This window comes from Rutilus rutilus (assembly GCF_951802725.1).
Source record: "Rutilus rutilus genome assembly, chromosome: 24".
In the NCBI taxonomy this organism is placed as follows: Eukaryota; Metazoa; Chordata; class Actinopteri; order Cypriniformes; family Leuciscidae; genus Rutilus; species Rutilus rutilus.
Window position 1 is genome coordinate 3,995,207 of NC_140228.1, and position 72,089 is coordinate 4,067,295.

Consider the following 72,089-nt stretch of genomic DNA (forward strand, 5'->3'; position numbering starts at 1 on the left):
TTGGACTTGGTGCTGATAACCCAATGCAGGACAATAGAGACACCAGAATAACAATATTCATGATTCTGAAGCTGAAAATACTGAATTATTTCAGACGAATATGCTTGATGTCTCTGACTAGATATATCTAAAATAATGTCGGCCACTTTTTACTGGTAACATCAGACATTTGGCATTATCAGGACCCACAAATATTCCCCTATTGCATTATTATACATTATATTTAACATTATATACAGTAGTTTAATGTAGTAGTGACACGAAAACCCTGTAAACTTCCTAAACTTTCATTTTGGGTGAACGATACGATACATATTGTCACTATCCACTGTAATTATTGTTCCACCCCTAATTCCAATCAATCAAAAGCCGCTGAAACTTTAGTGCAGGACTTTGAAGGAACGACACACTGATCAATGATGCAGTCCAACACAAATGTGCGCTTGCGTTCAGATGAAGCTTTATTGAATGAACAGCAATGGCAGCACATTGACAGACTGCTTCAGTATTGAGCTGTAAATCACGTGACGCTCAGATACGCTGGTCTTCACTGGAGAAACATCAGCACTCGGAGCTCTTGAGGAACGAGGCCTCGTGAGCAGCTCCGGCATGTGTTCCTCTGCAGACGAAGCGCTCTGCGGCTTCCCAGCGTGCTTTGCTGAGGCTCAGGACGCTGCTGCGACTGTAGAGACCGTCCCGCTCGCTCTCTGCGCTGGTCTGAACCCCCTCGGTGACCTCTGACCCGTCCAGCGTCCAGCTCACCGTCGCCCCCTGTGGAGAGTAAGAGCTGAGCAGGCAGAGCAGAGCGGGGGGGTCTCCAGAGATCAGCAGAGAAGAGGGAGACAGCAGAGACACGGAGGGAGACACGGAGGGACCCGCTGAACACACACACACACACACACACACACACACACACACACATTCATGAATGATCATTTGATTTTAAATATACAAGTTACATTTCAAATGATCCACAGAATGAGTTTGAAAAACATTGTCCAAGTAAATTGATGGTTATATTGTGATGTCGTTATAAGATCTAGAAAACTAATTTAAATGATCATTTCAATATTAATTGAATTTTGAAAATATTCTGCTATTCAGAAACTCACAATCATAAACATCAGTAAATTTTGATATTTGAAATAGTTTTAATGATTAATTTTCAAAATGCTCTTCAACTGAGTTTCTTTTTGTCTGATGACCTCAACAAAATTATATTCATATTGGCCCTATTATCAAATTGTGTGTCATGGATTTAAAAAAAAACCCTTAATTGTTAAATTTACCAATAATTAAAGACAAAATTATGTAGCCTATATATCAACAAGAAATTTAGTAGATTTGAAAGTAGGCTACAGTCAATACATAAAATGAATGAAATGTTAGCAATAATAAGGTTTTAAATATTCATGTAAAATTAAATATGACATTTAAAATATAAATTATAAAATGATAAAATTATTTAAAAAATAATAATAATAATAAATTAAATAAGCAAAAAAAAATTCATTTGATTTTTTTTAAGAAGTTACAGAACATTTTAATCTCAATCATTTAAAAAAAAATAAAACCGTAATTTTCAGCAAAGTTTGAACTATACCTTTTAATAATCCTCTGTTAAGACACAATCTTTTGATCACAATCAGCAAAATTAACCACATTTCTAACTACATTAACTACATTTCTCTTTGTCTGATGATGACGCTTACACAATTATATTTATTTTGCCTATATTTTTAAACTTTGGAGGCATTTAAAAACCCTTAATTGTTCAATTTACTATCAATTACAGACAGAATTATTTATATCAAGAAATAATTGAATATATTGTAAAATACTGCAATCCATAGGCTACATTAAAATACAATAAAATGTTACCAATAATAATTAAATTATTAATGTAAAATTAAAAATAACATTTAAAAACAATTTGAAATATAAAACTTAAGTTAATAATAATATAGTTCAATGATAAATTGTTTTTCAAAAACATATTTTTATAATAAATGAATTATCTTGTTGACAAATAAGATCATCTTTTAGATGTTTTTAAGGTTCATTCATGGCATTTTAAGATCATCACAAATAATTATCTTGCTGAAATAATCTGATAATAAAATAAAATGAATGAATTTAAATTTTCTTATTAGAGAACATTTTTATAGAGAATAGAAAAGACTTACTTCTAATCACCAGTTCAGTTCCTCCACCGAAAGTGTACCACAGTGTTTCATTCTAGTGAAAGAGTCGTACAAAAACCTCCGTCACACTCAAATGAACACACACTCCAGCAGAGAAAGAGACGAACAACACACACACACACACACACACACACACACACACACACACACACACACACCCACGTAGAAACGACTCAATATGATCTTATTGAACATCACTTTCTGGAGCTTCATCAGTTTTTGATCTTTTTGATTGTGATTTTTCAGAAGTCATATTTGTCCCCTGTTTCCTATTTCATCCTTCATCTAGAAATTCAGTCACTTTTGATTTTCACTTCAGTGGATATTTTTGAATCCTCCACCATTTTATTTATTTATTTATTTATTTATTTATTTATTTTTTCTGCATTTATGATTTCATATATTCTTCTTTCTAAACTGAATCACCAGCATCTTAAATCTGTGTTTGATCAGTTTAATCAGTTATTTAGTCCCCATAGATCTGAACACACTTAATTAACGTAAGATTATATCTAACCAGAGGCCACGACCATTACCATTAGGACTAAGCTGACTAACTTAACTACTTCTAATGGGAACTTTGTATAATTATGTCGTGGTTTCACACGTACACTTAGTTAGAATAATGCTCACCCTGTTTAGATTAGTCTATACATTGACTATGCCGATGTGTTATTCGGATCTCTGAAACTTCAGTCGGCGTGCTCCTCTGCTCCTCCTCGGCTGAATGCCAGTCCGTTACTAACCTGAGTGTAGAGTTGTGGTGTTATGGACTTAATGTAATCTACCAGAGTTAATCATTTCAGAGTTAATCAGAATAAATCCAAATGTAACAATTAATTATTAGTCAGGTAAATGTGTCATGCCAATTACATAATCAATTAAAAGATAATCAATACAAAACATCAAATGCTCAGCGATAAAGAGTAAAAGATGCATAAACCTGACATTAGAAACATACATGATGTCGAGTGTCTTGAGGACGTTCAGCATCACGGGCCGATCTACAGAATCACCCGAGACTCTTGAGGCATTTTCCTCCTCAGACCGAGACAAATCATCCTCAATGTGGAGAATCAACTTACAACAGGAGTTTGACTAGAGTTATAGACACAGTTCACACCTCGACGAGGAACAGGAGGAAGTTTGGATGAAGGACACATTAAACAAAGTGTGTGATGATCCTCATGTCTGTTCATAAACTGCAGGAACACACATGGATTTGGAGTAAAATTTGGGGATTAACAGCGACGTTTCACTCCAACTACAGTAAAAATATTCTCACAGCAGATATTCAGGTTAATATGCTGAAGTTGGTCTTGTAGATTTATTCAGAACTGAATTGAATTCTATAATTTTTCAAGGTTCAAGGAGTCTTTATTATCCCCGAGGGGTAATTCGTTGTGCAGCAGCATGTGACATAAGTAACACACAAATTATACAAAACAACAACCATAAAATCAGGTAAAAAATAAATAAATACTACACAGAAGTCCACAACTCACATCGACTTATTTAAACAACCTATAGCAGGAGGGACAAAAGAGTTTTTATGTCTGTTTGTCCTGCATTTAGGCAGACTGAATCTGCGGCCTGACGGCAACAAAATGAATCAGGTGTTCAGGGGGTGACTTGGGTCAGCCAGGACTGATTGTGCCTTCTTGAGGGTCCTTGTCTCATATACAGAATTTAAGCCAGTCAGAGAGTTGTGGGAAATTTTGCCACACACATTAACTATATATTGCAGCCTATTCTTGTTTTAAGCGAAAGGGGGCCAAATCAACTCACAAGGGCAAAAGAAAGAATGGATTCAATAAAACAACAATATTTTTTTTTTTTAACATCTTGGCTATTGTAGAAGATCAAATATTATGAAAAACATTCATTTTTTCTCTGTTCTTACTTCAGTGATTGTGTTTTGTGTCCGTTAATGAGTGACTGTCTTCAGGGAAATGATGTGGAGTGTGTTTGCATATTGATCAGATCTTCAGTGTGTGAGAGTGTTTATAGTGCTGTGAGTTTAACACTTCATCACTGACACACACAACAATCTTCATCAACATGACCTTCATCATCATCTTCATCTGGACTCTCACAGCGTTTGCTCAAGGTTTGTGGAGCACAAGTTTGATATTAATTCATTTCTTCAAGTATATTGTCAAAGTTTTGAGTGTATTTTCTTCTTGTTGTGTTTCAGAGTGTAGAGGACAGATCACCGTCACTCAGAGTCCCTCAATAACAGCAGAACAACCAGGAGGAACTGTGAAAATCAACTGTAAAACCAGCAGTGATTCACTTAATGGAGATCATATATTCTGGTACTCACAGAAACCTGGAGAAGCTCCTAAAATCCTGATTCGTCATGTGAAAATACTATACTACGCAGGAACTCCATCTAGATTCAGTGGCAGTGGATCTAACAGTGATTTCACTCTGACCATCAGTGGAGTCCAGACTGAAGATGCTGGACATTATTACTGTCAGAGTTCACACTGGATCAACAATGGCTGGGTGATCACACAGTGATAAAGAGTCGTACAAAAACCTCCGTCAGTCAGAGTCACAGTGACTGAACTGAAACTGCAGCTGCTCACACACTTTCACACACACAGTCAAGTTATTCATAGATATTAAATGAAACATGCATTCATTGAGTTTTAAACGTACTAAATACTTTCTTATCTCTTTATCTTATTACATTTATCTAAGACTATATTTATAATTTGGCTGCATGTTCTTGTTTCATCATGAATCTGCAGGAGTGTTCAGGCTCCACTGACTGAAGGTTACTTATAAAATGTGAGTTAAAGCCCTGATCTAATGAAAGACCTGAAACAAAAATAACACTAAATTGACATAAAGACATAAAGTTACAATTACTGTATATTTTAATATAGCTGCAAGCAGCAATTATCGGGGCCAAGCAGAATAAGATGACAAGACATGCCAACATTGCTGAAAGTATCAGACCAACTGCAACAATGAGCAATTAAAGACATTTAAAGATGATTTTAGGCGAAATGGCTGAAAAATAATCAGTTTTAAAGTAATTTAAGATATGATTTAATGGACTATCACTTTCGACCAATAGGTGGCGCAGTTACAAAACTGATGTGATGTGGTCAGAGTGAAGTGACAATGACGCATACAAAGTTTGGTGTTTATATGTCAAAGCATTGCAGAGATAAAGCCTAAATAGTCTTTTTGGCATCATGCCTCAACTTTGCTGCTGCGCTATACGAAAACGGTTTTGTCTATCGACACAAAATCCATAACTTTTAGTCGGTACAGTCTGGAGATGATACGATTCGATTTTGGTGAAAATCGGACATACGGTCTAGGAGGAGTTTGAAAAAGTAGGTTTTGAATGAAAATCAAGATAGCGGACAGGAAGTTCGGCCAAATAAGGAAAACTTGGTATCTATGTTCTCGGCTTGACCCAAGGAATCTAATAAGACCAGTGGCATTTCAATAGCCAGATTTATTCAAAAGTTATTAGCCTTTTTGGAAATTTTGTTATAACTTTTGAGCACTAGGTGGCGCTGGTTCGAAACTTCTCACACTCCTTCAGGGCATCTTGCTGATGACCCAAACCAAAATGGCCAACAGACAAAATGGCCGATATGGTAAAATTGGATATCAGTCGACTATCATAGCCTCAGGTCATGCTTGTGATGACATGTAATAAGTTTGGTCTGAATACGATAAAGCGTTGCGGATGAAGCGTTGCGGAGATACAACCTTACGTCTGTTTTCGCAAGCACTACGTAAAATTTGTTCGTGGGTTTAATGAAAACGGTTTGATGAATCAACTTGAATTCCATAAATTTTTGTATCACATTTAGGGGAGACCGGTGTTGAACACTGTCAGTTTGACCCGTCAGAAAGAGCTATGGTGATGTCATCAATATCACACACCGCATCACCTCACAGGAGAAGTGTCATGTGACTGTGATCAACATTGTACGTTTTATGACCAAAAACTAATTTTCAGGAGGAAAAGTAAAAAATGTTATCAAGATTATATTTTGCCGAACAATCATTGTATTGTAGAAACATTTGACTTGCATAATCTAAAGTAGATATTTCTCTAGTTTAATCTGATGCTTTACACTCATGCTAACTTCAAACCCACATGCTAAAACAGTTAGCTATGTTACGGCTGTTTGCGGTGAGGATAGTTTTAACAGTTCATTAAAAATATTACAACCAAACCCTTAAGATGATTCCAGTTATCAATCACATTCCCTGTTAAGACAAAATCATGTGAGTTTTTTGTTGCGCATTGAGGGATTTATGAATATGTTTCCATTATAGTTTATGTGCATGTCTTCTTATCGGATAAAAACATTATCACCTCAGTCGAGCACATACGATTTTTTCTGCACATTTTTAGAATTGATGTTCATCTCGGCATTTCCATCCGACGTTTTTTTATGTGATAGTCAATCCCAAAATTCACATAAAATAGGAGGATGGCAACATAGCTAGAGACTGAACTGTTGTGTGACAGGAATTGAGAACACACACATGATCACACACACAAACACACACACAGTTGTTTTTGTGTTAAATTTGAAGTCTTAAAAAAAATACAATATGTTTTTTGTTACTTAAAATTGTTGACTTTATTAAAAACTGATTATTCTTTGTTCTTCAAACACACTCTTGCACACATTTAGATTGTGTGGATCTTATTTCAGCAAATTATCTCTCATTGTTCCATCGATCCCCAGCCTGAGTTACAACAGGACAGGGTTATGTCTCAACAACGACCTCTTTGTGTTTGACAATAACTCACATAATCTGTGATTGTGTTGTACATGTCCAAGTGAGTTATATTTCTAGCAGACAAATGTGGAAACCATGTCTCAAATGTTGAGAGATAAAGAACAAACAAGCACTGAGTTACCGACGCTCAAACAACAGGTGTTTCTCTCCTCCGTCTCTCTGCTGAACGCAGCTGTTCTCCACTATTACAGTCAATCAAGAACATTTAGTGTCTTCATCAAATCACTCATTATTGTGTTTTTAGCTCAGCCCAAAATAATGCAACAAGTAAATAAACATCTATACAAAGCTGTTGCACAAACATAATGTGAGTGTTTCTTCTGTCTTCAGGGAAATGATGTGGAGTGTGTTTGCATATTGATCAGATCTTCAGTGTGTGAGAGTGTTTATAGTGCTGTGAGTTTAACACTTCATCACTGACAGCTTTTCTTCATTCAGACTGAAAGTAAACCACCGATAAGAAGAATGATGATCATCAGCGTCTGTATCTGGACTCTCATTCTTTCTGTTCAAGGTTCATTTACTCTATTAATAACTCAAGATGTGATTTATATGCTTTTGATGTTCAGTCTAGATTTTGTACTGAATACACTGACTTTAATAATTGTTGTAATAATGATCTCATGAAATGTCATTCACAGAAATTACAGGCCAGGTTTCTGTGACTCAGACTCCCTCAGAAGCAGCCGTTCAAGGAGGAACAGTTTCTATAAACTGTCAAACTAACAGAGGAATTGGACATCGTTCTTGGGGGAGTTGTGGCGACTGTCTCTCCTGGTATCTGCAGAAACCTGGAGAAGCTCCTAAACTCCTCATTTATAACATTAGATCACAACAGTCAGGAACTCCATCTAGATTCACTGGCAATGGAGAATATTATGGAACAGATTTCAGTCTGACCATCAGTGGAGTCCAGACTGAAGATGCTGGACATTATTACTGTATGAGTGTACACTACATCAGTAACTGGGTGTTCACACAGTGATAAAGAGTCGTACAAAAACCTCCGTCAGTCAGAGTCACAGTGACTGAACTGAAACTGCAGCTGCTCAAAGGAGGATCTGAAATAACATCGTCACACTTGCATCTGAAATAAAACCATCTAAATTAAACTCTTTATTAGATTATAGAGGTCAGAAATAACAGTGAGAGAAACAACTAGACAAAGTCCACCAGTGTCTCTGCCCTTACAGAACAAAAATATATGGGAATATACTGCAAAATATAATGCGATATATTACATAATACATTTCCATATATGGGAAACTAGTGCTTATATTTTTCAATATACTGCAATATATGCATTGACCATGGCTATATATTACAGTTTTTCTCGATTGCTTAAACACATTTCTTGAAACTATGCCTCATATTCTCAAAACAGTAAACACAAATCCATAACGTCTCACCCAATTCCCCAAACATCCTATTTTCAGGTCAAAATGAAACTCTAGACTCAAAACCATTCACTCTTGCTGAAAAACCAACCTTTGCCCTCACACTGGACACACAAGCCCTCAAAATCACACACACTACAACATAGTCTAACACACTGGTGCAATAAATTCAAAACAACATTTCCAAAACTGGTAAGTTATGTTGCTTGTGGTTCCCCCCCTCACAAACCTTTTCACATGATGAACACAAAAGACACAACCAATGGATACATTGGCACATTTTTATTCATTCATGTACTACACACACACAAAAAATTTACTCTTTTTTTTTTCTCTCAAATTTTTTATTTTTTTTCATATTTACTGTAAGATGTGTGTGACCGTCATATGACAGTGAAAGAGCACACACAAACCTTATTCTAATATGGAAGTGTATTGGAATGGTAAATAGTGTTGGTAGGTGACAGGAGGGCCACCACTCAAGGAGACAATAATGAACACATCTAAGAATGTTCCAAATACCATCATTGGCCTAGAAAGATAACATTCTGGGAGTCAAGACTATAAAGGATGAAGGATGCCCTCCCTTCACTGTCACACTCTGTGTCACTCTGTGTGACTGTACGACTGCTGGCCTTTTCTTGCAAGAAAATAAACCTCATCAAAGACTATTGGAAATGTTTTTTTCTTATTCAGTGATATAATTCTGTTCGCCACCACACCTCCCTGAAGGTTCTCAAGGCGACAGTAAAGCAACTCAAATTTGGCCTTACTCGTAGCTTCCCTCATAGTCATACCATTGACAAAGACATGGGCAACTAGAGTGGCTTGAATTTCATCTGAGACTGCTTGTCTTCTTGCCCTTCGTCCTCCTCCTCCTCCTCCTCCTCCTCCTCCTCCTCCTCCTCCTCCTCCTCCTCCTCCTCCTCCTCCTCCTTATCCCTCCTCGATCTCTTCCTTCATGTCTTTCTGGATCCATTGTTCCAAAACTCAATAAACTGATTTGGGCCCCTTTATCTATCTATTGAAGGATCTGATTGATGTGTGTTAAATTTTGACTCTTAGTGTTTCCACCTGGGTAATTGTGTGCTAACTGAGCTGAAGCTGTGCTGACTTGAGTGAACAATATTGAGTGCTAGTGCTTTCTAAATGACAACATGGTGTAGGCAATGAGAAATGAAGGGATTTGTGTGTAGAGTTTTACAGTGACAGTTCAACAAATCTGACTCATGTGTCAAAGCAGGGAATAGTGTTTATAGTTTAGTGAAATGGGTGTGCTTTTTGATAAATGGCATTATGGTTTTGAAATTTTAGTTCAAAAGCCTGGTTATAGTGTTTAAGCAATCGAGAAAAACTGTAATAAATATAAAATATTATTAATTATTGTGTACATATATTGCACATACATGTTCCCATATAAATGTGAATGTATGTTCACACACACACACACACACACACACACACACACACACACACACACACACACACACACACATATATATAATTATTATTATATATAGTTGATATGTAATATATTAACACAATATATTATTCTGTATATTTTCAAATATATAACATGTTAAACCATTTAATATATTGATCATTCATACAGTATATTGGAAAATATATTTTCTTTTTGGGTGCCAGTCCAGAGACTCTTTTGTGCTCTTCTAGATCAGTGATATGACCGAGATCCGCCATATTGGATCTGTCAAATACAGTCAAGAGCAAGTTAACTGTCGACTGCATCTGAAGCCTTTTAATAAAGTTTCATGAGAACTAGTGAATATAATCACTGTGGGACATCGATTAATAAGCACAAAGTTCCATTAGTTGCTTTTATTTGAGACTCAACATGTGGATCAAGATGTGGTTATACTGGAATATACTGTAAGAAACAACTACAATACTGACAAATTACAAGTATAAAATCATCAAACTCTGATCAATCTCTTTATAAACTACAGGCAGGTTCTGCTCCTTATCAATCAGTCAGTACAGTATCAACTTACACTGATAAACACACACAGTCCTGTATGAACACACACCAGTGAAGGCCAGCGCTGCTCTTAGACCTCGACTCTCATCCTGATGATCCAGCAGTTCATCATCCGCTCAAAGAAGAGGATCACTGACAGATAATGAAGATAATCACTGACCTCTACTGGCTCATTCCCTTCAGAACAACCCTATTCACATGTATGAAGATCTATATCTGCAGTAGACATTAGCTCATATTCTCACAGCATTTAGTTGATCATTAATAAGATAATTCTGCATATGGATGTTGCTTATTGAGCTATATAAACACAAAGCAGCGCATTCTCACTACAATGCGTTGATATTTTTGATGAAAATGCATTGATTTGTTAGTGTGAGATGAACAGCATCATGATATTGCAAACTGGTATTTCTTACCATATTATTTTAATGTATTATCTTAATTATAAACACTGGTTTCAGTGAATAAGTCAACACTTATTTCTGCATTGATCAATAAGGCGGATACATATCTAAGCCTCTCCCTCCTATTGAGCACTGGAATTATTACTTTGTTTATGGATTTATATATTTTAAAAAAATCTGAATAGAGGACTATTCACAATCACAAAAGGAATCAAACACATGAAGTTATTCTTTTATTTCAAACTATGTTGATTGAATTGTAATAAAAATATGACTGAATGATAAAGCACACGTACAGTTGTGTATGAAACACACAAAGCAGAGCAGACGACAGATCAGAAAAAAGATGAAGAACAGTCCAAAAGAAATATAAATTCAAGCCTGTTTCCACCTTAGATTGATAATAATTAATAATATTTACCAGTTATTTTTAAACTGATTTGATGATTTACTGCCAACATCCAGTTTGCTGCTGAGAGTGAATCACAGAGAAACAAACTATTATTGAGTGTTTGATGAGGGAAAATGAACTTCTTATCATTGTCATATTCCTCATTTCTGCTCTTCTGTCGTGACTGAGACTCATTTGAGAGGAAACGGCTTTGAATTTGTGTCCCACCCCTGAGACTGAAGCTCAATATCAGCGTCTGTCAGTCAGACTGTTCATCCAACATCTCTGTCCTTCAGTTTCACTCATTCCCAGTAAAGATGAGGACACACACACTGATCTTCTGCTCTCTGCTGCTGCTCCTCAACGGTGACACTCACTTTCACTGCATTTACTGCTTTACATTTACTTGTTTTAGCAAAGATCTTTCATTTATTCTGCTGATTTTCTTCTTGTTGTGTTTCAGAGTGTAGAGGACAGATCACCGTCACTCAGAGTCCCTCAATAACAGCAGAACAACCAGGAGGAACTGTGAATATCAAATGTAAAACCAGCAGAGATGTGTACAATGATGATTTCTTAGCCTGGTACTTACAGAAACCTGGAGAAGCTCCTAAACTCCTGATTTATTACACAAACACCCTCCAGTCAGGAACTCCATCTAGATTCAGTGGCAGTGGATCTAACAGTGATTTCACTCTGACCATCAGTGGAGTCCAGACTGAAGATGCTGGACATTATTACTGTCTGAGTTTCCATTGCAGAACAGATTCTGATGGTGATTGTGAGAGTGATTATACATTCACACAGTGATAAAGAGTCGTACAAAAACCTCTGTCAGTCAGAGTCACAGTGACTGAACTGAAACTGCAGCTGCTCAAAGGAGGATCTGAAATAACATCGTCACACTTGCATCTGAAATAAAACCATCTAAATTAATCTGCACTCTTAATAATTATAGAGTTCAGAAAGAGATTTTGTGCTCTTATAGATCAGTGACACATTTGAGATCTGAGTGATTTCAGTTTGCCCTATTGCCCCATTTTATTAATAATAGATCTTAATTTTCATAATACTCCATGATTATTTCATTTGAGTATCCTGTTAGAATTTACCAGCGGCCAGAGGTGTAAATGACGTGACAAAGGCAGAAATTTTAATTCCAAAGGTGCAAAAAATATCAATATCCAATGGCAATAGTGAAGTAATAGAAAAAACAGATTATAAAAAAATTATAATACCAAAGAAAATAAATCAAAATTGTTGACAACACACAAATGTAAGTTGGCTATGCCGATGTACAGGCCCACACATACAAACAAGATTCAACCTCTCCACACCCGCTTTCTCCCATAAAATGGCTGCCTCTTTTATAGGCCTTAGCTCCTCCTATTTTTGGGAAAAAACATTTTAGGGAGAAACCTATCAATTACAAAGAGGTGACAAGACTGTCATGACATTTCAACTCTAAACCATACATCATTTACATAAACCATACATAAACCATCTTATTTCTAGTACCATATAAAGGGCTCAAAAAAATAAAGACAAAACATAAGAAGAAAACTTACATACTAGGTTCCCTCCCTCCCCCATGAGGTCAGAGCCAGATGGAGTAATCTTCCATAAGCACATTTGTTTATTTGTTTATTTATTTGGATCCCCATTAGCTTCCACAATGTGGTTGCTAGTCTTCCTGGGGCCCATAAATGTGCTGAAACGTGTGTACAGTTAAAATACACAAATATAACATACATATAACATAATCACACATATACATTTATCCACATATACACATTCACGTACATACAGCATTTAAACATGTCAATACCTATAACAGTTTAAACATGGCTACTTACATGCTAGTTTAAACATGGCTACTTTCCTTGTGTACTGGTTTGGCTAGTGAGGAGTGCACCAGAAGGTATGTGTAGCTATTAGAAATGCATGAAGTTAACTTGGTAACTGAATAAGATTGAATAAACCCTTATTGTATAAAGTGTTTTTGGTGTACTTTTCTGTGTAATGGTGGAAACAGTTTGTTGTGTGCACAGACCCGTGCTCAATCCCTTTAAAATAAAAGTCCTGGGTCACAGTCAGTCTGTCACATTTCCCATACTAACATGTAATTTGTTTACTATTGACCGTATTCATACTATATACTGCAGACAGTAAGAGTTTTATATTAGCTTGCTGTTTTAATTATAGCTCTGATCATCAGTTCAGTTTAGACACGCCTCTCCCTCCTCTGCACCAATCAGACGCCTCTGATAAGAACGAGCCAGATAAGAAATTTAATTTGTGATTTTAACTGAATTTTTATTGAAAACTTATTCACAAAATTATGGGAAGGTATAAACTGGCAGCTGATGATAACATGACCTTATAAACTGATGAATATGAACAAACCCGTTACAGTGAACAACTAGATGAGGATAAACGATTTCAGCAGGAATTACAGAAACCTGGAGAAACTCCTGATTTATTATACAAACCTCCTCAACAGTGAAAGTGAGAGAGTTAAACTCATATTTCATCATCAGGAGTGATTGTGTTTCTCTCAGAATAGAGCAGATGTTCATCGTCCTCTAATGATATTCCTGTAATACCAGAAACACTTCAAATAACTATTAAGCATTCAAATATGTAGTTTTTTTTTTTGCATTTTGAAATGTAGACTTGGTATTTAATTTTTAAAATGTGGTTTTAGGCAGAAATGTAACTATGTGGCTAATTGTATGATCATGTTGTGTGTTGCTGTGTTAAGAGTTTAGAAAAAGTACTTTAAGTATTGGTAAACGCTTGTTAGTAATTGTAAAACACTGTAATTCAGTGAATAAGTGGAGCGATACTCAGAGCTGGAGTCGAGTCTCGTGACAGAAGCAGATCCTCCATCATCACACACAGATGTGTTTAACCTGCAGCTTTAGTGCTGGATTTTACAGAGACTCTTTCTGCAAGTTTCATCGTTACGCGACAAGAGACTGACTTTATGAGTGAGTCAATGAATCATTAACTCAACCGATTCATTTAAATCACTGATTCATTCAAGAAATACTATGTTTCTCAGAGTCGAGCTGCGGTTGTTTCTACTGTGGCTTCGTCTGGAAATATTTCAGTTGGCCGAACAAAACAAAACTGGCAATATAAATTACTAAAATGTAAATCACTCAAACAGTGCCCCTGCTCGTCTGATGTTGCTTTATCAATAAAGGATTATATTAACATGTGAAATGTTTTGTATCTCCATGAAAGCACTAGCCTGACGTCGTCATACTCAGGTTCTAGTCAGAATATGAGTCTGATCTGCTGTGATTAAGGCGCGTGTTTCAACCGAACCAGGAAAGAAAATGCCTCTGCACTCAATTGGATAGACCTACAACCAATCAGAGCAACGGAGAAACTGCAATGACCACAGGGTTTTCATTGCGCCCCATCTTCTTAGCGACCATCGGGGCCAGCTGATATTTTCGATAGACAAATGGCTTAATCGCGGTTCTTGTTCCTCTTTTAAAATTAATGCGCTGTCGATATCTTCTATAACAGATGTGATGACGGCGTCTTTGTTGTAAACATATTCAACCCAAGCACTCTTTGGTGACGTGGATGATTACATTACTGTTGATCATCTGTCCATCACCGTATAAAGCCCGTCCTGACAATTTGATTGGTCCGAACAGCTCTGGTTTGAGCTTAATTGCTCCACAACGGTAGCCTGGTTCTACCAGACTCTAGTACATTTCATTTGTACTGAAGGAAAAGGAAATTGAGCGGAAGTACGTAGGAGGGCGGAGCCAGGCTACCACAACGGATCAAGTCCAGACCAAACTTCCCGACCTCAAATGTTGTGGGCGGGGCGAAGTTCGGCTGGCATCCAGACTATGAAAGCACATTAAAGTTAAATCTGTGACTCCTGAAGCGTTTGCATAGAGTGTGTTTTACATGAGCGACACACGCTTCAGTGCTCTGCATGTGTTTATAACTCTGTCAAACATCAAACATGATCAACAACTGTTTTTCACTAGAACTGAACCTTCAACCTACAAAAATGACTTTCATCACCATATTGATCTGGACGCTGGCAGTGTTATGTCGAGGTTTGTGTCAGTCAAGATTACAAACGTTATTCACTCGTGATCCTAAAATAAGGTTGTTTGTGATTTCTAATCTTTCTCTTTTGTCAGAATCTGTTGGGCAGGAGACAGTGACTCAAACTCCCTCAGAGCTGCTCTATGAAACTGGACAATCAGTCGCTGTAAACTGTATATTTAACAGAGATCCAAACATTCTGAACTGGTACTTACAGAAACCTGGAGAAGCTCCTAAACTCCTGATTTATCGTGTAAAAGAACTCCAGTCAGGAACTCCATCTAGATTCAATGGCAGTGGATCTAACAGTGATTTCACTCTGACCATCAGTGGAGTCCAGACTGAAGATGCTGGACATTATTACTGTCAGAGTCGCCACATCATCAACAGTAGCTATGTGTTCACACAGTGATAAAGAGTCGTACAAAAACCTCCATCAGTCAGAGTCACAGTGACTGAACTGAAACTGCAGCTGCTCAAAGAAATAACATCGTCACACTTGCATCTGAAATAAAACCATCTAAATTAATCTGACACTCTTAATAATTATAGAGTTCAGAAAGAGATTTTGTGCTCTTATAGATCAGTGACACAATTGAGATCTGAGTGATTTGTTTGCCCTAGTTGCTCCCTTTTATTAATAATAGACTTTAATTTTCATAATAGTCGTTGTTTCATTTGACCATCCTAACATGTGATTTGTTTACTATGCACTGTATTCATACTATATACTGCAGACAGTGAGAGTTTCATATTAGCTTGCTGTTTTAATTGTAGCTCTGATAATTAGTTCAGTTTAGACACGCCTCTCCCTCCTCTGCACCAATCAGACGCCTCTGATAAGAAAGAGCAAGAAAATAATTTTCATTTTGCGTTTTTAACTGATTTTTAATTGAACATGTATTCACAAAACTATGAGAAGGTATAAAGTGGGAGGTGACGATAACATGACCTGATAAACCTCAGTGTAAACTGATGAATATGAACAAACCCGTTACAATAGTGAACAACTGGAACAGGATGAACTATTTCAGCAGGAATTACAGAAACCTGGAGAAACTCCTGAACTCCTGATTTATTATACAAACCTCCTCAACAGTGAAACTGAGCGAGTTAAACTCATATTTCATCATCAGGAGTGACTGTGTTTCTCAATAGAGCAGATGTTCATCGTCCTCAGAGTTTGATTTTCTTGTAATACCAGAAACACTTAAAATAACTATTACGCATAAAAACATGTAGAAAATGTTTTCTTTTGCATTTTTAAATGTAGATTTGGTATTTAATAAACAAAATGTGGTTTTGGGCAGAAAATTAACTAGTTGGTAATTGTGTGACGTAGGTGTGTTGCTGTGTTAAGAGTTTAGAAAAAGTACTGTAAGTATTGGTAAACGCTTGTTAGTAATTGTAAACTGTAATTCAGTGAATAAGTGGAGCGATACTCAGAGCTGGAGTCGAGTCTCGTGACAGAAGCAGATCCTCCATCATCACACACAGATGTGTTTAACCTGCAGCTTTAGTGCTGGATTTTACAGAGACTCTTTCTGCAAGTTTCATCGTTACGAGACAAGAGACTGAATTGAGTGTAGAGCTGCTCCTTCATATTCAACTACTCTTCAGTCGACTAGAAGAGGCTTGGTCAACTAAAAAGTTTATTCATCAGTTAGTCACAGAAAAAAAAAAACTTGTGGCGAAGTCACTCAGTCTGTGAGGGACAGATCGTTACCGGCGGGTCTCTGTAGTTTGCCGGTGCGCTGTGACAAGCTTTATGTGTGCGCTTGAGCTCTGATTAGCCGATGTATTATATATCGTCACCTTCCTAAAATAATTGCCCAAGTCATTTTTTCAGGTTTCTCAGAAAACACAAAAAACTGAAAAATGGTTGAGTAGATTTTCGTTCTTCTTGATGCAGCTGCCATCTTGAAAAGCTTGAAAAGCAATGTCTTTTGACTTAAGCAAAATAAAACGGCCTAAGTCACACTCTTGACATCGGCCATTACACTACAGGGGTAGAATAGCATGATCTGTTCAACTGAGGATGAGGGTGATTTTACCAGAGGTGGTAAATATTAAGTTGAGATATCTCAACTTATCATGAGATAACTTATGCAACAAAAAAAATCATTTTTGTCAAAAAATGACTTGGGCAATTATTTTAGGAAGGTGACGATATAGGAAATAAAGACTTATTATTATGATTTATATGGCTTATTAATATTGTTGGGGATTGCCCCACTGAAAACTGGTGGATTATATTATTGACCGCTGCAAAACTCTGGTCAGGGAGTCAGAGTCATCAGACAGAGTTTAGCCGTTTGTTGTTGTTGTTTTCTGCTTGGTTACTACTTTTTTTGTATATTGACAACATTTGTATACGCATATATATTTTCTTTCCCCTACGAGAGATTTGTATGTTGCTTTTTTTTTTCTTTTTTTTTTTTAAATATAAATAAATAAATTCACTAACGCGCCAGTTCAAGTTCAACTTTAACTTTATTAAGATCCCATTGTGGGCAATTTCTATGCAGCGTAGTAGAAACATAAAATATAGACCACAATATAAAACAAAATAAATAAGAACACAACAGTAGGCTATACATTTAAAACACTAATATTTACCATTCTGAGGATTTAACAATCAAACGATTGCACAAGGGACAAATTAATATTTGTATCAATTGTTTTGCATCTTTTGTAGTCTAGCGAGAGCAGAATAGAGAACTTTGAGTGAAAAAAAAAGGTCACTACCTAAGAGCATGCTTAAGGACATAACTGTTGAATAAAACTGACAGACTTCTTTTTGGTATTCACACCAAAACGCAGTTTATTGTCAATAATAGTCCTAAATATTTATAACTTTCCACACACTCCACCTTCTCACCTTTAATGAACGTATACTGGGAAGAATGAGCTTCAGTTCTGAAATCAATAGTCATATCTTTGGTCTTAGATATTCAGCTGCAGACAAGCATCACCACACCATTTTACAAAGTCATCAACAACTTAAACATAAGTTAAATTTTTTTTGAAGTTGTAAATATTCTCTGATCCATTTTCTCTTGCCCGGGTATGTTTTTCTGATATGTTGACGCTTTACAGGAACTCCGCTTCCACAACGATTACGTATTTACGGTTATTGTGAGAAAGGTCTATAGGCAATTACACTGAGTCCGTACGTGCTGAGAACGCTGTACTACGTTATTTGCATACAACGCAACTTAAGAATCTGGATCCTTCGAAGGCCGTGAAGGTCGGACTGAGTGTTAAATGGGAAATGTGAGTGTTGTTTCACGGAAAATGAAGACGCATTTGAAGGAGCCTTTGAATTGAGACAGACTTCGAAGGATGAAGTCTCTGAATCGGTAGAAAAAGCTGAAAGAAGCGCTGAAATCACATACTCTCTTGATACTTATTTTGATTTTAGTAATTACTTCACGGCCGCTAAAAAAGTCAGTTCTATATAGTATAAATGAGTGTGTGTGTGTGTAATCCAGACTTACTACATTCGCCATGTTGTCATTATCATGTGATCTACCCAATCTTCACTGTCATTCACAGATCCTCTCCTGTGGCCTCATGGGATAGTAAAGTGTCCATCGTATCACACTTCAGGATCTCTCCAAAAGTAGTCGGACATCCGAGTACTTTTTGCTTTTGTGAGTATTGTCAATCCGGACATCCTTCTTTTGTCACATACTGTTTTTTGCTTACTATATAAAAGATGTGATTTCAGAAGCAGCCATTAACTTTATCATCCGATTAAAAACACTGATTCATTCAGGAACTATTGTGAAAGTGACATATGAAGGCCAGGTGTGGAAACCCAAACTCAGAGTTTGTCCTCTGCATTAAACCTATCTGACTCTCTCTAACTATTAGGCCACGACTGTGTTTCTCAGAGTCGCACTGGTTTGTTTTACTGTGGTTTCGTTTGGAAATATTTCAGTTAGCCGTAACTTTCAGTTAGTAAATAACTACTGGCAATATAAATGACTAAAATGTAAAGTACTCAATAATAGATTCTTGTTCATTAAACTGTTGTAGCAAAGCAATATCACACGCACACATGTTGGTCTGATATTCAGAAAATATTGCTTTATATCAATAAAGGATCATATTAACATGAAATGAAAGCACATTAAACTTAAATCTGTGACTCCTGAAGCGTTTGCATAGAGTGTGTTTTACATGAGCGACACACGCTTCAGTGCTCTGCATGTGTTTATAACTCTGTCAAACATCAAACATGATCAACAACTGTTTTTCACTAGAACTGAACCTTCAACCTACAAAAATGACTTTCATCACCATATTGATCTGGACGCTGGCAGTGTTATGTCGAGGTTTGTGTCAGTCAAGATTACAAACGTTATTCACTCGTTATCTTTATGTGTGTTGTGAAGATATAAGGTTGTAAAAGTGTGTGTGATTTCTAATCTTTCTCTCTTGTCAGAATCTGTTGGGCAGGAGACAGTGACTCAAACTCCCTCAAATAATTTTTACATTTTCAAAAAAACATCACTTAGTATAAACTGACTTCCTCATGGGGACCAAAAAAGGTCCCCACACGAACAAGGATTTTGGATATTGCCATCCTTAAGGGGACATTTTGTCCCCATAATGTAGGGTTTAACAGGCCACACACACACACACACACACACACACACACACACTAAAGACACACAGAGGACAAACACAGGAACTACACATGTGCTCAAAACTGACTTATGACTGAAATCATCTCTATTATGATCAGTCCTGTGAGACGAGTTTGACTCTAATATGCTCAGAATCAGAGAAAAATGAGTGTGTAAATGTATAGAGCTGGTAAGTCCCGCCCCCTTCGCTAACCCCGCTGGACCTCTAGGTTGAAAAATCGTCAATGCAAGTGAATGGGAGAAAATAATTATTTTCTGGTCCCGTTTGAATTGTGCCATGAATGTGAACATATGTTGTCTGTGAATTTTTTATATAATCTTTCGTGTGAAGAATGCTCCATTTTCGCGGGTAGAAGTTTGATACGGTTAGACTTTGTGTGAGAGCACTTTGTGGACTACAACTCTTCTCTGCTTTCAACGCATTTGAAACGTCACCACCACTCGCACACGGACACTAGCTCACGGATCCCGCTAAACATGGCTGTGTCTTTGGTGCACTTCACCGCCTTCTTTCAGGGAGAGGACAAAGTCGTTGAGGTTGGCGAAAACCACGGGTAAGTCAACTTTATGGGGTGACGTCACATAGGCGACATGTAGTCTTTCTCGTTATGTCTTTTCCACAACTGCTAGCCGAAGAATCATACCATATACTGTCAAACTCGTAACATGAAAGATTATATAAAAAATTCACAGACAACATATGTTCACATTCATGGCACAATTCAAACGGGACCAGAAAATAATTATTTTCTCCCATTCACTTGCATTGACGATTTTTCAACCTAGAGGTCCAGCGGGGTTAGCGAAGGGGGCGGGACTTACCAGCTCTATATGAAATCAAACAAACAATAATGGCGTCATAAGTTGTTTTGTTTACAGCTACACTGTAAAGTCATGAAGTTATTTTTAAGTAGCTCCTCCATCTCAAACTGATAATGACTTTACTCATAACTCATTTTAGCAGAAGTGAAACTGCTCCAGTTCAGAGCGTTGAACCAGTAAAAGAGTGAAACTGTGAGTTTGAGGTGTAGATCTCATTTGCATTGTCAGGTTTAGTGATTGTGACGGTCTCAGAATAGAGCAGCTCGTCTCCAGTGACCATGTTCAAACCCCAAGAGCTTCATTTCACATTTACTGCTGAATGCAGCTGTTCTCAACTATTACAATTAGGGGTGTAACGAGACCCTTATGTCACCATCCTGAACTCACAATACCATATTATTGCCATACTCCATCAAAATGGTCAATTTGGTTTAACATTGTGTGTGTAAATGAATAGGCTTGGACTTGGTGCTGATAACCCAATGCAGGACAATAGAGACACCAGAATAACAATATTCATGATTCTGAAGATGAAAATACTGAATTATTTCAGACGAATATGCTTGATGTCTCTGACTAGATATATCTAAAATAATGTAGGCCACTTTTTACTGGTAACATCAGACATTTGGCATTATCAGGACCCACAAATATTCCCCCATTGCATTATTATACATTATATTCAACATTATATACAGTAGTTTAATGTAGTAGTGACACGAAAACCCTGAAAACTTCCTAAACTTTAATTTTGGGTGAATAATACGATACATATTGTCACTATCCACTGTAATTATTGTTCCACCCCTAATTCCAATCAATCAAAAGCCGCTGAAACTTTAGTGCAGGACTTTGAAGGAACGACACACTGATCAATGATGCAGTCCAACACAAATGTGCGCTTGCGTTCAGATGAAGCTTTATTGAATGAACAGCAATGGCAGCACATTGACAGACTGCTTCAGTATTGAGCTGTAAATCACGTGACGCTCAGATACGCTGGTCTTCACTGGAGAAACATCAGCACTCGGAGCTCTTGAGGAACGAGGCCTCGTGAGCAGCTCCGGCATGTGTTCCTCTGCAGACGAAGCGCTCTGCGGCTTCCCAGCGTGCTTTGCTGAGGCTCAGGACGCTGCTGCGACTGTAGAGACCGTCCCGCTCGCTCTCTGCGCTGGTCTGAACCCCCTCGGTGACCTCTGACCCGTCCAGCGTCCAGCTCACCGTCGCCCCCTGTGGAGAGTAAGAGCTGAGCAGGCAGAGCAGAGCGGGGGGGTCTCCAGAGATCAGCAGAGAAGAGGGAGACAGCAGAGACACGGAGGGAGACACGGAGGGACCCGCTGGACACACACACACACACACATTCATGAATGATCATTTGATTTTAAATATACAAGTTACATTTTAAATGATCCACAGAATGAGTTTGAAAAACATTGTCCAAGTAAATTGATGGTTATATTGTGATGTCGTTGCTATTCAGAAACTCACAATCATAAACATCAGCAAATTTGATCATTTAAATGATTAATTTTCAAAATGCTCTTTAACTGAGTTTCTTTTTGTCTGATGAAAATTATAAAAATCATATTTATGTTGTCTGCATTATATACAACTTTTGTTTCATACATTTTTAAAAGCCCTTAATAGTTACATTTACCAAGAATTATAGACAAATTTATATATATAAAGGAATTATTGAATAGATTTTAAAGTATCTGCAGTCAATACATGACATGAACTAAATGTTAGCAATAATAAGATTTTAAATATTCATGTAAAATTAAATTACATTTAAAATAGCTATACAAACATTTAATAAAAAAATACACATTTGATTTTTTCAGAAGTTGCAGGACATTTTAATCTCAACTAATTTTTAACAACATTGTCCACATGAAAATGTATTAATATATTGTGATTTCTTCATAAGATTTTGAAATCAGTTTTAAATAATAATTTCAATATTAATTTGTAAAAATATTCATACATTTTGATACTCACAAAAAATCAATCATAATTTTCAGCAAAGTTTCAATATATATTTTAAATTCTGCTGTTTAGACACTTATAATCATAATCATCAGCAAACTTAACAGTTTAAATTGTTGATTTTTAAAATACTTATTAACTAAATATCTCTTTGTCTGATGAAGACGCTTACACACAAAATGTACTATCAAACTTTGGATGCATTTAAAAACCCTTTAAATTTACTATTAATTATAGACAAAATTATTTATATCAAGAAATAATTGAATATATCATAAAATACTGCAATCCATAGCCTACATTAAAATCCAATCAAATGTTACCAATAATAATTAAATGATGAATGTAAAATTAAAAATAACATTTAAAAACAATATGAAATATAAATCTTAAGTAAATAATAAAATAGTTAAATGATAAATTGCTTTTCAAAAACATATTTTTATAATAAATGAATTAACTTGTTGACAAATAAGATCATCTTTTAGATGTTTTTAAGGTTCAATCATGGCATTTTAAGATCATCACTAAGAATTATCTTGCTGAAATAATCTAAACAATAAAATAAAATGAATTAATTAAAATTATTATTATTATTATTATCTTATTAGATAACATTTTTATTGAGAATAGAAAAGACTTACTGATCGTCAGTTTAGTTCCTCCACCGAAAGTGTACCACAGTGTTTCATTCTAGTGAAAGAGTCGTACAAAAACCTCCGTCACACTCAAATGAACACACACTCCAGCAGAGAAAGAGACGGACAACACTCACACACACACACACACACACACACACACACACACACACACTGATATGAGACTCAACATCAGGATTATTGAACATCTCATCGTCTCTAAATGTCTCTTAATGCATGAAAACTATTAAATCTAAATAAATAATATAATCAGAAAGACTCTGTGCTGATCTTTACACATCTTAACTGGGAGTTTCTAAATGATCATGTGTTTCTCAAAGCATTTTAATAAGTGTTGATGACCTGTGACCTCTGGAATGACCTTTGCCCTCTCATGGAGTTCACAGTGAAATACTTGTTTCTTTTAGTGATGAAACTGTCATTTGATTGATCAGAAAGTCTGAACTCTGAAGCAGAGACTCGTGCAGAATAAAGAAGAAATGATTTGTAAACTCCTACAGAAGTGAAAACACACTCCACTGGATCATGAGAATAAAACACATTAAAGGCCACAAAACTGGATCAGTTTCTTCTGCATGTGTTCATTTTCATGTGTGTTTTCCTCCAGCTGGTTTTTGCTCAGAGAGTCACTTTGCATCGGCACGTGTTTCAGCTCTCCGAGTGTTTATAGCCTTCAGACTCACACACTTTATAACACACTGCTGTTTACCACGGTACAAACCCAACACACACCATGAATCTCTTCAGCAGCTTCATCTGGATTCTGACCGCTTTTATTCCAGGTAACAGAAGTCAAAGCTTGTCATTTCTGAGTCTTTAATCTTCATGTCATTTGATGAAACTCATATAATGTTGTTGTCAACAGCGTCCAGAGGAATCACTGTGACTCAGCCTGAAGTTGTGAATGTTTCTGAAGGACAAATCGCCACTATAGACTGTAAAACTGATGCTGGGATAAATGGCGATGATTTAGCTTGGTATCAGCAGAAACACGGAGAAGCTCCTAAAGTCATCATTTATGGGGTAAATGATCTCTATGATAACAGTCTCAGTCGATTCAGTGGGAAAGGAAGATCTGGAGGAACAGATTTCACTCTGACCATCAGTGGAGTCCAGACTGAAGATGCTGGACATTATTACTGTATGAGTGTACACTACATCAGTAACTGGGTGTTCACACAGTGATAAAGAGTCGTACAAAAACCTTCGTCAGTCAGAGTCACAGTGACTGAACTGAAACTGCAGCTGCTCAAACACACACACACACACACACACACACACACACACACACACACACACACACACACACACACACAGTCTAGAATGAAAGGCATAAAGCGGCGCAGAAGAGCGACTGAAGCTGATGTGGAGTCGGCCATTTCCTCTATATCTGGTTTTCTCCAGTTTAAGCGTTAGAGAGTTAGTGTATTTTTATTGTACTTTTCTTTATTTTTGTAGTTTAGTTAGTTTCTCCCTAATAGTCCGAGGGTTTGTGTGTGTTGTTTTGGCCTTGCTCCCTCTTGAAGTCTTGAAATCCTCCACATTTGTAGAATAAAACTAGTTTTTGACATTGAGTTGTTTTCGGTCGTTGTTAAAGCTGGTGTTGGGAACTGAAGCTCGCTGTCTCCACACATCACTCCATCTATTATAACTTTATACTTCATTTCTACAAATATAAACCTTTTTCCTCCTGAAGTATCAGACAGAGCTGATCATTAAGAGAAATACTATTAAGACCATAACCATCTTTACAGTGTTACTGACAAACATTCAATGTCTCGAATTACACTCAAGAAGAAACTGGACAAACTGAGAGTGCGTCTTTTCTACAGTCAAACCAAACATTATTCAGACACCAGTTATACAGTGTAATTGTTTATATATTTTTACTAGTGTGTGCAGGACACTATAGTTCATTTATGTAAGTGAGGATAGCAAAATAAAGGAAACTGTGACATATTATACCCAATAATTCTTCATAAAGTGGAAATTATAAATTTTATTTAAAAAAAATGGGACCAAAAATGATTCAGACACTTTGACCTGATCATGTTTTGCTCAAAGTTATCTGACATTATCAAGATGAATTTGTTCTGACAAAGTTTAATATTTGTCATATTTTATTACCATTTTCTAAACTATAGCGGATAAACTGATAATGTGAGAAATGTTGAAGGTGTCTGAATACATTCTGGTTTGACTGTATATAGTTTTATAAAGTATATCATCATCAGTTTGGAGCCGCTGCTGAAAGTGAACCAGTGAAATAAACTAATAGATCAGTTTGAGTAGATATAGAATAGATTTTGTTCGGACTGATAACATGTGCTCTGACTCTGTCTGATATATGGACTATGACTGGATTATACTTGTAAATAAACTGCATTTGGATCCTCACTCTCTGAATGCTGTGTTTCCACCGTCAAATCATTACAACAGAAACTCACTGACTTCCCCTGCTTTATGAAGATCATCATCACTGAATTACTGACTGAATTTATTAAAGTGAACATGTTTATATCATGTGTGACTCTCAATCAAACTCAGTTATTCAGTGACTGACAGAGACTCGTGTGTGTGATGATCCTCATGTCTGTTCATAAACTGCAGGAACACACATGGATTTGGTGTAAAATTTGGGGATTAACAGTGACGTTTCACTCCAACTACAGTAAAAATATTCTCAAAGTCTCACAGCAGATATTCAGGTTTATATACTAAAGTTGGTCTTGTAGATGTATCAGAACTGAATTGAATTATATCATTTTTAACATTTTGTAGAAGGTCAAATATTATGAAAAACATTCATTTTTACTCTGTTTTCACTTCAGTGATTGTGTTTTGTGTCTGTTAATGAGTGACTGTCTTCAGGGAAATGATGTGGAGTGTGTTTGCATATTGATCAGATCTTCAGTGTGTGAGAGTGTTTATAGTGCTGTGAGTTTAACACTTCATCACTGACACACACAACAATCTTCATCAACATGACCTTCTTCATCATCTTCATCTGGACTCTCACAGCGTTTGCTCAAGGTTTGTGGAGCACAAGTTTGATATTAATTCATTTCTTCAAGTATATTGTCAAAGTTTTGAGTGTATTTTCTTCTTGTTGTGTTTCAGAGTGTAGAGGACAGATCACCGTCACTCAGAGTCCCTCAATAACAGCAGAACAACCAGGAGGAACTGTGAATATCAAATGTAAAACCAGCAGAGATGTGTACAATGATGGTTCTGATGATATCTTAGCCTGGTACTTACAGAAACCTGGAGAAGCTCCTAAACTCCTGATTTATTGGGCCAATCGCCTCCAGTCAGGAATTCCATCTAGATTCAGTGGCAGTGGATCTGACAGTGATTTCACTCTGACCATCAGTGGAGTCCAGACTGAAGATGCTGGACATTATTACTGTCAGAGTGCACACTTGATCAGCAGTAACTGGGTGTTCACACAGTGATAAAGAGTCGTACAAAAACCTCCGTCAGTCAGAGTCACAGTGACTGAACTGAAACTGCAGCTGCTCAAACACTTTCACACACACACACACACACACACACACACACACACACACACACACACACACACACACACACACACACACACACACACACACACACACACACACACACACACAACAGTGAGGATATTTTCATTGGTATTACATGAAATAGAAAGCATTCATTTCAGTTTTTCACATGCTAAATATTTAAATGAATCTATAACACTCTTTATCTTATTAAATGTATCTAACACTAAAGGTTCATGATTTGTCCACATGTTCTTGTTTCATCATGAATCTGCAGGAGTGTTCAGGCTCCACTGACTGAAGTTTACTTATAAAATGTGAGTTAAAGCCCTGATCTAATGAAAGACCTGAAACTAAAATGACACAAAGAAGAACTCAAAGATACAAATATATTTTATTTAATGACTGAGTTTTAATAAAATCACACACACACACACACACACACACACACACACACACACACACAGTCTAGAATGAAAGGCATAAAGCGGCGCAGAAGAGCGACTGAAGCTGATGTGGAGTCGGCCATTTCCTTTATATCTGGTTTTCTCCAGTTTAAGCGTTAGAGAGTTAGTGTATTTTTATTGTAGGGTAGAGTGGGGGAAAACGCCCCCCTTAAGGAAAATGTGACATTACAGTGAAACAAAACATAAATGTGATTAGAATTGCCATCCTGGTTTTGAGTGACTATAGCAGGAGTTATTCACCAAATATTAAAATTGCTCAGCCTTCATAATTAATTAGTATTTTCACTGAAAATATTTTTGTACAAAGGGGGCGTTTTGCCCCAGCGGTGGGGTAAAACGCCCCCCAAGGTGGGGTAAAATGCCCCCTTACTTACCAACCAGTTTGCTTCATAGATCAACAGCTAAATTAACAGACAATAGTTTTTAATCTCTAAAGGTAAAAGGCAAGTAATGTATCAACATGTGTATATATATTAATATTTATTTCAGTAATGTTCAAAATAGGCTAAATTAACTACCTTCCCTCAGTGAGCTAACTGTGCTAGCAAGCTAACTATAGTTAATGCTCACTTGAGGTAATTTTTTCATGTTTTGTTCAAATATTTTGATTTTACCACCTAGTTATACTGCATTAAGTGTAAAACAAAGGATTTGATAGACAGAAATATTTTATTATAGTAATTATGATAGAGAAACTATGCCCCCAGGGGGGCGTTTTACCCCTCAAGCTATGAGTTTAAAAAAAAAATGTTTAATTTTTAAAATATAATTATATTCCTTATAAATAATATATGATCTCAAACTACAGATTTCACTATTCATCTATCATACATCACTGCGATATCCTGCAGAACAATATTCTCTTAAACACTTATTTACTAATATCTGAAAATTATAGCATTTACCATGTAATCCTCTTCTCTTCAAATGTGTCGCTGGTGTCAGCTTCTCCATAGAGATTTGTATATCCCCGTTATCAACGTAGTGCATAGCAACAGTAAAAATGTATCTTGACTACTTTTAGTGGTTATTTGGGGAAAAACAGTAGGGGGGCGTTTTACCCCAGGGGGGCGTTTTCCCCCACTCTACCCTACTTTTCTTTATTTTTGTAGTTTAGTTAGTTTCTCCCTAATAGTCCGAGGGTTTGTGTGTGTTGTTTTGGCCTTGCTCCCTCTTGAAGTCTTGAAATCCTCCACATTTGTAGAATAAAACTAGTGTTTGACATTGAGTTGTTTTCGGTCGTTGTTAAAGCTGGTGTTTTTTTTTTTTTTTTTTTTTTTTTTTTTGTTAAAGCTGGTGTTGGGAACTGAAGCTAGCTGTCTCCACACATCACTCCATCTATTATAACTTTATACTTCATTTCTACAAATATAAACCTTTTTACTCCTGAAGTATCAGACAGAGCTGATCATTAAGAGAAATACTATTAAGACCATAACCATCTTTACAGTGTTACTGACAAACATTCAATGTCTCGAATTACACTCAAGAAGAAACTGAACAAACTGAGAGTCTTTTCTACAGTCAAACCAAACATTATTCAGACACCAGATATATCATCTTGTAGATTTTTTTTTTTACTAGTGTGTGCAATACACTATAGTTCATTTATGTAAGTGAGGATAGCAAAATAAAGTAAACTGTGATATATTATACCCAATAGTTCTTCATAAAGTGATTACCAGTAAATTTTATAAACATTTGGGACCAAAAATGATTCAGACACTTTGACCTGATCATGTTTTGCTCAAAGTTATCTGACATTATCAAGATGAATTGATACAGATTAATATTTGTCATATTTTATTACCATTTTCTAAACTATAGCGGATAAACTGATAATGTGAGAAATGTTGAAGGTGTCTGAATATATTTTTGTAATTGTATGATCATGTGTGTTGCTGTGTTAAGAGTTTAGAAAAAGTACTGTAAGTATTGGTAAACGCTTGTTAGTAATTGTAAAACACTGTAATTCAGTGAATAAGTGGAGCGATACTCAGAGCTGGAGTCGAGTCTCGTGACAGAAGCAGATCCTCCATCATCACACACAGATGTGTTTAACCTGCAGCTTTAGTGCTGGATTTTACAGAGACTCTTTCTGCAAGTTTCATCGTTACGCGACAAGAGACTGAATTGAGTGTAGAGCTGCTCCTTCATATTCAACTACTCTTCAGTCGACCAGAAGAGGCTTAGTCAAGTTTATTCGCCGGTTAGTCGCAGAAAAAAAATGGCGGTTGTTTGTGGGAATTACAGTGTGTCAGGCAGGAAACACAATCCTTTCTTCCATCGACCTTAAATATTTCTTATCATTTGAAACATGTCAGTAGTAGCAATTGTACATGGCTGCTCGCTCTAACGTTAACCTAGATAAATGTGCGCTATTATCAGGCGCATCTCCAGGGTGTGTGTGGAGTGAGGAAGCTGAAGTATAGCGCTTTACTGACATGAGGCGCCGGCACAATTACCTGCATTGGTTCCTGATAACAGCTGAAACAACTTCAAATACTTCATTTTTGGTCATTCAGATCAGAGTAACACATCATTCGAAACTAAATTGTCTACTTTTATTTGTGTAAACTCATAATAACAAGAAAATTGAAGGAAACAAACAGGAAGTGTTTTCTGCCGTCTCGTTCTCTGTGAACTGCAGCGTGTCAAAAATGAACTAAAACTCAGTGTATACTTGCCTCACAAACACGAGACATATATCTATAGAAAGCTTGAAATGTCAAGTGATTGTCCACCAATTCAAGTGGCAAACAAATATTCTCAGAATATGTAATCCGTATGAAATCCGCACTGTGGAGATCACGAGCATCGTCGACTAAATCTCTGCAGCCGACAACACAGAAAACATTATCAATAAACTATTCAAATGTTTAGACATTCTCCTTGCAGTTTTCTCAGGACACATTCATAATCATTACTTTTGCCGGTGCGCTGTGGCAAGCTTTATGCGTGCACTTGAGTGCTGATTAGGCGATGTATTATATATCGGCAATTAAAGGCTCATTAATATGATTTATATGGCTTATTAAAAGACACGAGCGATTAATCGGCTAATGAAATGAACAACTACTAGTCGACTTGAAAAATCTGTAGTCGAGGGAATCTCAGTCAATGGATGCGTCCCGATTCAGAGTCTGGATCCTTCGAAGGCCGTGAAGGACCGAGTGTGAAATGGGACGGTCTCTATAGAGGATTGTTCTTGTCGCCTAGCAACAGTGACAGCTGCCGTTGATGAGTGACAGTATAGCGTTTGTACTAAACTTTTTAAAAAAGTTATATTAAACTGTCTGAAAACAAAGCAGGGTTCACAAACTGTCTAAATATGTTCATCATAATAATCCATTTCTCTAATAGAGTATAAACCATGTATAATTGCATCTTAGTATCAAGTCAACATTTGAACCGCTTTAAAGTTTTTTTATTTTTTATATTTGTATCAGTAGATATTTGAGTATGTTGAAACCCAATACGTTTAAAAGTTTAATTCAGCAATTTCTTCTTTTTTTATCACCTTTTTGCCTACTCTTTTTAGACATACTTCTTTTGTCAAATACTGTTTTATTCTACTGTGGCTTCATTTGGAAATATTTCATTTGGCCAAACAGAAACAGACAAAGTAACTGGCAATCTAAATTACTAAATGAGGTTTTATTTAACAAAGTTCGGGAGGAGCAGGTTCAGATAATTAACCAAATTATGCACAGCTGGAGATTAATCAGTAATCAACTCAATGACAGAGTATAAATTCACAGCAGACCTATCTCTGTTCATTGAAAGTTTGTCAGCATCCCTCCTCCACCCCATCTCCTCACTTCCAGTTCCATCTACACTTCCAGTTCCATCTACACTTCCAGTTCCATCTACACTTCCAGTTCCATCTACACTTACCAACTGGGGGGAGTACTTTGGGTTCGGGCCTAACTCCGAGCTCGGAGCCCTCCCCCCAGACAGCACGCCAAATACGCATAAACTTATTGTATTAATTATATGTAGATGTGAACTCGTGAAAATGTAAAATACTCAATAATGGATTCTTATTCATTAAGCTTTTGTATAAAAGCAATATCACACTCACTTATCATCATGCTGGTCTGATATTCGGACTAAACAGCGCTCTATGTTGCTTTATATCAATAAAGGATCATATTAACATGTGAAATCATGAAATGTTTGTAAAGTCTCAATGAAACACCAACTTAAATCTGTGACTCCTGAAGCGTTTGCATAGAGTGTGTTTTACATGAGCGACACACGCTTCAGTGCTCTGCATGTGTTTATAACTCTGTCAAACATCAAACATGATCAACAACTGTTTTTCACTAGAACTGAACCTTCAACCTACAAAAATGACTTTCATCACCATATTGATCTGGACGCTGGCAGTGTTATGTCGAGGTTTGTGTCAGTCAAGATTACAAACGTTATTCACTCGTTATCTTTAAGTGTGTTGTGAAGATATAAGGTTGTAAAAGTGTGTGTGATTTCTAATCTTTCTCTCTTGTCAGAATCTGTTGGGCAGGAGACAGTGACTCAAACTCCCTCAGAGCTGCTCTCTCAAACTGGACAATCAGTCACTGTAACCTGTAAATTTAACAGAGATCCAAACTGCTGTCATGTTGATGATGATGATGATGATGTTGGTAATGCAAAACCCGCTCTATCCTGGTACTTACAGAAACCTGGAGAAACTCCTAAACTCCTGATTTATTACACAAACCGCCTCCAGTCAGGAACTCCATCTAGATTCAGTGGCAGTGGATCTAACAGTGATTTCACTCTGACCATCAGTGGAGTCCAGACTGAAGATGCTGGACATTATTACTGTCAGAGTTACTATTGCAGAACAGATTCTGATGGTTATTGTGTGGGTGATCATACATTCACACAGTGATAAAGAGTCGTACAAAAACCTCCGTCAGTCAGAGTCACAGTGACTGAACTGAAACTGCAGCTGCTCAAACACACACACACACACACACACACACACACACTCAACAGAAACACAAAAATGAACTTAATATCAATAATAAGAAATGATTTTGATCATTTTTTTTTTAGATAATTCTAAATCTAAATCTATTCTCATATGGTTGTTCATCTCTCTGTCTCTGTCCAGGATAGATCAAACCGAAGGCACTATGAATGAAGCATGGTCCACATCATTAAGGAGACCTTCCGATTTCTGACTATCACTGACTTAGCACGTTGCAAGCTCGCAACTATTAAAAAAATTACACCTTTGTTATGAGTCAGCAGTGAGCGGCCGCTTAGGGTAAAGTAGTTGCACTGCATCCTCTGACTATTTCAGGACTGGCTAGTTTGTGATCGTGAGCGCACATTCGCGACGTGACGTCTCAAAGCTACACCGGGTCCTTAATGAACGAATATTTGAAATTATGAGATGCCCAGAATAATCCTTGGTCTAAATTAAATCACAACTAATCTGAGGATCAGCTGTTAAGATAGAAAATTTGAAAAAAATAAAGAGTCATTTAAATTTGGAGTCAAGATTAAATTATTCATGGAGTCAGAATTAAAATTAGAAATCAACTGTTTAATAAATTAAAGTGATTTTTCCAGAAGCGCCCGAAAAGACATACACGCTGAATTCCCTTCGACCACGACACCGGATACCGTTTTTGGTACCAGTGGGTGGAGTTTACAAAGATAACTACCACCCCACTTGATGTTATTCCCTCAGAGATTATAAAAGCAGCTTTTCCTATAATTGGCCCCAGTGTCCAAGTGTTGATTAATTCATCTTTGAACACTGGGGTAGTCCCAAATAGTTTAAGCATGCGGTTGTTCAGCCTCTCCTTAAGAAACAAGGTCTGGATGAGGGTTGCTTTAATAATTATCGGCCTGTCTCTAAGTTATCATTTTTATCAAAACTTTTAGAAAAAGTCGTGCTGTCTCAATTGTTCTTAAATGCAGCCAAGTTATTACAACCTTTTCAACCAGGTTTTACTGCCCATCAAAGCACAGAGTCTGTCTTGCTAAAAGTGATCAATGACATTTTACTTACAGTTGATGCTGGTAAAAATGCTGTATTGATCTTACTTGATCTTACAGCTGCTTTTGATACTGTAGACCATAATATTCTTCTTAGGCGTTTAGAGCATTTATTCTGTATGAAGGGTACAGCCTTACGGTGGTTTAGATCATATCTTAAAGACAAGTCTTTTTCTGTGGAGGCAAGCTCTATTCATCTTCTGCTGCTATTATTAGTGGAGTACCTCAGGGCTCTATTCTGGGTCCACTTCTTTTTAACTTCTATATGCATCCGTTGGGGGATATTATTAAGAAGCATAATGTTCCATTTTTATGCTGATGATACACCGCTGTATCTGCCGTTGAAAGCTGCCGATATCATTCAGACCTTGATGGATTGCATCTGGGACATTAAGGAATGGTTATCAATTATCTGTCTCCAACTTAATGAGGACAAATCAGAAATTATTGTTTTTGGCCCTCCAAAACTGAGGAATAGTCTCATTAAGGAGCTGGGTAACCATTTCCCCTCAATTTCCTCTCAGGTCAGGAACCTTGGAGTCATTCTCGACTCAGACAAATTCATTCTGTTGTAAAGAATAGTTTTTATCAATTGTGGTTAATTTCCAAACTTAAATCATTTTTGTCATTCCAAGACTTGGAGAAGGTTATTCATGCTTTTATTACCTCACGCTTGGACTACTGTAATTCATTGTATTTGGGTCTTCCTCAATCATCGCTTGCACGCCTCCAGATGGTGCCGCTATGCCTCTAAGGCTGCTGACCGGGACAAAGAAATACGATCATGTCACCCCAATTTTAGCTTCGCTTCATTGGCTCCCGATCCATTTTAGAGTTCAGTTTAAAATTCTGTTGTTTGTTTTTAAAGCTCTTAATGATCAAGCTCCATTATATCTTAGAGATCTTCTTGCTCCTCTGTCATCCACTAGATCTTTAAGATCTTCAGACAGGGCTCTTTTATCTATCCCTCGCTCCCGTATAACATCTAAGGGAGATAGAGCCTTTGCTGTTGCTGGCCCTCGTCTATGGACCCAATTGTCTTGCACCTTCAATTGCTATTTTTAAATCTAAATTGAAAACTTATCTTCTTAAATTGAAAACTTATCTGCACTCTGTGAATTAGTTTGTGAATTTCAATATCAAAATATGTCAAAGTGAATTAGAAAGAAATCTTTCTTGAAAATAATCAAAAACATATGAATCGTGAATTGAATCAGATCAACATCTACATTTACTCCTCTAGTCCAGTCACACGTGATCTACCGGTGAAGAGTCTCATTACGTTATATAAGTCACACAAGTCATATAATCTACCACTCAAACTTCATAACGGCCTCATCCCTCCATCAGCGGAAGTGAAACTGCTCCAGTTCAGAGCGTTGAACCAGTAAAAGAGTGAAACTGTGAGTTTGAGATGTAAATCTCATTTGCATTGTCAGGTTTAGTGATTGTGATGGTCTCAGAATAGAGCAGCTCGTCTCCAGTGACCATGTTCAAACCCCAAGAGCTTCATTTCACATTTACTGCTGAATGCAGCTGTTCTCAACTATTACAATTAGGGGTGTAACGAGACCCTTATGTCACCATCCTGAACTCACAATACCATATTATTGCCATACTCCATCAAAATGGTAAATTTGGTTTAACATTGTGTGTGTAAATGAATAGGCTTGGACTTGGTGCTGATAACCCAATGCAGGACAATAGAGACACCAGAATAACAATATTCATGATTCTGAAGATGAAAATACTGAATTATTTCAGACGAATATGCTTGATGTCTCTGACTAGATATATCTAAAATAATGTAGGCCACTTTTTACTGGTAACATCAGACATTTGGCATTATCAGGACCCACAAATATTCCCCCATTGCATTATTATACATTATATTCAACATTATATACAGTAGTTTAATGTAGTAGTGACACGAAAACCCTGTAAACTTCCTAAACTTTCATTTTGGGTGAATAATACGAGACATTTTGCCACTATCCACTGTAATTATTGTTCCACCCCTAATTCCAATCAATCAAAAGCCGCTGAAACTTTAGTGCAGGACTTTGAAGGAACGACACACTGATCAATGATGCAGTCCAACACAAATGTGCGCTTGCGTTCAGATGAAGCTTTATTGAATGAACAGCAATGGCAGCACATTGACAGACTGCTTCAGTATTGAGCTGTAAATCACGTGACGCTCAGATACGCTGGTCTTCACTGGAGAAACATCAGCACTCGGAGCTCTTGAGGAACGAGGCCTCGTGAGCAGCTCCGGCATGTGTTCCTCTGCAGACGAAGCGCTCTGCGGCTTCCCAGCGTGCTTTGCTGAGGCTCAGGACGCTGCTGCGACTGTAGAGACCGTCCCGCTCGCTCTCTGCGCTGGTCTGAACCCCCTCGGTGACCTCTGACCCGTCCAGCGTCCAGCTCACCGTCGCCCCCTGTGGAGAGTAAGAGCTGAGCAGGCAGAGCAGAGCGGGGGGGTCTCCAGAGATCAGCAGAGAAGAGGGAGACAGCAGAGACACGGAGGGAGACACGGAGGGACCCGCTGGACACACACACACACACACACACACACACAGACACACACACACACACACACACACACATTCATGAGTGATCATTTGATTAAAATATACAAGTTACATTTTAAATGATCCACAGAATGAGTTTGAAAAACATTGTCCAAGTAAATTGATGGTTATATTGTGATGTCGTTATAAGATCTAGAAAACTAATTTAAAATGATCATTTCAATATTAAATGTATTTTGAAAATATTCTGCTATTCAGAAACTCACGATCATAAACATCAGCAAATTTGATTGTTTAAATGATTAATTTTCAAAATGCTCTTCAACTGTTTCTTTTTGTCTGATGAAAATTATAAAAAAATTATATGTATTTTGTCCACATTATACAACTTTTGTTTCATGCGTTTAAAAAAGCCCTTAATAGTTACATTTACCAAGAATTATAGACACAATTATATATGAAGAAATTATTGAATAGATTTTAAAGAATCTGCAGTCAAAAGGAACTAAATGTTAGCAATAATAAGATGTTAAATTATTTATATAAAATTAAAAATTACATTTAAAAATATTAATATGAATTATAAAATTTAAATAAATGATTAAATAAATAAAAAATATTGAATTTCCTCAGAATTGTTACAGAACCTTTTAATCTCAATCAAATTTTTAAAAACATTGTCCACATAAAATACATTTATTCATAAGATTTAGAATAAAGTATTACAAAAGTATTTTTAAAAATATTCTTCTATTTTGATACTCAGAATTAATTGTATTTTTCAGCCCATTTTCAATTATGATTTTTTTTTATTCTTGTGTTAAGACACAATCATAATCATCCGCAAACTTAATAGTTTAAATGATTGATTTTTAAAATGCTCTTTAACTAAATTTCTCTTTGTCTGATGGTAATACAGTAAAAAGCACAATCATTTCATCTTTACTGTAGTTTCACCTCACTGCTTTCATTCATAGACACTATCCTGAGTTTAGTTTCAAAATATTCTCCATTTAATCAGTATTACTAAATATTGTACATTGTAAAAATACTATGGTAAAAATGATTAATTGGTAAAGGGTTTGTTGCTTTACTGTATACACTGAAAACTGGTAATAGATTTAACTATCTAGATTTAACTAAGTTAAATATAACTTAACACAATATATTATTTGTGTTTAATCACCATTCAATAGACTTCCTTGTAAACAGAAATATAAGTAAACTTAGTTTAAATTTAGTTTATCAAATAAATTTCTTTTTGCCTGATGATGAACTGATGACATTTATTTTGTCTATTATCCAACTTTTGTGTCAAATTAAATATATTTAGAAATAACTGAAAACATTGCAATAACTGAAAATACAATGAAATGTTAGCACATATTATGTGTGAAATTACTAATGTAAAACATTATGAATGTGAACTATGGATTGAAATGTAATAAACATAGAATATCACCAAATATGACATTCATAATATAGCAGACAATATTACAGTAAATTTAAATGCATGAATGCGTGCAATCAATCAGTAAAATAGACTAAAATGTGACAATAAATAAGAGTTGAAGTAAAGTAAAGCAAATAAAGCATTTCAATAATGTATTTTTGTAATAAATTAAGAATATTGTTGGCAAATGCTGTTAAATAACCTTAAACCTCCTTCTAAAAACACACACATCATACGTTTTTATAGATAATTTAAGAAAGACTTACAGCTTCTGATCGTCAGTTCAGTTCCTCCACCGAAAGTCCACCACAGTGTTTCATTCTAGTGAAAGAGTCGTACAAAAACCTCCGTCACACTCAAATGAACACACACACACACATTCTTGTACATCTATCTTTATGAGGACATTTATTGACACAATGCAATCTTTAGCCGCTTACCCTAACCTTACCCATCACAACTAAGTGCCTAACCTGAACCCCTGACCCTAAACCGACCCTTGACCTCATTATAACCTTATCCCTAAAACCAAGTCTTGACTCAAACAGGCCTTTAAAGGCTCTCAGAAAGTGAAGACCGGCCAACATGTCCTCTCTTTACTCTCTTTGTCCTCACTCCAATGGTCTAAAACTCAAACTGGTCCTCACAAAGATAGTTGAACAAGTACACACACACACACACACACACACACACACACACACACACACACACACACACACTGATGTGAGACTCAACAGCAGATCTTCTCAACATCAGGGTTATTGAACTGAAGTGAAAATCAGTCTCATCGTATGGCATATTTATAATAATAATAAAAAAAATTAATACATCAATTGGTGTAATCAATCCATAAAATAGAATTAAATGTGACAATAAATGAGATTTGAAATTAGGTTAAGCTTTTCAATAATACATTTTGTGATAAATTAAGAATATCTTTGCCAAATAAAAACCTTAAAACTTCTTTTAAAAACACACACATCATACAGTTTCATCAGATCATTTAAGAAAAAAAAAAAGATGAAAACATCTTTATGATGAAACAAAAGCTTTATAATGAAATCTTCAGCCAGATTTAGATGGTCATTCTCTATTGGATGACCTTTGACCTGTTATACAGTATCATGGATGATATAAATCTGCAGCTCAGGTATTAAATTCTCTCAGCATCAAAGTCTGAATGAAACTGATCATTAAAACAGTGTTTAGAGCGAGAAGATCGACCCAAAATAACATGAAGTAAATCATGAGTTTCTGTTTCTGAAAATGATCCACAGAAGTTTATTAGCAAAGACACTAAAAGACAAAACAGTGTTTCTTCTGTCTTCAGGGAAATGATGTGGAGTGTGTTTGCATATTGATCAGATCTTCAGTGTGTGAGAGTGTTTATAGTGCTGTGAGTTTAACACTTCATCACTGACACACACAACAATCTTCATCAACATGACCTTCATCATCATCTTCATCTGGACTCTCACAGCGTTTGCTCAAGGTTTGTGGAGCACAAGTTTGATATTAATTTATTTCTTCAAGTATATTGTCAAAGTTTTGAGTGTATTTTCTTCTTGTTGTGTTTCAGAGTGTAGAGGACAGATCACCGTCACTCAGAGTCCCTCAATAACAGCAGAACAACCAGGAGGAACTGTGAATATCAAATGTAAAACCAGCAGTGATTCACTTAATGGAAATCATATATTCTGGTACTCACAGAAACCTGGAGAAGCTATTAAACTTAAACTCCTGATTTATTTGGCCCACACCCTCGAGTCAAGAACTCCATCTAGATTCAGTGGCAGAGGATCTAAAAGTGATTTCACTCTGACCATCAGTGGAGTCCAGACTGAAGATGCTGGACATTATTACTGTATGAGTGCACACTGGATCAACAATGGCTGGGTGTTCACACAGTGATAAAGAATCGTACAAAAACCTCCGTCAGTCAGAGTCACAGTGACTGAACTGAAACTGCTGCTGCTCACACACACACACACACACACACACACACACACAGTCAAGTTATTCATAGATATTAAATGAAACATAAAGCATTCATTGAGTTTTTAACTTACTAAATACTTTATCTTATCTCTTTATCTTATTACATTTATCTAAAACTATATCTATGATTTGTCCGCATGTTCTTGTTTCATCATGAATCTGCAGGAGTGTTCATGCTCCACTGACTGAAGTTTACTTATAAAATGTGAGTTAAAGCCCTGATCTAATGAAAGACCTGAAACTAAAATGACACAAAGGAAATATCATTGAGTTTCAAACTGCCAGAAAAACTCAATCAAGTTCCACTTTCAGTCGATGCAGAAACATAAAGACTGTTGTCTGTAAATGTGTCATCTTTGATATTCTCAGTCTCAATATCCAGTTTTATTGAACAAAACATATAAATTATACAATTTATTGTTTTAACAAGTTGAAAACGAAGACAAAAACTAATTTCAGGTCATCAAGTGTTAATTTTACAATCAAGAATCGACTGAAAACGACAAATAAGAGTCTAAAAGAAACAGCATTAGAAAGAGAAGAATATGTTTCTCTGTAATGTTTGATTCACTTTATCAGCTTTAACTTTCAAAAAGTTGATCTGAATGTTTTTAGAGAAGAGTTTTCACAAAGCCTGTGATCACTAAAGCAATGAAAGAAGTTATATTATAGATTTGAAGTGTCATTTTCATGATCAACTTCACTGAAACTCGCTTTGTTAAATCAAAGATCAGATGTGAAGAAACACAAGAACTGAATTCACTACAGTTTAAGACTCTGAATAAAACCTTAAGCAGACTTTGTGTGTCACATCACTTTATAATTAATTTCTATAAACCTTTTTACTCCTGAAGTATCAGACAGAGCTGATCATTAAGAGGAAATACTATTAAGAATATAAATGCCAGTTTGGAAATATTGCTGTTCATTTAACAATATATTAGACAAAAATCAATTAGTACCAAAATAAAAAGTGGAGCCAAAATACCAGCCAAATGTTATTTTCTTTCAATGTATTTTTAACCCTTTAGAATCGAATTATCTTTGAGGAAGAAAAGAGTCTGTTTTGTGTCTGTTAATGAGTGACTGTCTTCAGGGAAATGATGTGGAGTGTGTTTGCATATTGATCAGATCTTCAGTGTGTGAGAGTGTTTATAGTGCTGTGAGTTTAACACTTCATCACTGACACACACAACAATCTTCATCAACATGACCTTCATCATCATCTTCATCTGGACTCTCACAGCGTTTGCTCAAGGTTTGTGGAGCACAAGTTTGATATTAATTCATTTCTTCAAGTATATTGTCAAAGTTTTGAGTGTATTTTCTTCTTGTTGTGTTTCAGAGTGTAGAGGACAGATCACCGTCACTCAGAGTCCCTCAATAACAGCAGAACAACCAGGAGGAACTGTGAATATCAAATGTAAAACCAGCAGAGATGTGTTCAGTGGAAATTGTTTATCCTGGTACTTACAGAAACCTGGAGAAGCTCCTAAACTCCTGATTTATTATGCCAACACCCTCGAGTCAGGAACTCCATCTAGATTCAGTGGCAGTGGATCTAACAGTGATTTCACTCTGACCATCAGTGGAGTCCAGACTGAAGATGCTGGACATTATTACTGTATGAGTTTATACTGGCCTGAGAGCATTCAGTGGTTCACACAGTGATAAAGAGTCGTACAAAAACCTCCGTCAGTCAGAGTCACAGTGGCTGAACTGAAACTGCAGCTGCTCAAAGGAGGATCTGAAATAACATCGTCACACTTGCATCTGAAATAAAACCATCTAAATTAAACTCTTTATTAGATTATAGAGGTCAGAAATAAAAGCATACGCTGAGAGAAACAACTAGACAAAGCCCACCAGTGTCCCTGCCCTTACAGAACAAAAATATATGGGAATATACTGTAAAATATAATGCTATATATTACATTTAATACATTTCCATATATGGGAAACTACAGTAGTGCTTATATTCTTCAATATACTGCAATATATGCATTGACCATGGCTATATAAAAAAAATTAAAATATTATTAATTATTGTGTACATATATTGAACATACATGTTCCCATGTAAATGTATGTTCTCACACACACACACACACACACACACACACACACACACACACACATACATTTTTTCACAGCATTTATTTGATCATTAATGTGATAATTCTGGATATGGATATTGCTTATTGAGTTCTACATATAAACACAATTCTCACCTCTGAAAGGTTTTCCTCAGTGGGTTTTACAGCAATATGCCACACAATGCGTTGATATTTTCGATGAAATGCGTTGATTTGTTAGTGTGAGTGATGAACAGCGTCATGATATTGGAAACTGGCATTTCTTACCATATTATTTTAATATAGGCTACTTAAATGATGAAAACACTGGTTTCATAGAAAGCGGTCTATTTCTGCACTGATCAATAAGTCGAATACATATCTAAGCCTCTCCCTCCTATTGAGCGCTGGAATTATTACTTTATTAATACATTTATTTATGATTTCACTTTTCTAACGTTTTTGAAATTTTTGGAACTGCTAACACACACACACACACACACACACACCAGCTCTTGAAGCTCCGCCCCCTGTGCCGGGAGCAGCAGCTCATTTGCAAGGGTGTGTTTTTGCTCACCCTCAAACAGTGATGATTTTAACATGCTATAAAAATATCTGTGGGGTATTTTGAGCTAAAACTTCACACACACACACTCTGGGGACATCAGAGACTTATTTTACATCTTGTGAAAAGGGCATTATACACCCCTTAACTTACTGACATTAAAGGACAAGTTCGGTATTTTACACTTAAAGCCCTGTTTACAGATCGTTTCTGATGAAATAGAACGGTTAAGATTAAAATTTGGACACATGCTGCTGTCCCAAGAATTTTAGGTTTATTTCGCTTCCCCATGTTTATCTTCAATCTATATCATAATCTCTGTGAGGTTCATCATGAATCTGCAGGTGTTTTAATGCTTCGCTGAAGTTTATTAATATGTGAGCAAAAGCCCTGATCCAATGAAAGACCTGAAATGAAAACAAGACAAATGGACTCAAACACATGAAGTTATTATTTTATTTCAAACTATGTTGATTGAATTGTAATAAAATTATGACTGAATGATAAAGCACACGTACAGTTGTGTATGAAACACACAAAGCAGAGCAGACGACAGATCAGAAAAAGAAATATTCAAGCCTGTTTCCACCTTAGATTAATAATAATAATAATTAATAATTATTATTTTTAAACTGATTTGATTATTTACTGCCGACATGCAGTTTTCTGCCAAGAGTGAATCACAGAGAAACAAACTATTATTGAGTGTTTGATGAGGGAAAATGAACTTCTTAACATTGTCATATTCCTCATTTCTGCTCTTCTGTCGTGACTGAGACTCATTTGAGAGGAAACGGCTTTGAATTTGTGTCCCACCCCTGAGACTGAAGCTCAATATCAGCGTCTGTCAGTCAGACTGTTCATCCAACATCTCTGTCCTTCAGTTTCACTCATTCCCAGTAAAGATGAGGACACACACACTGATCTTCTGCTCTCTGCTGCTGCTCCTCAACGGTGACACTCACTTTCACTGCATTTACTACTTTACATTTACTTGTTTTAGCAAAGATCATTCATTTATTCTGCTGATTTTCTTCTTGTTGTGTTTCAGAGTGTAGAGGACAGATCACCGTCACTCAGAGTCCCTCAATAACAGCAGAACAACCAGGAGGAACTGTGAATATCAAATGTAAAACCAGCAGTGATGTTTATTACAGTAGAGCTCATTATATATTCTGGTACTTACAGAAACCTGGAGAAGCTCCTAAACTCCTGATTCGTTATGCAGACCGCCTCGAGTCAGGAACTCCATCTAGATTCAGTGGCAGTGGATCTAACAGTGATTTCACTCTGACCATCAGTGGAGTCCAGACTGAAGATGCTGGACATTATTACTGTCAGAGTTTCCATTGCAGAGCAAATTCTTATAGTAATTGTGGGAGTGATCGTACATTCACACAGTGATAAAGAGTCGTACAAAAACCTCCGTCAGTCAGAGTCACAGTGACTGAACTGAAACTGCAGCTGCTCACTCACTCTCACACTCAACAGTGAAGAAACACAAAAATGAACTTAATTTCAGAAATGATAAGAAATGATTTTGATCATTATTTTAGATAATTGTTGGTTTATCTATTCTCATATGGTTGTTCATCTCTCTGTCTCTGTCCAGGATAGATCAAACCGAAGGCATGGAGCATGGGGCATATCATTAAGGAGACCTTCCGATTTCTGACTATCACTGACTTAGCACGTTGCAAGCTCGCAAATATTTAAAAAAAATTACACCTTTGTTATGAGTCAGCAGTGAGCGGCCGCTTAGGGTAAAGTAGTTGCACTGCATCCTCTGACTATTTCAGGACTGGCTAGTTTGTGATCGTGAGCGCACATTTGCGACGTGACGTCTCAAAGCGACACCGGGTCCTTAATGAATGAATATTTGAGATTATGAGATGCCCAGAATAATCCTTGTTCTAAATTAAATCACAACTAATCTGAGGATCAGCTGTTAAAATAGAAAATTTGAAAAAACAAAGAGTCACTTAAATTTGAAGTCAGATTAAATTATTCATGGAGTCAGAATTAAAATTAGAAATCAACTGTTCACTCTCCGAAAAAAAGGTACAAAAGCTGTCACTGTGGCGGTATCCTTTTCAAAAGGTACACCTTTGTACCTAAAGAGTGCATATAAGTCCCTCAAAGGTACATATTGGTACCAAACGTGTACATATTAGTACCTAAATGGTACATATTAGAACCCTTTTGAAGGGTACTGTACTGTCCCAGTGACAGCTTTTGTACCTTTTTTTCTGAGAGTGTTTAATAAATTAAAGTGATTTTTCCAGAAGCGCCTGAATTCACATACACGCTGAATTCCCTTCGACCACGACACCGGTTTTTGGGGCTAGAGGGTGGAGTTTACAAAGATAACTACCACCCCACTCAATCTCTCACTATTCCATCAGAGATTAAAAGCAGCTTTTCCTATTGGCCCCAGCGTCCAAGTGTTGATTAATTCATCTAGTTCTAAATAGTTTAAGCATGCGGTTGTTCAGCCTCTGCTTAAGAAACAGGTCTGGATGAGGGTTGCTTTAATATTTATCGGCCTGTCTTAAATAATCATTTTTATCAAAACTTTTAGATAAAGTTGTGCTGTCTCAATTGAACTTGTTTTTAAATGCAGCCAAGTTATTACAACCTTTTCAATCTGGTTTTACTGCCCATCAAAGCACAGAGTCTGTCTTGCTAAAAGTGATCAATTACATTTTACTTACAGTTGATGCTGGTAAAAATGCTGTATTGATCTTACTTGATCTTACAGCTGCCTTTGATACTGTAGACCATAATATTCTTCTTAGGTGTTTAGAGCATTTATTCTGTATTAGCCTCACAGTGGTTTAGATCATATCTTAAAGAGAGGTCTTTTTCTGTGGAGATAGGCAAGTTCTCTTCATCTTCTGCTGCTATTATTAGTGGAGTACCTCAGGGGTCTATTCTGGGTCTGCTTCTTTTTAACCTTATATATGCGTCCGTTGGGGGAAATTATTAAGAAGCACAATGTTTTATTCCATTTTTATGCCGATGATACACCGCTGTATCTGCCGTTGAAAGCTGGCGGTTACATTCAGACCTTGATGGATTGCATCCGGGACATTTAGGAATGGTTATCAATTAACTTTCTCCAACTTAATGAGGACAAATCAGAAATTATTGTTTTTGGCCCTATTATTAAGGAGCTGGGTAACCATTTCCCCTCAGTTTCCTCTCAGGTCAGGAACCTTGGAGTCAATCTTGACTCAGAATTATGTTTATCTAAACAAATTAATTCTGTTGTAAAGAATAGTTTTGATCAATTGTGGTCAATTTCCAAACTTAAATCATTTTTGTCATTCCAAGACTTGGAGAAGGTTATTCATGCTTTTATTACCTCACGCTTGGACTACTGTAATTTATTGTATTTGGGTCTTCCTCAATCATCACTTGCACGCCTCCAGATGGTGCAAAATGCCTCTAAGGCTGCTGACCGGGACAAAGAAATACGATCATGTCACCCCAATTTTAGCTTCGCTTCATTTGCTCCCGATCCATTTTAGAATTCAGTTTAAAATTCTGTTGTTTGTTTTTAAAGCTCTCCATTATTAATGCTCCATTATATCTTATATATGTTTTTAAAGGGACACTTCACCCATTTGCATTAAGCTTTGTATTGTTAGAAACCCAGTCATATATTATAATAAATGTGGATTTTTCATCCATTTTTCCATGAGATGGGAGAAATAAGGATTTAAGTGTTTTACTTCCTGCTTATTATGACGTAAAAATCATCATTTTGCGTCATAATAAGCAGGAAGTCACATTTCATTGAAAAGTGTAGAGACTACAGACACTCGTTCCTCATCTTTCCCAGGGGGCGGGAACCGCTCACGCTACAGCCCTATTACAGATCAGTGGGTGGGACTTGACTTTCTGAAAACTAAAAGCAATATCCTCCATCTTGTTTGGAAGCTAAGCTAACAGGCGCTGTGGAGACAGATGTAAAGTTATGACAATAGCGGAGGAGAGTGCTCAATATGATATAGAGGAAGAGGATTTCAGAAGTCTGATGCTTGAATCAGGTGTTTGTGGCTACCTTTACAAGCCGCATTATAGCGAAGAGCAGCCGAGGCAGAAGACCTGCCTGCCGCGGACGAGGAGCCCGGACTGGCTCGGGTTAGGGCGGACTGGTGGCGCCGGTGATCTCACTATGCAACTACGAACCGCTACGAACACAGAGATAGAGTCCGACTGTGGCAAAGAATTTCAACAATGACAACTTCTCCTGGGCGAAATCTCTGAATCAGACGAGGACACGGACGTTTGTGTTGTGAATCAGACGAGGACACGGACGTTTGTGTTGTGAATCAGACGAGGACACGGACGTTTGTGTTGTGAACTATCCTAGTTTCGCACCGCATCTGACTGAACATCCAGGTAACGTTACAATGCAATAATTCACCACTTCGAAAGAAATACAAATGAAGAGTAATTCACTAATGAGTTCGCCAACTAACTAGACATTTTGTGTGAAATTAATTTCAAGCTCTGGTGGTAGCTAGCCTTGTAGACGGAAGAGTTATTTCTCTTAGGCAGATATGCGCTTTCTGGATTAGTGGGAGTGGCTTGCGCAGCTGTGCAATGTGGTGCATTGTGGGAGTTGGTGTCTTTCATACAAATGCGTCCTGAAGTTACTTTCTTTCTTTCCTCGGCCAAGAAGGCACCAAATTCAAAATTAATTTTACATTTCGACTACATATATGACCCACTTTCAATAAAGATCAATGTTCCCATGGGTGAAGTGTCCCTTTAAAGCTCTTAATGATCAAGCTCCATTATATCTTAAGAGATCGTCTTGCTCCTCTGTCATCCACTAGATCTTTAAGATCTTCAGACAGGGCTCTTTTATCTATCCCTCGCTCCTGTCTAACATCTAAGGGAGATAGAGCCTTTGCTGTTGCCGCTCCTCGTCTATGGACCCAATTGTCTTGCACCTTCAATTGCTATTTTTAAATCTAAATTGAAAACTTATCTTCTTAAATTGAAAACTTATCTGCACTCTGTGAATTAGTTTGTGAATTTCAATTCAAAATATATCATAGTGAATAAGAAAGAAATCTTTCTTGAAAATAATCAAAAACCTATGAATCGTGAATTGAATCAGATCAACATCTACATTTACTCCTCTAGTCCAGTCACACGTGATCTACCAGTGAAGAGTCTCATTACGTTATATAAGTCATACAAGTCATATAATCTACCACTCAAACTTCATAACGGTCTCATCCCTTCATCATCAGAAGTGAAACTGCTCCAGTTCAGAGCGTTGAACCAGTAAAAGAGTGAAACTGTGAGTTTGAGGTGAAAATCTCATTTGCATTGTCAGGTTTAGTGATTGTGATGGTCTCAGAATAGAGCAGATCATGTTCAAACCCCAAGAGCTTCATTTCACATTTAGGGGAGACCGGAGTTGTAACACTGGGTCAGTTTGACACGTCAGAGCTATGGTGATGTCATCAATATCACACACCGCATCATGTGACTGTGATCAACATTGTACGTTTTATGACCAAAAACAATTTTTCAGGAGGAAAAGTAAAAAATGATTATTTTTATAAAGATTATTTTTTGCCGAACAATCATTGTATTGTAGATCATTTGACTTGCATAATCTAAAGTAGATATTTCTCTAGTTTAATTTGATGCTTTACACTCATAACTTCAAACCCACATGCTAAAACAGTTAGCTATGTTACGGCTGTTTGCGGTGAGGATAGTTTTAACAGTTCATTAAAAATATTACAACCAAACCCTTAAGATGATTCCAGTTATCAATCACATTCCCTGTTAAGACAAAATCATGTGAGTTTTTGTTGCACATTGAGGGATTTATGAACATGTTTCCATTATAGTTTATGTGCATGTCTTCTTATCGGATAAAAACATCATCACCTCAGTTGAGCACATACGATTTTTTCTGCACATTTTTAGAATTGATGTTCATCTCGGCATTTCCATCCGACGTTTTTTTATGTGAGTCAATCCCAAAATTCACTTAAAATGGCTGGATGGCAACATAGCTAGTGACTGAACTGTTGTGTGACAGGAATTGAGAACACACACACATGATCACACACACAAACACACACAGCAGTTGTTTTTGTGCTAAATTTGAAGTCCTTAAAAAATACAATACATGACTTTATTAAAAACTGATTATTCTTTGTTCTTCAAACACATTCTTGCACACATTTAGATTGTGTGGATCTTATTTCAGCAAATTATCTCTCATTGTTCCATCGATCCCCAGCCTGAGTTACAACAGGACAGGGTTATGTCTCAACAACGACCTCTTTGTGTTTGACAATAACTCACATAATCTGTGATTGTGTTGTACATGTCCAAGTGAGTTATATTTCTAGCAGACAAATGTGGAAACCATGTCTCAAATTTTGAGAGATAAAGAACAAACAAGCACTGAGTTACCGATGCTCAAACAACAGGTGTTTCTCTCCTCCGTCTCTCGGCTGAACGCAGCTGTTCTCCACTATTACAGTCAATCAAGAACATTTAGTGTCTTCATCAAATCACTCATTATTGTGTTTTAGCTCAGCCCAAAATAATGCAACAAGTGAATAAACATCTATACAAAGCTGTTGCACAAACATAATGTGAGTGTTTCTTCTGTCTTCAGGTAAATGATGTGGAGTGTGTTTGCATATTGATCAGATCTTCAGTGTGTGAGAGTGTTTATAGTGCTGTGAGTTTAACCACTGACACACACAACAATCTTCATCAACATGACCTTCATCATCATCTTCATCTGGACTCTCACAGCGTTTGCTCAAGGTTTGTGGAGCACAAGTTTGATATTAATTCATTTCTTCAAGTATATTGTCAAAGTTTTGAGTGTATTTTCTTCTTGTTGTGTTTCAGAGTGTAGAGGACAGATCACCGTCACTCAGAGTCCCTCAATAACAGCAGAACAACCAGGAGGAACTGTGAATATCAAATGTAAAACCAGCAGTGATGTGAGGAGATGGGATGATGGGGATGAAGGTTTATTCTGGTACTTCCAGAAACCTGGAGAAGCTCCTAAACTCCTGATTAGTTATGTAAAAACCCTCGAGTCAGGAACTCCATCTAGATTCAGTGGCAGTGGATCTAACAGTGATTTCACTCTGACCATCAGTGGAGTCCAGACTGAAGATGCTGGACATTATTACTGTCAGAGTTTCCATTGCAGAGTACAAAGTTCTGGTAGTTATTGTGAGAGTGATGAAACATTCACACAGTGATAAAGAGTCGTACAAAAACCTCCGTCAGTCAGAGTCACAGTGACTGAACTGAAACTGCAGCTGCTCAAAGGAGGATCTGAAATAACATCGTCACACTTGCATCTGAAATAAAACCATCTAAATTAAACTCTTTATTAGATTATAGAGGTCAGAAATAAAAGCATATGTTGAGAGAAACAACTAGACAAAGTCCACCAGTGTCCCTGCCCTTACAGAATAAAAATATATATGGGAATATACTGCAAAATATTATGCGATATATTACATAATACATTTCCATATATGGGAAACTAGTGCTTATATTTTTCAATATACTGCAATATACGGATTGACCATGGCTATATATTAATAAATATAAAATATTATTAATTATTGTGTACACATATTGAACATACATGTTCCCATACAAATGTAAATGTATGTTCACACACACACACACACACACACACATTCACGGAATGAGTTACAACAGATTTCTAGTTCAGTATTACTGAATATAAAATTACATACATTATGGTATATTACATATTTTTCAATATATAAAAAGTGGCAATTCCTTATGTATTATTAAATATATTGTTATAGGCTATATTAACACAATATATTATTCTGTATATTTTCAAATAAACTGTTAAACCATTTAATATATTGATCATTCACATGGGAAATATATTTTCTTTTCATAAGGGTGAGTCTCAGTGATATTTGTTTTAAATTTCCTCATATTCATATCTTTAGGGAGAATAAAAATATGGTGGAAACTGACTGACCGACTGACTGATCTCTGCACAGCTTTGAGGTTTTGTGGTCTTCTAGATCAGTGATATGACTGAGATCTCTATCAGCCGTTCGCCATATTGGATCTGTCAAATACAGTCGAGAGCAAGTTAACTGTCGACTGCATCTGAAGCCTTTTAATAAAGTTTCATGAGAACTAGTGAATATAATCACTGTGGGACATCGATTAAAATGCACAAAGTTCCATTAGTTGCTTTTATTTGAGACTCAACATGTGGATCAAGATGTGGTTATACTCTAAGAAACAACTACAATACTGACAAATTACAAGTATAAAATCATAAAACACTGATCAATCTCTTTATAAACTACAGGCAGGTTCTGCTCCTTATCAATCAGTCAGTACAGTATCAACTTACACTGTATAAACACACACAGTCCTGTATGAACACACACCAGTGAAGGCCAGCGCTGCTCTTAGACCTCGACTCTCATCCTGATGATCCAGCAGTTCATCCGCTCAAAGAAGAGGATCTGACAGATAATGAAGATAATCACTGACCTCTACTGGCTCATTCCCTTCAGAACAACCTTATTCACATGTATGAAGATCTATATCTGCAGTAAACATTAGCTCATATTCTCACAGCATTTAGTTGATCATTAATAAGATAATTCTGCATATGGATATTGCTAAGGTTTTCCTCTAGCAGTGGGTTTAACAGCAATATGCTGCACAATGCGTTGATATTTTTGATGAAAATGCATTGATTTGTTAGTGTGTGAGATGAACAGTGTCATGATATTGGAAACTGGTATTTCTTACTGTGGCACGATGGTGAGGCGGAGAGCAAGATTAGAACTAAGATAAGCAAAAGCTCACGTGAAGATACTCAAAGTCTTAACTGTAGCCAACTACGCCACCTAGGGACTTTCACCCCAAGATATACTAGTACTCAGAAAATCTAAACCCCAGGTTCGTTCTTTCCAGAGAGGACTGAGACAGTTCTGCCAATTAAAACAATTTTTGTTTTATTGCACATGACAGTCACTAACAAGTACCTTCAATACATTTACCTTTTACATTACCAACACATACAAGAAAAAGGTACTTAAAATAAAATAAAAATAAAGATTTAAACATTACGGGCAGCACTTGGGTCGTCAAAAGACACTAACAGGGAAAGAGAATCCTGCCCCACCCCAAACAGTAATCGCTCACTACAACCAACCACTCACACTGGTGTTGCACACTAGAAAGGGAATAAGAAACTCACACTCAAGTGTTAAACACAATACCCCCAAAAAGAGAGGTGGGCAAAGTACCCTTTCTACCATTGGCCACAGGAGACCCGAGCGCTTACATTAATTACAAATTATATAAACAAAGAAAGGAAATCAAAATCATACAGATTATAACAATTACTAATAAAAGAAAATACCACAAAACAAAGACATTAATGAAAATAAAACAACATTCAAAATAGAAACAAAACAGCAGCGTAATCCAGGGCCGTGCGTCTTGCCATTAAAGATAAGCTTACACCGCTCAGAGCTGGAAGCAAGCCTGTTATGCACGTTCCTTCCAACCTGCACGCACACACAGCAGTGAAATTAACTTTTTTTTATAAACATGAAACGATCCACCAGAAAAGAGATCATACTCACTGCGTTTTCAATGATTCTAACACGACTGTACAGGTTCTCGCTGCACTCAAATTGTGTAGTGACTGCAGGACACAAACTTTAAAATTACACACTGATATTATAAAATCACATTCCATATTCCGCTCATTCACATACCTGATCACGCAAGGAGCAGACTAAATGCCCCGAACCACACGACTCCACTAGGAACAGGCAACCAGGATGCAAAAAGTAACATCCCCAGCCATTTGAATGCTGCATTTTTATTTAGAGTGCAATCATGGTAATTAGTCACCAGACGGTTACCTGACACCACTAAATTCACTGGGCAGATAATTCAGTTCTCCACCAGGGGGAGAAACAAAGAGAAATTCCCAATCTGCTACATTACCATATTATTTTAATGTACTTAAATGATGAAAACACTGGCTTCATAGAAAACAGTCTATTTCTGCATTGATCAATAAGTCGGATACATATCTAAGCCTGTCCCTCCTTTTGAGCGCTGGAATTATTACTTTATTTATACATTTATTCATGATTTCCCTTTTCTAACTTTAGTTAGAGTGTAATGTTGCTGTTTGAGCATAAACACCTGCAAAGTTACTGTTACGAACTGCGTTGGACTGCTCCGAGACAAGAAGGTTGAGGATCCAAATGCAGTTTATTAGAGTAATCCAAAATCCAGGCAAGGGTCGTACACAGGCAGGCAGTCCATACAAACACAAATCCAGAGGGTAAGACAGGAACGGGAAAACCAGGACACAAGAAAAGCAGTGTAACAACATACAAAACTTCGCAGTGAGTCTATATTCTATTCCTAAGACCACTATGCTTAATGAATTTTAAAACTGACCTTACAATTTCCCCGGATCCTTGTTTTGTTTAATATGTTATTGATTGTAAATTATTTGCATCCCATTTCCTGTAGCTCTCTTATTAACTCATTCCTTATTTTCATACCTACTGTAGGACAAAATAACAACACATGCTCAACTGTTTCCTTTACTTGCTATTTTTCATATAATCCTGTACCATGTTTCCCTATAATATGAAGTGTAGAATTAAGTTTTGTATGTCCCATCCTTAGTCTTGTTAAAATAACCTGATCATCTCTACTTAAATTTTGTGTCAATATACTTTGTCTTACAGTATTATGTATATTATAAAAATGTCTTCCTGTTTTACATTCATTCCAATTTCTTTGCCATTTCTGGTTGCAAGCTTCTTTAATGATACTTTTTCCTTCCATCCTACTTAATGCAACTGTAATAGTATGTTCAGTTTAAGTGGCTCTTTAGCCATTTTATCAGATCTTTCATTTCCTGGTATATCAGCATGTGCTGGTACCCAAACAAATGTAACTATTGTTCCAGCTTGCCTTAATCTATACATAATATTCAATATTTCTATATAGATATCATATCTAACTGTTTGATATGTTTGTAGGCTTATAAGTTTCGCAGTGAGTGAAAGGATGAACCAGGCTTATATGGGGTGAGCTAAACAAGATAATGAGACACAGGTGATGCAATCAGGGATGATGAGTCCGGGCAGTGAGTTATGGGAAATGTAGTTGTGAGTGAATCATGATAGTCTTATGTGGAGTGCCCTCTGGTGGCTCTCCAGCTAATGACCGTTACAGATACAAACCTCAAATTTTCATTTAAAGAAATTGCTTTTTACGGACTACAACAAACGGCTGGTTTAAACATAAAAGGCTAAAAGTTTTTTTGGAACTGCTAACACACACACAAACACCAGCTCTTGAAGCTCCGCCCTCTGTGCCGGGAGCAGCAGCTCATTTGCTATGGTGCGTTTTTGCTCTCCTTCAAAAAGTGACAATTTTAACATGCTATATAAAAATATCTGTGGGGTATTTTGAGCTAAAACTTCACACACACACTCTGGGGACATCAGAGACTTATTTTACATCTTGTGAAAAGGGCATTATACCACTCCTTAACTTACTGACATTAAGTTTTAACTAATAAGCTAGATTTAATATACACTTTTAACAGAATTTTTTTGAAAACTTGTTTCACAAGTATAAACAGTGTAAACTAATGAATATGAACAAGCCTCATATTAGTCAAAAACTGTCTGGTTTCAGTCACACAGTGAAAGTGAGCGAGTTAAACTCATATTTCATCATCAGGAGTGATTGTGTTTCTCTCAGAATAGAGCAGATGTTCATCATCCTCAGAGTTTGATGTTTCTATAATACTGAAACACTTTAAATAACTATTAAACATAAAACACAATGAGAGATGAGTGATATGAGTCTGTCATGCATGTTTATCTTCAATCTATCATAATCTCTGTGAGGTTCATCATGAATCTGCAGATGTTTTAATGCTTCGCTGAAGTTTATTAATATGTGGGCAAAAGCCCTGATCCAATGAAAGACCTGAAATGAAAACAACACAAATGGACTCAAACACATGAAGTTATTATTTTATTTAAAACTATGTTGATTTAATTGTAATAAAATTATGACTGAATGATAAAGCACTCACACAGTTGTGTATGAAACACACAAAGCAGAGAAGATGACAGATCAGAAAAAAGATATTCAAGCTTGTTTCCACCTTAGATTAATAATAATAATAATAATTAATATAAATTATTTTTAAACTGATTTGATGATCTACTTACTGCCGACATCCAGTTTGCTGCTGAGAGTGAATCACAGAGAAACAAACTATTATTGAGTGTTTGATGAGGGAAAATTAACTTCTGAACATTGTCATATTCCTCATTTCTGCTCTTCTGTCGTGACTGAGACTCATTTGAGAGGAAACGGCTTTGAATTTGTGTCCCACCCCTGAGACTGAAGCTCAATATCAGCGTCTGTCAGTCAGACTGTTCATCCAACATCTCTGTCCTTCAGTTTCACTCATTCCCAGTAAAGATGAGGACACACACACTGATCTTCTGCTCTCTGCTGCTGCTCCTCAACGGTGACACTCACTTTCACTGCATTTACTACTTTACATTTACTTGTTTTAGCAAAGATCTTTCATTTAATCTGCTGATTTTCTTCTTGTTGTGTTTCAGAGTGTAGAGGACAGATCACCGTCACTCAGAGTCCCTCAATAACAGCAGAACAACCAGGAGGAACTGTGAATATCAAATGTAAAACCAGCAGAGATGTGTACAGTGTTGGGAGTTTGTACTTAATCAACTGGTACTTACAGAAACCTGGAGAAGCTCCTAAACTCCTGATTTATTATGCAAAAACCCTCCAGTCAGGAACTCCATCTAGATTCAGTGGCAGTGGATCTAACAGTGATTTCACTCTGACCATCAGTGGAGTCCAGACTGAAGATGCTGGACATTATTACTGTATGAGTGTACACAGGATCAGTGGCAGCTGGGTGTTCACACAGTGATAAAGAGTCGTACAAAAACCTCCGTCAGTCAGAGTCACAGTGACTGAACTGAAACTGCAGCTGCTCACACACACACACACACACACATACACACACACACACACACACACACACACACACACACACACACACAAACACACACTAAGAAAAGCAATACGATTTTATAATAAGCAATAACATTTTTATATCAATATATTATAATAATATAAAAGTTTGAGCTTGGTCAGTCTATGACAGCTTTGATCATGATTTTTCATAAGTAATTTTTCTCCTGTTATTTTCAGTAATTTGTGAGGAAATTCAGTCGCGTTTGATCTTCACTTAGTGGATATTTTTCAATCTTTCACCATATTTTTGTTTTTCTGCATTTATGATTTATCCTCATTCTTCTTTCTAAACTGAATCACTGCATCATAAAGATGTTCTGCTTGATCATTTTAATAAGTCTATCGATTTTATTAAGTTTATCCTTCATATATTAACAGCATCACAAAACACTCTCAATTTCAGAGCAGATGAACATTTATATAATTTGAATTAATATCTTTACATAGAATTTTAAAATTAATTTAGAAATTAAAGATCAGATTACCAAACAGGTGCAGTCCACCATCAAAAATAATAATCATTTGCTATTTATTTTATATTTATTGTGTAATTTAACAGTGCTATATATAACAGCTTTTTCAAACATTATATCAATATCAACATTTCAACTATCTAAACATTTCTAATGTTTTTTGTGTGCAATTTATCACATCAATGTATAGTGGAAATGTATTTATAGTTAATTTTTTATATTAAAGATTAAAGTTTGTTCATGTGTGAATATAGTGTGGGTTGTGATGAGCCAACATGTAACTCATAAAGATGAAATCTTATTAACAAACTGACTAATGAATCCATAAGCACAGGAGAAACTGTTCCAGTTCAGATTATTCAGTTGAAGATCTCATTTGCATTGTCAGGTTTAGTGATTGTGATGGTCTCAGAATAGAGCAGCTCGTCTCCAGTGACCATGTTCAAACCCCAAGAGCTTCATTTCACATTTACTGCTGAATGCAGCTGTTCTCAACTATTACAATTAGGGGTGTAACGAGACCCTTATGTCACCATCCTGAACTCACAATACCATATTATTGCCATACTCCATCAAAATGGTCAATTTGGTTTAACATTGTGTGTGTAAATGAATAGGCTTGGACTTGGTGCTGATAACCCAATGCAGGACAATAGAGACACCAGAATAACAATATTCATGATTCTGAAGCTGAAAATACTGAATTATTTCAGACGAATATGTTTGATGTCTCTGACTAGATATATCTAAAATAATGTAGGCCACTTTTTACTGGTAACATCAGACATTTGGCATTATCAGGACCCACAAATATTCCCCCATTGCATTATATACATTATATTTAACATTATATACAGTTGTTTAATGTAGTAGTGACACGAAAACCCTGTAAACTTCCTAAACTTTCATTTTGGGTGAATAATACGATACATATTGTCACTATCCACTGTAATTATTGTTCCACCCCTAATTCCAATCAATCAAAAGCCGCTGAAACTTTAGTGCAGGACTTTGAAGGAACGACACACTGATCAATGATGCAGTCCAACACAAATGTGCGCTTGCGTTCAGATGAAGCTTTATTGAATGAACAGCAATGGCAGCACATTGACAGACTGCTTCAGTATTGAGCTGTAAATCACGTGACGCTCAGATACGCTGGTCTTCACTGGAGAAACATCAGCACTCGGAGCTCTTGAGGAACGAGGCCTCGTGAGCAGCTCCGGCATGTGTTCCTCTGCAGACGAAGCGCTCTGCGGCTTCCCAGCGTGCTTTGCTGAGGCTCAGGACGCTGCTGCGACTGTAGAGACCGTCCCGCTCGCTCTCTGCGCTGGTCTGAACCCCCTCGGTGACCTCTGACCCGTCCAGCGTCCAGCTCACCGTCGCCCCCTGTGGAGAGTAAGAGCTGAGCAGGCAGAGCAGAGCGGGGGGGTCTCCAGAGATCAGCAGAGAAGAGGGAGACAGCAGAGACACGGAGGGAGACACGGAGGGACCCGCTGAACACACACACACACACACACACACACACACACACACACACACACACACACACACACACACACACACATTCATGAATGATCATTTGATTTTAAATATACAAGTTACATTTTAAATGATCCACAGAATGAGTTTGAAAAACATTGTCCAAGTAAATTGATGGTTATATTGTGATGTCGTTATAAGATCTAGAAAACTAATTTAAATGATCATTTCAATATTAATTGTATTTTGAAAATATTCTGCTATTCAGAAACTCACAATTATAAACATCAGCAAATTTGATAGTTTAAATGATTAATTTTCAAAATGCTCTTCAACTGAGTTTCTTTTTGTCTGATGAAAATTATAAAAAAATATATTCATGCGTTTAAAAAAGCCCTTAATAGTTACATTTACCAAGAATTATAGAAAAAAATATATATATATGAAGAAGTTATTGAATAGATTTTAAAATATCTGCAGTCAATACATGAAATTAACTAAATGTTAGCAATAATATGTTAAATAAATTATTAATGTAAAATGAAAAATTACATTTAAAAATATTAATATGAATTATAAAATTTAAATAAATGATTAAATAAATAAAAAATATTGAATTTTCTCAGAATTGTTACAGAACCTTTTAATCTCAATCAAATTTTTTAAAACATTGTCCACATAAAATTGATTAATACATTTATTCATAAGATTTAGAATAAAGTATTACATAAGTATTTTTAAAAATATTATTCTATTTTGATACTCACAATCAATTGTAATTTTCAGTAGTTTTTCAATTGTAATTATGATTTTTTTTTATTCTTCTGTTAAGACACAATCATCCGCAAACTTAATAGTTTAAATGATTGATTTTTAAAATGCTCATTAACTAAATGTCTCTTTGTCTGATGGTAATACAGTAAAAAGCACAATCATTTCATCTTTACTGTAGTTTCACCTCATGCTTTCATTCATACACACTATCCTGAGTTTAGTTTCAAAATATTCTCCATTTAATCAGTATTACTAAATATTGTACATTGTAAAAAATTATCATAATTTTAACGGTAAAAGACTGTAAAAACGCTATAGTAAAAATGATTAATTGGTAAAGGGTTTGTTGCTTTACTGTATACACTGAAAACTGGTAATAGATTTAACTAACTAGATTTAACTAAGTTAAATATAACTTAACACAATATATTATTTGTGTTTTGTAAATAATCACCATTCAATAGACTTCCTCATAAACAGAAATATAAGTAAACTTATCAACTTCATCAACTAAATTTCTTTTTGCCTGATGATGAACTGATGAAATTTATTTTGTCTATATCATCCAACTTTTGTGTCAAATTAAATATATTTAGAAATAACTGAAAACGTTCCAATTACTTAAAAAACAATGAAATGTTAGCACACATTATGTGTGAAATTACTAATGTAAAACATTATGAATGTGAACTATGGATTGAAATGTAATAAACATAGAATATATCCAAATATGACATTCATAATATAGCAGACAATATTACATTTAAATGCATGAATGTGTGCAATCAATCAGTAAAATAGACTAAAATGCGACAATAAATAAGAGTTGAAGTAAAGCAAATAAAGCATTTCAATAATGTATTTTTGTAATAAATTAAGAATATTTTTGCCAAATGCTGTTAAATAACCTTAAACCTCCTTCTAAAAACACACACATCATACGTTTTTATTAGATAATTTAAGAAAGACTTACAGCTTCTGATCGTCAGTTCAGTTCCTCCACCGAAAGTCCACCACAGTGTTTCATTCTAGTGAAAGAGTCGTACAAAAACCTCCGTCACACTCAAATGAACACACACACACACACACACACACACACACACACACACACACACAAAGAGCATCGAAAAAGAGCCACAAAATACATTCATCACATGTGATATAAACTCTGCTAATTCTATTGACCTGCTTTATAATGAAATCTTCAGCCAGATTTAGATGGTCATTCTCTATTGGATGACCTTTGACCTGTTATACAGTATCATGGATGATATAAATCTGCAGCTCAGGTATTAAATTCTCTCAGCATCAAAGTCTGAATGAAACTGATCATTAAAACAGTGTTTAGAGCGAGAAGATCGACCCAAAATAACATGAAGTAAATCATGAGTTTCTGTTTCTGAAAATGATCCACAGAAGTTTATTAGCAAAGACACTAAAAGACAAAACAGTGTTTCTTCTGTCTTCAGGGAAATGATGTGGAGTGTGTTTGCATATTGATCAGATCTTCAGTGTGTGAGAGTGTTTATAGTGCTGTGAGTTTAACACTTCATCACTGACACACACAACAATCTTCATCAACATGACCTTCATCATCTTCATCTGGACACTGTTATACTGCTTTATACTACAAGGTGAACAGTTTATATTCTAAATAAATAATTTAAATAATATGATTTTAACACAGCTTTAAATTGACTAATAAATGAATAAACTTTATGGACTGATAAATGATTCGTTTTTCAGGCTGTAGATCTCAGATCACAGTGACTCAGACTCCTGTGAAACCTGCCAAACCAGGAGAAACTGTAGAGATGAGCTGTAAACTCAGTAGAGATGTAGCAACCAGCTACTCGAGACCCTTAGTTTCCTGGTACTTACAGAAACCTGGAGAAGCTCCTAAACTCCTGATTCGTTTTGCAAAAACCCTCGAGTCAGGAACTCCATCTAGATTCAGTGGCAGTGGATCTAACAGTGATTTCACTCTGACCATCAGTGGAGTCCAGACTGAAGATGCTGGACATTATTACTGTCAGAGTTATCACAGTGGTAATGTGTTCACACAGTGATAAAGAGTCGTACAAAAACCTCCGTCAGTCAGAGTCACAGTGACTGAACTGAAACTGCAGCTGCTCAAACACACACACACACACACACACACACACACACACACACACACACACACACACAACGGTGAAGAAACGACTCAATATGATCTTATTGAACATCACTTTCTTGAGCTTCATCAGTTTTTCACTATTTTGATTGTGATTTTTGAGAAGTCATATTTGTCTCCTGTTTCTATTAAATCCTTCATGTAGAAATTCAGTCACTTTTGATTTTCACTTCAGTGGATATTTTTCAATCCTTCACCACATTTTTTAAAGATTTTCTGCATTTATGATTTTATATATTCTTCTTTCTAAACTGAATCACCAGCATCTTAAATCTGTGCTTGATCAGTTTAATCAGTTATTTAGTCCCCATAGATCTGAACACACTTAATTAACGTAAGATTATATCTAACCTGAGGCCACGACCATTACCATAGGACTAAGCTGACTAACTTAACTACTTCTAATGGGAACTTTGTATATTTATGCCGTGGTTTCAGACGTACACTTAGTTAGAATAATGCTCACCCTGTTTAGATTAGTCTATATATTGACTTTGCCGATGTGTTAGTCGTATCTCTGAAACTTCAGTCGGCGTGCTCCTCTGCTCCTCCTCGGCTGATGTCAGTCCGTTACTAACCTGAGTGTAGAGTTGTGGTGTTATGGACTTAATGTAATCTACCAGAGTTAATCATTTCAGAGTAAATCAGAATAAATCCAAATGTAACAATTAATTATTAGTCAGGTAAATGTGTCATGCCAATTACATCAATTAAAAGATAATCAATACAAAACATCAAATGCTCAGCGATAAAGAGTAAAAGATGCATAAACCTGACATTAGAAAAATACATGATGTCGAGTGTCTTGAGGACGTTCAGCATCACGGGCCGATCTTGGCTACAGAATCACCCAGAGCCTCTTGAGGCATTTTCCTCCTCAGACCGAGACAAATCATCCTCAATGTGGAGAATCAACTTACAACAGGAGTTTGACTAGAGTTATAGACACAGTTCACACCTCGTCGAGGAACAGGAGGAAGTTTGGATGAAGGACACATTAAACAAAGTGTGTGATGATCCTCATGTCTGTTCATAAACTGCAGGAACACACATGGATTTGGTGTAAAATTTGGGGATTAACAGCGACGTTTCACTCCAACTACAGTAAAAATATTCTCACAGCAGATATTCAGGTTAATATGCTGAAGTTGGTCTTGTAGATTTATTCAGAACTAAATTGAATTCTATAATTTTTAACATCTTGGCTACTGTAGAAGATCAAATATTATGAAAAACAATCATTTTTACTCTGTTCTCACTTCAGTGATTGTGTTTTGTGTCTGTTAATGAGTGACTGTCTTCAGGGAAATGATGTGGAGTGTGTTTGCATGTTGATCAGATCTTCAGTGTGTGAGAGTGTTTATAGTGCTAACACTTCATCACTGACACACACAACAATCTTCATCAACATGACCTTCATCATCATCTTCATCTGGACTCTCACAGCGTTTGCTCAAGGTTTGTGGAGCACAAGTTTGATATTAATTCATTTCTTCAAGTATATTGTCAAAGTTTTGAGTGTATTTTCTTCTTGTTGTGTTTCAGAGTGTAGAGGACAGATCACCGTCACTCAGAGTCCCTCAATAACAGCAGAACAACCAGGAGGAACTGTGAATATCAAATGTAAAACCAGCAGTGATGTGCACAGATTTAGTAGTGGAGCTTATTTATCCTGGTACTTACAGAAACCTGGAGAAGCTCCTAAACTCCTGATTCGTTATACAAAAGAACTCCAGTCAGGAACTCCATCTAGATTCAGTGGCAGTGGATCTAACAGTGATTTCACTCTGACCATCAGTGGAGTCCAGACTGAAGATGCTGGACATTATTACTGTCAGAGTTTCCATTGCAGAACAGATTCTTATCATAATTGTTTGGGTGATTATACATTCACACAGTGATAAAGAGTCGTACAAAAACCTCCGTCAGTCAGAGTCACAGTGACTGAACTGAAACTGCAGCTGCTCAAAGGAGGATCTGAAATAACATCGTCACACTTGCATCTGAAATAAAACCATATAAATTAATCTGACACTCTTAATAATTATAGAGTTCAGAAAGAGATTTTGTGACACATTTGAGATCTGAGTGATTTCAGTTTGCCCTAGTTGCCTCCTTTTATTAATAATAGACTTTAATTTTCATAATATTCCATGGTTATTTCATCTGACCATCCTAACATGTAATTTGTTTACTATTCACTATATTCTGCAGACAGTAAGAGTTTTATATTAGCTTGCTGTTTTAATTATAACCTTGATCAACAGTTCAGTTTAGACACGCCTCTCCCTCCTCTGCACCAATCAGACGCCTCTGATAAGAAAGAGATAAGAATTGTTATTTGTGCTTTTACCTGATTTTTTTTTTTTTAAACGTATTCACAAAACTATGAGACGGTTATTGTAGGTAATTGAAGATTACTGTAATTCAGTGAATAAGTGGAGCGATACTCAGAGCTGGAGTCGAGTCTCGTGACAGAAGCAGATCCTCCATCATCACACACAGATGTGTTTAACCTGCAGCTTTAGTGCTGGATTTTACAGAGACTCTTTCTGCAAGTTTCATCGTTACGAGACAAGAGACTGAATTGAGTGTAGAGCTGCTCCTTCATATTCAACTACTCTTTAGTCGACTAGAAGAGGCTTGGTCAACTAAAAAGTTTATTCATCAGTTAGTCGCAGAAAAAAAAAAACTTGTGGCGAAGTCACTCAGTCTGTGACGGACAGATCGTTACCGGCGGTTCTCTGTAGTTTGCCGGTGCGCTGTGACAAGCTTTATGCGCGCGCCTGAGCGCTGATTAGCCGATGTATTATATATAGGACATTAACCCTCTGGGGACCAAGGTGTTTTTGGGGCCCTTGAGATGTTCTGACATGCCTTGACATTTGTGCTTTTTTCAGTTATTTATTTAATGGCAAAGGTGTAAATTCACTCTATATAGCACAAACAGGCCTACCATAATATGCGAGCAACATATATGTAGATGTTTGTATTTTTAAGAGAATAATGTTTATGCGTGGTTATTTAAAAAAATAAAAATGAAAGTTGCTGAAATAAGACCACAAAACTCATACAAAATATGTGCCCACAAGACTTTTGACTAATGGATGTTGTCTCTTCGAGTTCTAGCTTCAAAATTATGTGAAAATAGTCTTGCTTTATTGTTCACAAAAAAAATACATTGATTTAAATAGTGTAAAACAGGTTTTGCTTGGAAAGCCAATATGCGAGGGGGCGTGAAGGAGGAGTAGTTTACACCTGAGATTACAATGTCCCACCCACTCTGCATAATGACTCTGCATAATGACTCTGCCTAATGAGCCATTCTTTCAGGTGTGACACTGACTGAGCCACAATGCAAGGACAAAAGATATATTTTGAAGAAGACTTATATTGACCATTTAAGATTTTGCTTACATCTATCTTGTAAATATGTTTTGCTATTTTATTAAAAAGGTTACAATTACAACAATAATTACAATTTCAACAATATTTCAAGTGTACTCTTTCTTTGTAAAAAAAAAGAGAAAGATTATAGGCCTACATTTTATCATATTGTAATGACCTGGCAGTCAGCGCTAGCAGCTGGGTGCATTATGGGTACTTGTTTGTTGGGGGTTGATTTATGCGTTATTTAAGCAAGATGGTTGGGTTTTTGTGTTAGTAAAGTTATGTGTGTTTATGTTTGAGTTAGTTTGAGTGTTCTTGGTTCATTTACTGCTTTATGTAAAAATGTGGTTCTCACCGTCGTGGTAAGAGATGTGTAAGATGGGGTTTTGCCTGTGCAGTTCTTATTCTGTTGTTCTGAATAAAAGAGAGAGTAAGATAACAGTACTGCCTCCTGCTGGTTTGTGCTACTGATGCTCCACTTGCTGAGACACTCATGGTCGAGCGGTGTATGGGACATGAGTGCTCTAGCTCGCGCTAGTAATTAGCCTAGTAAAAGTAAATAGCGTAGTTTAAGCTCCAGTCAGCTCCCACGCTTAATAACTGCAGTTATTACATTGGTGTCAGAAGTGGGATTTAGGCTGTTTCGAAGACGCCATTATGGAGCAAAGTATAGGCGAATTAGAGCGTGCCATTCAAGAGAACAGCATCATGCTAGAGCGTCTGACGAGTGAGACGACGCGGAGGAGCAGGGCTCCGCACCGGCCTGATGGCGCTAGTGTACACCGGACAGTGTACCGCTCTCCTAGTCACAGGCAGAATGAATTTCCATCCATCACACCGACACTCCAAACCAATGGCCGGCCAGGCCCCCTCACACGATCGCCTGCCAAGCTGCCACGATATAGCGGGTTGACGCCCCTGGAGCCCTACCTGGCACAAGTCGACCTGGCCGCCCTCCACGATGGATGGAGCTGTGAGGAGACAGCGATTCACTTGGCCCTCGCTTTGGAGGGTTCCGCGCTCCAGGTCCTCATCGATCTATCTCCTGAGGAGCGGCGTGATCTCCAGGCCCTCACCGCTGCTCTCAACCGCCGCTTCGGGCAGAGAACCTCCGCAGAACAGAGCAGGGAGGAGCTGAATAACCGACGTCGCCGCGAGGGAGAGAGTGTGGGCGCTTTCGCCGCTGATATCCGGGTTTACGCCCGGAAGGGCTACCCTACCTTCCAGGCCGCAGCACGGGAAGAGCTGAGCCTCCATGCTTTTCTGCGGGGTCTTACACCTGAGCGGCTCCGCCAACATGTCCGCCTGTTGTCACCCCGAGATCTAAGTGAGGCGCTGAGAGAGGCTGAGCGAGCTGAGGATGTGCTACAGGATGGGACGGCGACAGGTCAATCTCCACTCCGGCGTCATCTGACGAGAGCAGCCGAATGGGAGGGGGACGGGGTCCGATCTGAGGAGGAGGTCAGCCGTGTTCAACCAGCAGCGACCCCCCGACGGAGGTCGAGGCTAGACCGCTGCTACCGCTGCGGGGAACCGGGGCATTTCGCCAGGGACTGCCCTGCCCCGAGCCCCCGGCCCAGGGCAACGTCACCCCCGGGAAACGACCTCGGAGTGAGGCAGTGAGGGGACCCTCACCCCGTTCTTCAACACCCCTCCATTACGACTGCCCTACCGTAGGGCGCTGCGGTTTTGCCAGAGGACTGTACCTGGACTGTGTTGTTGATGGGCAGCCCTGCAGCGCCCTGGTAGATACGGGGTCCACCATTTGCTTACTACGAAAAGGACTGTTGTCGGAAACTGACGGTCCTCTTCCGAAGGACTGGACCCCCACCAATACCGAACTGCTCACCGTCACAGGTGAAAGGACAGTAATGCCTGGAAAGAAGCTGCTGTCTGTGGTGGTGGGGATGAGCCAGACGAGCCACGAGTTCTGGCTCGCCGATATCAGAGATGACTGTATTGTGGGCTTGGACTTGTTGGCCCGCTGGGGAGCATGTGTCGATGTGCCAGGGGCCGCCCTATGCCTAGGTAACGAGACCGTGCCTCTTCGATTGGGCCGGGGCCGTCATGGAGAAGCTCCGGCCCCCAACCGACACCCGAGAGCTGCAGAGACCCAGGGTGAGCCTCCGGGGACTATTGCAGCTCAGACCAGTGCATCTCAATCACTACCACCCCACTCTCCATCCGCCCCCACGTCACCTGAAACTGTTGCTGCTGTTGAGGAGTTGGGGCGGCGAAGCAGTGAGCATCTGAGTGTACCACAGCAGGAGCAGTTACAATGCCTATTGGGAGACTTTGTGGACATTTTTGCTGCCCGAGAGGAGGATTGTACCAGAACAGCTCTGGTGCAGCATCACATTGACACTGGCCCCGCTGCCCCCATTCGTTTACGCCCCCATAGACTGCCTCTCGCCAAACGCCAGGCTGCTGAAGAAATGATCAGAGAAATGGCAGCTAATGGCATTATTGAGCCCTCAGACAGTCCCTGGGCCGCACCCATGGTCATGGTGCGGAAGAAAACGGGGGGGTGGCGCCCTTGTGTAGACTTTCGGCAACTAAATGCGGTCACCCGCAAGGACTCATACCCACTGCCACGCATTGATGATGCATTGGATTATGTAGCTGGATCCTGTTGGTTCAGCTCTTTGGACTTGCGCAGCGGTTATTGGCAAGTGGAGCTGGCGACAGAGGCCCGGCCCAAACTGCATTTACCATAGGGCAAGGACTGTGGCAGTTTAAAGTGATGCCCTTTGGACTGTGTAATGCCCCAGCCACCTTTGAGAGGCTGATGGAGCGGGTCCTTAAAGACATCCCCCGCACCCGCTGTGTGGTTTACTTGGACGATCTGTTAGTCCATGCCAGAGACTTTGACCAGGCTGTACACAACTTACGGGAGGTCCTGACAGCCATCCGTAATGCTGGGTTGCGGTTGAACCCGGCCAAGTGCAACATGCTCACCCGCCAGACACTGTTCCTGGGGCATGTGGTCAGTGAGAGCGGGGTGGCTACCGACCCAACAAAGGTGGCCGCGGTGAGGGACTGGCCCCCACCAACCAACATCACTGAGCTGAGGAGCTTCCTGGGTCTGGCCTCGTATTACAGGAGGTTCGTCAGAGACTTTGCAACCATCGCCAGCCCCTTACATCAGCTGACAAACAAGGGCCGACGATTTGGGTGGTCAGAGGACTGCACTGTGGCCTTTCAACAGCTTAAAGCCGCTCTCATCGATGCTCCTGTCCTGGCCTACCCTGACCCCAACCAACCATTCCTTGTGGACACTGATGCCAGTAACGTGGGGGTCGGGGCCGTACTATCTCAGAGGGGGGAGAATGGAGAGCGAGTGGTGGCCTATTATAGTTGCAGTCTCAGTCGCCCAGAAAGAAATTACTGCGTCACCCGGCGGGAGTTGTTAGCAGTGGTCCTGGCGGTCCGTCACTTCAGGCCCTACCTCCTGGGCACCAGGTTCACACTGAGGACCGACCACGCTAGCCTCACTTGGATGCTGAATTTCCGCCAGCCAGAGGGTCAGGTGGCAAGGTGGCTGGAGATCCTTCAAGAGTATGACTTCGAGGTCCAGCACCGACCAGGGCGGCAGCATGCTAACGCTGACGCCCTTTCCAGACGTCCATGCTTTGCTGACGAATGTCGGTACTGCAGTCGCCAGGAAGAACGAGGTCTGGGGCCATCGTCGGCAGCAGTAAGGCCCGGTGGCAGTGGGGGAGATGGGGAGCCATTCACCACTGAGCAGCTGAGGCAACATCAGACGAATGATCGAGTTCTGGTGAAGGTGAGGGGCTGGTTGGAGGCCCAAACCCGTCCGGACTGGCCAGCTGTGTCCTCCCAGGGGCCTGAGATCAAGACACTTCATTCCCAGTGGGGCAGCCTGGAGCTCCACGAAGGCGTGATCTACAGGCGGTGGCAGGCACCGGGGGGGGGCATCGACCGCCTGCAACTCCTGGTTCCCCACGCTTTGCGGCCGGAGGTCCTCCGTTGGGTTCATGGGGCAGCTGGAGCCGGTCATTTCGGGAACTCCAAGACAGTGCGGCGACTGCGGCAGCGGTTCTACTGGCCGGGATGTCGGCAAGATACAGAGCTGTACGTTCATTGCTGTGATATTTGCACGGCACAGAAGGGACCCAACCAACGCTCTCATGCGCCGTTGCAGCAGTACCTAGTCGGGGCGCCTATGGAGAGGATCGGGGTGGACATCTTGGGTCCGTTTCCCATCACAGAGGCTGGCAATCGCTTTGTCCTGGTCGCTATGGACTATTTTACGAAGTGGCCAGAGGCGTATGCAGTGCCGGATCAGAGTGCCTCCACGACGGCACAGCGACTGGTGGACGAGATGTTCGCCCGGTTTGGGGTGCCGGACGAACTTCATAGTGACCAGGGGCGCAATTTTGAGAGCCGACTGTTCAGTGAGGTGTGCCAGCGATTAGGGGTGAAGAAAACAAGAACCACTCCCCTCCACCCGCAAAGCGATGGATTAGTTGAGCGGTTCAACCGCACCCTGGCCACCCAACTTGCCATCTTGACCAGTCAGCATCAGAGAGATTGGGACCAGCATCTGCCCCTGGTCCTGTGGGCATATAGGACAGCGGTGCAAGAGTCGAGTCAGTGCACACCGGCGGCACTGATGTTTGGGAGGGAGCTCCGCACACCAGTGGACTTGGTGTTTGGGTCTCCCCCCGAGCCGGAGATTGCTGGGGGGCCAGAATTGGATTATTTCAGAAAATTGAAAGAGCGTCTGAGTACGGTCCATCAACTGGCCAGGGAGGCTCTAGAGGACGCTGGAGCTCGCCAGAAGCGGGCATACGATGCCCGGGCCCATGGGCCTATGATTGGGCCAGGGGACAGAGTGTGGGTGTTCTGCCCCCAGAGGAAGCGGGGGTTGTCACCAAAACTGACTCATCATTGGCAGGGACCCGGGGAGGTTCTGGACAAAATTTCTGAGGTTGTCTTCCGGGTCCGAATGCCGGGACGGGGTAGACGGGTGGTGCTTCATAAGGACCGGTTGGCACCATACCACCCACTGGTTCCAGAGCAAAAGACTGATGGAAGCCAGAGAGGCTCCCCAAAATCCACTCCCAGCGCCGAGATGGACAATAACGGACTCAGGGCTGAGCCTGGCGCTGGGGGTAGAACACCAGGGAGGTCGAAGCGTGTTCGACGCCGACCGGGACATTTGTTGGATTTTGTTGTGGGAGATTAGGGTTGTGGGGACACTAACCCTCTTGGGGGGGGGTTATTGTAATGACCTGGCAGTCAGCGCTAGCAGCTGGGTGCATTATGGGTACTTGTTTGTTGGGGGTTGATTTATGCGTTATTTAAGCAAGATGGTTGGGTTTTTGTGTTAGTAAAGTTATGTGTGTTTATGTTTGAGTTAGTTTGAGTGTTCTTGGTTCATTTACTGCTTTATGTAAAAATGTGGTTCTCACCGTCGTGGTAAGAGATGTGTAAGATGGGGTTTTGCCTGTGCAGTTCTTATTCTGTTGTTCTGAATAAAAGAGAGAGTAAGATAACAGTACTGCCTCCTGCTGGTTTGTGCTACTGATGCTCCACTTGCTGAGACACTCTTGGTCGAGCGGTGTATGGGACATGAGTGCTCTAGCTCGCGCTAGTAATTAGCCTAGTAAAAGTAAATAGCGTAGTTTAAGCTCCAGTCAGCTCCCACGCTTAATAACTGCAGTTATTACAATATGTATTCATTAGTTTGAATATAGCCAACATTGGAACATCTAATATCTTAGTCTATGACTTTATTTTTGACAAAAATAGTATTTTATATATATATATATATATATATAGATATGAGCAGAAATTGCTAAACAAAAGCTTATTTGATGTGACAGTATATTCTACAGTAAAAACTGTACCCAAATCTAGTCAACAAAATGTTGTCTTTCATACTTCGCCTGACTGTAACGTTGTTTTTATGAAATATTAGGGCATAGCCTATAAATGTTAATTTGCAGTTTAATACGTTGCTTATACAAATACATTTTATTTCAACATATTTCAGTCGATTTTTACTCATCTCAGTAGGCTATAGCAAAGCAGTTTATTCTTTCACACACAGACGCGCGATTCATATTTAGGCTAAACAGTCTTTACAAATATGTACCCTTCATTCATCTCACAGAAACGCGATTCATATTATAGAAACGCGATTCATCTTTTTGTTTACATAGGCCTACACTAACGTTATTCCATAACGTTATTCCACATTAACACTTGAGAAAAGATAACAGCCTACCTCACTCCTCAGCGGGATCTGCTCCTCATATCAGGAGATATTGCTCCTCATATCAGCACTGTTCTGAGGAATCTTTTCTCCATAAGGTAGGCTATATTATGCCTCACTCGCGGCGCTTTGTTTACAGCTGATGTGGGCGTTCTCAGAATTTGCATTTGAATAGCACGCGCTCTCCGGGGAGTGGTCACATTACTTTTGAATGAGCTCGTAATGAGCTCGACTGGAATCGCTCTCTTTTTATACAGATTACAGAAGCTGATAATATTTGTTTTTTATATAAATTACTTCATTTAAAAGATGCGATCTCAAGCTTTATGCCCGTGGGTCTGTTTGCCTGTTTGACTGAATTTTCGCGGAGTTATAGATCATTTTCGAACGCGTTTCAAATGGGAGTTTACTGACAGAGAGAAGGCAGAAATCGCATCATGTTAATTTTTCTTTATTTGTCAAAAAGCAAAACACTTTATTTTTATTGTGAGTATACAGAAAAAAAATAGAAACTGAACAGGATCGATTGATGTATTACACGAAAATGAAAGATCAAAATTAACAGAGCATTTTGTGTTTATTTTTCATTGCTAAAAAAAAAACGAGCAAAACGCGCGGGCGCGTTTTTGGTCCCCAGAGGGTTAAAGGCTTATTATTATGATTTATATGGCTTATTAATATACATGTGCGATTAGTCGACTAATAGCTTAAATGAACAACTACTATGTCAATGGCTGCGTCCCAATTGACCCTTCGCAGGGAGTTTGATTGACAGGCGATCTGACCAATCATAATCCGCCATCCGCCATTTTGTCTGACAAAGCAGTCAGGAGTATAGATATCCATATAAGGCTAGATGTCTTAAGGCGGAGTCTCGAACGGCACACAAAACGGTATTTATTGTTAACATCTCTTTACAAAATAACTAAATTTGAAAGGTGAGACTTTGTTTCATATCAAAAGTACCCTGGTCTGTCCTGTCTGTCAGTGTGTTGTCAGTTTCTCTGCTCCGCGATGTGTGTTTCACTGCGTGAGAACGTGTGTGGCGTGAGAGTGGCGTCGCTTATCGGACATAGCAACAGTAACTAAAGGGGGCGGGTCTTTGTGAACGGTCAATTCAGAGTCTGGATCCTTCAAAGGCCGTGAAGGACGGACTGAGTGTTAAATGGGAAATGTGAGTGTTGTTTCACAGGAAATTAAGACGCATTTGAAGGAGCCTTTGAGTTGAGACAGACTTCGTCGCGCCGCTGTGAGGCGATCGGCCTTCGAAGAATGAAGTCTCTGAATCGGTAGAAAAAGCTGAAAGAAGTGCTGAAATCACATACTCTCTTGAGTAGATACTTATTTTGATTTTAGTAATTACTTCACGGCCGCTAAAAAAGTCAGTTCTATATAGTATAAATGAGTGTGTGTGTGTAATCCAGACGTACTACATTCGCCATGTTGTCATTATCATGTGATCTACCAGCGTCAGCTGCATCTCTTCACTGTCATTCACAGATCCTCTCCTGTGGCCTCATGGGATAGTAAAGTGTCCATCGTATCACACTTCAGAATCTCTCCAAAAGTAGTCGGACGTCCGAGTACTTTTTGCTTTTATGAGTATTGTCAATTCGGACATCCTTCTTTTGTCACATACTGTTTTTTGCCTACTATATAGAAGGGAAGATGTGATGCAGATGCAGCCATTAACTTTATCATCCGATTAAAAACACTCATTCATTCAGGAACTATTGTGAAAGTGACATATGAAGGCCAAGTGTGGAAACCCAAACTCAGAGTTTGTCCTCTGCATTAAACCTGTCTGACTCTCTCTAACTATTAGGCCACGATTGTGTTTCTCAGAGTCGCACTGGTTTGCTTTACTGTGGTTTCGTTTGGAAATATTTCAGTTAGCCGTAACTTTCAGTTAGTAAATAACTACTGGCAATATAAATGACTAAAATATAAAGTACTCAATGATAGATTCTTGTTCATTAAACTGTTGTAGCAAAGCAATATCACACTCACACTCAGAAAATATTTCTTTATATCAGTAGAGGATCATATTAACATGTGAACTCGTGAAATGTTTGTAAAGTCTCAATGAAAGCACATTAAAGTTAAATCTGTGACTGAAGCGTTTGCATAGAGTGTGTTTTACATGAGCGACACACGCTTCAGTGCTCTGCATGTGTTTATAACTCTGTCAAACATCAAACATGATCAACAGCTGTTTTTCACTAGAACTGAACCTTCAACCTACAAAAATGACTTTCATCACCATATTGATCTGGACGCTGGCAGTGTTATGTCGAGGTTTGTGTCAGTCAAGATTACAAACGTTATTCACTCGTTATCTTTGTGTGTGTT

At 38.0% G+C, this 72,089-nt stretch overlaps 1 protein-coding gene, 4 long non-coding RNA genes and 5 gene segments (V, D, J or C); 6 read left to right on the forward strand and 4 right to left on the reverse strand.

The window, feature by feature from the left end:
• Positions 1-438: 438 nt before the first annotated feature.
• LOC311284483 lies at positions 439-3,557 on the reverse strand. The gene is made up of 2 exons (XR_014626226.1): positions 2,187-3,557; positions 439-878 (listed from the first exon to the last, which is right to left on the reverse strand). It is a non-coding gene; the product is annotated as an uncharacterized lncRNA (long non-coding RNA).
• Positions 3,558-11,506: 7,949 nt separating this feature from the next.
• LOC311283994 (Ig kappa chain V region 4135-like) lies at positions 11,507-11,999 on the forward strand. The segment is given in 2 exons: positions 11,507-11,555; positions 11,653-11,999.
• A 9,653-nt stretch (positions 12,000-21,652) lies between these two features.
• Positions 21,653-23,733, reverse strand: LOC311284489. Its single transcript, XR_014626232.1, has 2 exons — positions 23,389-23,733; positions 21,653-22,092 (listed from the first exon to the last, which is right to left on the reverse strand). It is a non-coding gene; the product is annotated as an uncharacterized lncRNA (long non-coding RNA).
• Positions 23,734-26,387: 2,654 nt separating this feature from the next.
• LOC311283995 (Ig kappa chain V region 4135-like) lies at positions 26,388-26,858 on the forward strand. The segment is given in 2 exons: positions 26,388-26,436; positions 26,524-26,858.
• Positions 26,859-35,523: 8,665 nt separating this feature from the next.
• Positions 35,524-38,861, reverse strand: LOC311284485. Its single transcript, XR_014626228.1, has 2 exons — positions 37,669-38,861; positions 35,524-35,963 (listed from the first exon to the last, which is right to left on the reverse strand). It is a non-coding gene; the product is annotated as an uncharacterized lncRNA (long non-coding RNA).
• A 1,748-nt stretch (positions 38,862-40,609) lies between these two features.
• On the forward strand, positions 40,610-43,098 carry LOC311283996 (Ig kappa chain V region BS-5-like). The segment is given in 4 exons: positions 40,610-40,658; positions 40,746-41,024; positions 42,925-42,994; positions 43,092-43,098.
• Positions 43,099-48,813: 5,715 nt separating this feature from the next.
• On the forward strand, positions 48,814-50,610 carry LOC311283997 (Ig kappa chain V-III region PC 7183-like). The segment is given in 3 exons: positions 48,814-48,862; positions 48,950-49,183; positions 50,561-50,610.
• Positions 50,611-54,610: 4,000 nt separating this feature from the next.
• On the forward strand, positions 54,611-55,091 carry LOC311283998 (Ig kappa chain V region BS-5-like). The segment is given in 2 exons: positions 54,611-54,659; positions 54,757-55,091.
• A 1,636-nt stretch (positions 55,092-56,727) lies between these two features.
• LOC311284486 lies at positions 56,728-59,238 on the reverse strand. Its single transcript, XR_014626229.1, has 3 exons — positions 59,113-59,238; positions 58,901-58,955; positions 56,728-57,167 (listed from the first exon to the last, which is right to left on the reverse strand). It is a non-coding gene; the product is annotated as an uncharacterized lncRNA (long non-coding RNA).
• Positions 59,239-61,492: 2,254 nt separating this feature from the next.
• Positions 61,493-65,116, forward strand: LOC311283999 (uncharacterized protein; the record flags this gene model as incomplete). Its single annotated transcript, XM_084398805.1, has 2 exons — positions 61,493-61,561; positions 61,649-65,116. Exon 2 carries the CDS (start codon positions 64,151-64,153, stop codon positions 65,114-65,116), a length of 966 nt encoding a protein of 321 aa, XP_084254931.1. The 5' UTR covers positions 61,493-61,561; positions 61,649-64,150.
• Between the last annotated feature and the right edge of the window lie 6,973 nt (positions 65,117-72,089).